The 60,948-nt window shown below is 39.6% G+C and overlaps 3 protein-coding genes across 3 annotated transcripts; all 3 read right to left on the bottom strand.

The window, feature by feature from the left end:
* Nucleotides 1-607: 607 nt before the first annotated feature.
* CLT2 (CRT (chloroquine-resistance transporter)-like transporter 2) lies at nt 608-4,354 on the bottom strand. The gene is made up of 10 exons (XM_078581167.1): nt 3,924-4,354; nt 3,307-3,452; nt 2,544-2,581; nt 2,288-2,403; nt 1,968-2,067; nt 1,855-1,890; nt 1,718-1,768; nt 1,498-1,618; nt 984-1,109; nt 608-894 (listed from the first exon to the last, which is right to left on the bottom strand). The coding sequence occupies exons 1-10, from the start codon at nt 4,328-4,330 to the stop codon at nt 737-739; spliced, it is 1,299 nt and encodes a 432-aa protein (XP_078437293.1). The 5' UTR covers nt 4,331-4,354; the 3' UTR covers nt 608-736.
* Nucleotides 4,355-32,429: 28,075 nt separating this feature from the next.
* On the bottom strand, nt 32,430-32,950 carry LOC144707374 (uncharacterized). The gene is made up of 2 exons (XM_078580478.1): nt 32,803-32,950; nt 32,430-32,692 (listed from the first exon to the last, which is right to left on the bottom strand). The coding sequence occupies exons 1-2, from the start codon at nt 32,948-32,950 to the stop codon at nt 32,430-32,432; spliced, it is 411 nt and encodes a 136-aa protein (XP_078436604.1).
* Nucleotides 32,951-33,466: 516 nt separating this feature from the next.
* LOC144707373 (putative mitochondrial protein AtMg00860) lies at nt 33,467-33,991 on the bottom strand. The gene is made up of 2 exons (XM_078580476.1): nt 33,728-33,991; nt 33,467-33,679 (listed from the first exon to the last, which is right to left on the bottom strand). Exons 1-2 carry the CDS (start codon nt 33,989-33,991, stop codon nt 33,467-33,469), a joined length of 477 nt encoding a protein of 158 aa, XP_078436602.1.
* Nucleotides 33,992-60,948: the final 26,957 nt, after the last annotated feature.

Genomic DNA, 60,948 nt, shown 5'->3' with positions numbered 1-60,948 from the left:
CAAAACATAAAAATCGTTGAGCAGTGCTACAGCTATTTCTGTGGTATGGTACCACTAAATGTAGACTGTCGTACTGCCAGGAATAATTCTGAGCATGTATCCATTGAAAACGATCATCCCTTAACAATCCAATTTCATGAGAACATTAACAGAATTTTGAAAATATCAAATTAATTTTGTTGTATAAAAAAATTAAATGCCATGTACAGAGAATAAAAACCAATCTGAGATGTTCGAAATGAATCCTTTGTGCAAATGAGATCGCCAAATTTGCTCGAGGGCCATGTTGGAATGCAACAGTCTTAGCTTCACCGTATTTAATGAGAGAAGGACAATCATAAATGAAAATATCATTCTCTTTGAGGGACGGTTCGTTCTATCTGATCCAATGTTAATGATTATCCTAACAAATCGGAGAAGGATGGACCTGACCCATTTCACAGACTGCGCAGCTCATGAGAACTCTTAATAATTATAAAACATTAGTTTTCGAACATTAAAAGGAATACAAATAAATGACTACCTTGAGATAAGACACATTTTCATATATATTACTCCGCAGAATTTATCCTGGAGAGGTTTTCCCTTCACCTCAATGAATAGATAATGACACGAAAAACAATGCTTTCATTGTTTTATAATAAAGAATTTTCTCTTCGATGCAGTATACATCATGAGGATACCTCGGATTTTGTTAGTGCTTTCTCCATACATGTTTCTTATCTGACCGAGACGGTCAATTGGCCTTGGAAGGAGTTTTTGTTGAACGAGGGAGGTTGTAAATCATCAGACCCAGCACAAGAACTCCTGTTCCAATGAGAAAGAACGCATCCAAGCTCGATCCTCGGGGAATCAATGGCAGCGGCAGGGTGAAAATATAGATGGCAATAGGAACTGAAATTATCGGATGAGATGAACAGAACTTTAAAATCACAAATTGAGAAATATTGATTGGAGAGAGAGAGAGAGAAAGAGAGAGAAACCTGATAGGGTGACTGACAATGAGGACACTACTGCTGAGGAGATCTTCACCAGGCTGAGCAAAGATATATTAAATGACATGTTCACGAGCATATAAACAAGAGGCAACAGAGGCGCTCCTTCACAGCCTGTAAATTACACGAGAAAAAAAGATAAATTATGCCGCCATCATAAAATAAACAAATCAAGGAATAAAATGTAACTATGTCCCATTAGGTGAACTCCAAAGTTAGAAAAAAATTTGGGTCCTTTGATTTTAAAGACGTTCAAATTAAACTATGGACTAAGATGAACGCTGAGCACCAAAAATAGATTAAAGACAACAAAATACATGAACTTCGTTTGTCCATGTATTCCAGAGGCATCACTCCGACCACAAATATATTTTTTAAAAGGGCTCCACACAGAAAATACAAATAATTAAATACAAAGCCGATAATAAATAACTGCAATTTGAGTAGCTTCATAAAATTCATTCAAAATGATACAGCTTCTGGGCTGTAATTGAAAACTTACCAATTTCACTGCCACTGTTGAGAAAGCACCCAGCTCCACGGCTCATGTAGCCTGGGAGCTCAGCAAAGGGAATTCCCTTTAGATTTGAGAGAAAGGGAAGAAGCAAGAAGACGAACAGAGCCTGTGTATGAAAAATAGGGATTAACATATTTTTTGGAACATAAAATTATCAAACTTTTCCATTGAATTTTCAGTAAAGTAGTAAAGGTGATGTGGTCACCTGAAATGCCGATCCGAAAGAGTTGACAACAAATATGTCAAGTGGCTTCCCCTGATGATAATGAAGATCTAAATGCATCATTATCATTGTAGCAAAAGAAGAATTTACAAAAAATTATAATTCAAATGAATTCTAACCTGAAGACGCTTTGCAGCATCAAGGAATATAAACTCCTGTCAATAAAAGTAAGACAAACCGCTGAAACCGTAAGCTTATCTCATTCTTCATCTTAGACAAGAATAAAATATACCTTGATAATTGAAGCAGCAGCTTGAAATGCAGTTGAAGCTATCATTAATAATGGCCAAAATAACCCTTCTTTGGACAGGAGTTGACCACCAGACAATCCACTGGATTTAAGCATATAATGGAACCAGAAAGAAAGTTAATGCTGGGAAAAAGGACACTCAGTGACTGATAAAAAATTCTGTGCATAGGGTAGAATAATCAGTTTTGCACATCCGTTCTCCAGATTACATCAAAAGGTGACAACCCTTGAAAACCTAAATTCCCTTAACCATAGGTTTGTGAAATCTTTTTTTTTTGAAGAAATAGGTTTGTAAAATATACCTGGACAAGGCTATGATCACACCCCCGGCTACCAACAAGCACCCAAGAATTTGATTAAATGAATAGTTTCTTCTCAAGATAATAGAAGAAAAGACAAGCTGCCACACCAAAAATGCCTGCAAAAAAACTGCATTATTAGCCTGTAAGCTACTCGAGCTAAACACAATGAGTTGAACAATGCTTTTTAAAGAATTGTTCGAGAGAAACCAACTTTCTATAGCATGTCTTTTTATTGGACTCAATAAAATAAACTTACCTGGGTTAGAATGGGAATGACAGGTCCGGGAAGCATCGCTGAAGAAAGTTACGATCAGTTCACCAAAAATGACGAGGAAATAGTAAACCTAGTAAAATACCAACTATAAGTTATAGTAAGTTTTCTCTGGTAGGTAGCTGAATGACTTAAAAGAAGAAATAATTGCCTAAACAAAAGAATATTCGAAGTTTTCACATTTGTAAGAAGATTATTAAGGTTACTTTCATGCTGGAAACAAGCAATAAATCATTTCCTTTGGTTGTCACAGAATTAAGATAGTTATTTCTGTTCTTAATCAGGTGTTGACGAACAGTTTCCAATTAAAAGCAGGCGCTGGTAAATAAAAAATTGACACATTTAGCCCCCACGTAGTCCACAGTGAATTCTGCAAGGATCCTAAACCCCTGCCACGGATGTTGTAGTAATTTCATTTTCATATTAATACCCATTATAAAATCTGAAGCGTTCATCTAAGAAAATCAGTCAAGAATTTTTTAAACTAGGAAGACGATTCTTTCGAAGGGCTACAAGCACCATTCCAAGACCATTTCCCCCTGGATACCCGCTCACGGTCTCTATCCGGTTGCTCCGCCACCCTCTGCACCTAACCTTCATCTCCCTTCTCCTTTGAATTACCATAGATTATTTCAGAATCTGACTCCCATTTTCCATTCTCCGAAATGAGAAAAATATCCAAATCGTACAAGAATTGTAACATTAAGAGTTTAATGCCCATCAAAATGATGAAAACCAAGAAAAATACCTCCTGCAGACATCCCTACTGCGACTCCAATGGCTTCTAATGCTCCAACAGCCAAGAAAGGAGATTTCGGCAGTGAAAGCATTTCTTTGGTTACAATACCAAGCCGACAACGGAAGTAAAGAATCGACATATATACAGCCACATATCTGAAGAAGAAACAGGTCACACAGAGGCTTGAATAAACATGTGGAGAAAGAACACGATTTCTTCAGACAAATCTGCGAAATTTCCTTAGAAAACCATTACATTCGAAAATAGATTCTTCTGAAGGCACACTATGATAGTCAATTGAGCCCAATAACCTGTGAAGGAGATTAATGCAGAAAAGGAGAAATCGAGGAGTCCAATTTCTCAATCAGAATTTTAGTTTTGCCATGAATTTTTGCCGCACGAATCAAGAGAAGCTATCAGTTACCGTGCGGTTTACAATTCCTCATCTTATCAAAGCAGAGATGCTACTGTTTCCTATCACTTTCATATGAAGAAAATCCAAGAATTTTACTTTGACAGCAAAGTCACAATTTCGCGAAGAAAAATGTAGGCACATAGAAATCTGATCTTCACGAAAAAACCACAAAGCCCTGACATTATCAAGTAAAAGGTGCGCAAAAACATACCCGAATGTGGTCAACTGAGCCAAGAAAAAGGGGAATTCCTTCATAGGAATCAACGCAAGCTTGTATAGCACACGGTTCGCCACCGCTAAAACAACAGCAATCGCAGCCCCAGAAAGGATTCTCATATCCGGATCGCCATAACTGGAGGTGCCAGGATTTTCCATGGCAGAGGCTCGGGGAACGAAAAACGGATTTTTTTTCAATTTTCTCTGCCTAACACTTCCAATTCCCAACGGAATATCGTTTCCTCGATTGAATCTGCCAACATGGGGAGGAATCGTAGAGAAACGCGCTGAATTCGCAAGCACGACCGGAGGCGCGAAGATCGTTGACAGTAATTTGACTCTCGAGCGGGAAGAAGATCGAAGACCAGAGTAGAGAGGCGAAAAAGAGGTTGAAAGTTCCATGAGGACGGAACGTCTCAAAGTCTTTCTGGGTCGGATTGCTTTTTAAAGGTCGTTGAACTGCTCCAAAAATCTTTGAAAGTTCACAGGAAATTCATGATATTCAAACCAGCCTTTGGCAAATGTATATTTCTAAACATAACCCTTTAGCTATGTTATGTTGTGTTATGTTGTGTTGTGTTATGTTATGTTATGTTATGTTATGTTATGTTATGTTATGTTATGTTATGTTATGTTATGTTATGTTATGTTATGTTATGTTATGTTATGTTATGTTATGTTATGTTATGTTATGTTATGTTATGTTATGCTATGCTATGTTAGGTTAGGTTTTCGTATGTTGAGTTGTGTTATGCTATGTTAGGTTATGGTATGTTATGTTATGTTTGTGTTGTGTTATGTTAGGTTGTGTTGTGTTATGTAATGTTATGTTATGTTATGGTGTGGTATGTTATGTTTGTGTAGTGTTATGTTAGGTTGTGTTGTGTTATGTAATGTTAAGTTATGTTGTATTATGTTGTGTTATGTTATGTATTATTATGTTATTTTCAGAAGGATATAAGTGATTAGGCTTGGAGTTTGATGTACATATCCTTGCTCCACTTAAAATTTTATTTCATGAAGAAGCCAGAGATAATAGCAGGGTATTCTACGCATCATGTGAGGTGGAAATGTTTATCCGTTAACTCCCTCAATTAATTAACTTCCTATTCAAAGTATCTTAACCATTTGAATTTTAAACCTCTGACTCATTCTAGTAGATATCCCAGCCAGTTGGAAAATCACATTCATATCTAAAACAATAATTGGTATTTGTTTAAGCAGTTCTTAATCTATTCAAATTAACTTTCAAAAGTTGTGATTGTTGGTTCAAGGATATGATGGACTGTTTCTGGTGAACTTATTTAGTCATGCCAAATTTTCCAAAAATTGAATGCATACGTTCTCTTTGAGAGATAGGGCTTAATAAAAAAATACTTTTACCCATTTGTGTATAGGCCTCGGTGAAACATAAGTAAACATTGCAAAATTTGAGAATTGGAAACAAAGGGGGTTATCTTTGTTTCGTTTTCCGTTTGTATTTGTTTTTTTACTATTGCACTGATTTCCCAGTAATCAGCTTAAGTTTGAAAATTAAATTTCTGTGAGCAGAAAAACCAATAACCAAGGAAATAAAAGAAAAATAAACATAGACAATAGAATTATGAAATATTTTTTAGACATGAAAAAATACAAAAAGGAAAAGTTCAAATTATTCCTGAAACATTGGGTTCATAGGTTTCAAAATTTATGCATGAGATGGTTAATGTGAAGAAACTTATATTTGAAAGCTGGTTCGGGTTGATCCAATATTTTGATAGAAAAAAGTAAGCAACATGGATGAAGTTTAAAAATATATCTAAAGTATATTTTGCGAACTCCTTCCGAAAGTATTTGACACCGGATAGAGACTTCCACACTATTTGATCAACATATTAATAGAAAACTTCATTACATCAATTACCAACTGTAAACATATTTGTTCGTTCCATAAAATCAAGCCAAGGAATTATAAGGAAAATTTTCCCATCAAGATGAAGCAACGGATATTAATAAGCTCCACCATTTGAATTCAGAGTCTTATGAATTTGTTTTTGAAATAAAATTTAATCCCTAATGTATTAAAAATATACTTTCATTAAAATTAATTTTAAAAGTTCCTTAATTTTTTGGTCTTTATCAATAACATAACAAATTTTTTTCATTCAAATATGAAACACTAGAGATTAATAAGATCTATCATTAGAGTCCAGGATCTTATTCAGTTGTCTATCAAATACACATTCATAACCAATTATTTCAAAATAAACTTATTTCACTTATGTTAAAATTTTCCTTAGTTTTTGCAAATAGACATTGATTTAAGGCCTTTATCAATAACTTGAATAACGTTTTCTCCTCAAGATGTAATGATGGAGATTTATAAAATTTACCATTTAAGTTCGGAATCTTATGCATTTGTTTAATAAATAAAGATTCATACCTAATCTATTCAAAATAACCTTTCACTAAAGTTAAGTAAAAAAATCTTTAGTTTTTTTTCAAATTAACATTAATTCATGGCCTTTATAGATAATAAATCATTCACAAGAAATTTTTTGCTCTTGTCACTATTGACAAAACTTATTCTTTATATACAATTCAAAGATACATTACTTACCATAGAGATACATTCTTCAATTGGTTCTAATACAAGAGTTTCATCTTCCTCATTGTCATCTACTTCAACATCATTCTCAGAACGTTTGAAGATATTACTTTAGGCACAATGTGACGGAATTCCTCAATTTTATCATCATATGATGACATGATAGATGATCTATCTATCTTGACATCAGATTTGTCATTAGAACAGCCAAAAAGTTGGAGTGTGGTGGGTGACCTTGATTATATCCCATCTTATTTGAACTGCAAATATTGTTATTAAAGGGGGAATTAAGCAGCTCCATTTTCCCTTCTTTAATTTTCTCCACACCTTTTGCTACTCTCTGAAACTCTTAGTTTAGACATTTATGATTTATAACAGTATGTTCTGGTTTTATTATCAATAGGTGAAATATGTTCTTATCAAATAATACTAATATTAATTTTCTATAATTTTATAGTTGTTTATGTAGTGAGTAAATTTGTATCATCACGGAGTTGTTTTTATAGGGATTACTCTCCATTTTTTAATTCAAAGAAAAAATAGTAATCAATAGAAATCAAGGGCGGTAAGGAAAATGAATATATTGAAATTTCCGCTGCCATGAAAAGAGGAAGAATCTGCCAAATGCAGAAAAGAGAGAAGACAGGATAATAGACAAAAGATAATAGAAGACAGAAAATAGAAGAATATATAAAAAGTTAGAACAATAAAATAAAGATAAGAGAATAATTGAATAAAATAAAATATGAAAAGTGAAGATAAGAGAGATAGGAGAATAGAACAGGAGGATAAAAAACAGAGACACAATGAAGATAATGAAGAAATAAGAAATATTTAATAAATTGATATTAGACTACAGAAGCAGAACATAGAAAATAAGGGGAAGAATAGGACTATCTCTAGAATAACCTCTTATTTCTGCTACGATTGAAAAACTACAGTTTGCAATAGGGAGGGATAGGATAAAAGTTTGATGGATAATTCTTTGGAAAAATCACATACAATAGTTAGGGATGACATATAAAAGAAAAGAGAATAAAAAATTGGGATTTTGGTGAACAAGGCATTGCTGATTCTGAAAATGAACTGTAGAGACAACAAATGACCTCTGCATAATCTGTTAGTATATATGTATAATCCTTCATCTACTCAAGAACCTATAATGACTTAGGGTATGGTTAGTCATAAATCATTAATCTGTCATCCACTTAGTACTTATGTATGACAGGGATCATTAAACAACAAGTTCTTCGATTTCCCTACTATGCTGTCAATGAGCTTGATACATCTTTGTCCTTATGTCATCCTCTCATACTGAGGGGGACAATCTCATTGTGACAACTCAATTACCTCTACGTATCTGTTGCTATGTCCGAGGTAAAACACGTTTAGAGTCTGTGGCACGGGACTCATCCATCTAACCAAAAACATGGTCATCTATGCATAAGAGCTCCTTGGTGTGCCAGGTCAATTGAGTATTTATAAGATCATAACATGGATAAACTAAATTGATGTTTAGATGTAATAGAATTCAAAGATTCCTACAGATCCATTAAATGAAATCTTTCTCTAAAGACCATCCAGAATGTGCCCATAGTGTCTCTATACTAATGTTGATAGGTGATAAACGAGAATTTTGGATAAATAAGTTGTTTAAGGCTCTGATTTATACAACAATGTTTATAAAACTTTATTTTCTTAGAATAGGGCAAGTTAAGGGTTGAATCCTCAAGGAGCAGGTAATGAGAGAGTAAATTGTAATTCAAATATATTTTGAAATAACTTTCTTTGGTGATTTTATATATTTTTGGATTTTTAACTATTTTGTAAAGAGAAGATCAACTAAATGATAGAAAACTAGTCAAAACTATTTAAAAAAAATAAAATAAGTATTTATGTTGTTTATTATAACCTCTAATCATTTATCATGATTTTTATGAATTTTTCTAGGGTAAGAAAAGCTTTATCATAGTGGAAGCAGTCCCAGCCCATCAGAAATGTTGTCGAAGCCTACACCAATGTCATCGACAGTCGCTAGTTGGAGCCCAGGCCATACCCACTCGCACGACCCCTATTTTTTGAACCTTTGTTTTATTTTTGTTTACTTTGTTTGTTTTAAAGGGGGCCCTGTGCTTATTCCCCCCCCTTTGGACCTCTTCTAAGGGGCCCATCACCATACCTATATAAGGCATGGAATGGGTGCTCTAGAAACTTAGTCGGACTTTATTTTTGGAAAGAAAAACTCCACGATCGTGTGAAAAAAGAAGGTAAGAGAGCGCCATTGCCCCCGCCGCCAGATCGTTGCCACCACTACTGGTTGCACCGCGCCCTCGCGACCCCCTCATACAGCCGCTAGCTGGCGGATCGCCAACGTCTGTCCCTGGTCACGCCGGGCCCTCACGACTGGCTCGCATTGCCGCTGGCCGTGAGTCGCCACCACCCGCATCCAGTCACACCGTTCGCGCCCACCTGCAACCCCCCGTCGAGCCACCGAGCCGCCACCCCACCCGTGCCACAACCGGCGCACTACCCGCTTGAACCCCGCGCCACTTCTCGCATTGCTCGTGCCGTGTGCTACCGAGTCGTTGAGCTACGGGAATCCGCCGCCGCGCCCACCCTAGCCTCACGACACCGATTCGCTCAGCCACTGCCATCCGCCACTACACTTGCCCGCGCGGGATGGCCGTGTTGTGCCATGCCCGTGCCACGCCTGTGCCGCGCTCGTGCCGCCTATGACCACCAAACAAAACCGCGCCCGTGTTGCGCCCGCGCCGCCTGTGACCGCAGTACAAAGCCGCGCCTACGTTACGTTCATGCCGCCCACAATCGCTTTGTCGTCGCGGCTCCCACGCCCGCACTACGCTTGCACCACTTGCGAGTGCTGTACCGCGCTGTGCACGCCTCTCGAGACCGCCATGCTGGTGACACACTTGCGCCGTGCCCGCCTTGCTGCTACTGCCGTGCTGCTGCACATGCCCTCGCTCGCGATGTGCCCCGTGCTGTCGCCCGCGCTGCTCGTGCTTGCGCCTATGCCCATGCTGCTCCTCTGCCCATGCCTGTGCCCATGCCTATGCCCGCGCCCGAACCCCGTCTGCATCTCCCGCGCCCCTGCCGCTCCCACGTTGCCTGTCGCTCCCGCTGCCGTCGAACGTGCCTATGCCCACGCCGCCACGTGTGGTTTGCTGCGCTATCACCACCTTGCTGCATTGTTGATGCCTCATTGCACACCGCCGTGCCTCGCGCTGTTACTGCCACGCCCCGTGCTCCTGCCTCACCTTCTCTACTCCAGCGTCTCATCTCTTGACTTGTGACACCATCACCAGTTGAGCGACGCAATGTTCGTGTCCGACACAGCTCCATCGAATCCGCCTGCCTGGCTCCTGTAGTGACGAGTATTTCAACATTGGAACAACACCGCCAAAGAGGTACCTCGCTCCCCTAGCTCGCCAAGTTCATTTATCTTCTGTTGTATACTTTTCTGCTGTACTCCATCACGCTCGGTTTTAGAACAGGTGTGAGGATAAACCACCACGAGAGATTTTACTCGAGTGAGTTCTTAGGCAAGGGCCTAGCCCATCCATTACGTGTGAGCGCCAACGGACTTCGTCCGCTCGATGCCGTAGTCGCCATCGTCACTCTGATGAGGGTCAGGAGGTCATCGACATGGTCACCGGTTTGTCACCTGGAGCTTGGGGCTCGGTGAAACCCCATGAGTCGGGACTGTACTTACTCGCACCGAGAACATCGCATCACGTAGTTACATCTTCGTAGGTTATTACCCGTTGGACGACGTCACTGATTACGTCTCACATCACTATAAAGATAAATATAACAATAGGCTGCATTTCCCGTTGTGAAATTGTGGCAGAAATGAGTAGTCGACAAAAATCACTATAACTTTTGCTATTGGAGGAATTTTGAGCACCCTTTGATGCGTTGGAAAGCTTGAAGTCTAATAAAATCAAACCTTCAGGAGATCACACATACCTTGTTGTCACGTCCCCCAAGGGCTAAGTGGTGTTCCTTCATCAGGAATCTTGATCTCCCTTGAACTCTGTCTCCCACACACTTGTAGAACAATAATGGATCAAAGAAATCTGATACAGTAGGCCTCGAGCAACAAGTTGGGAACTGAAATCTAAGATAAGATAAAAAGAGAGGGGAGAAGAGAATAAATAGAAGTGGCCTAACTCTTCTGGCCATTGGATCTAATTCCAAGGGATTGGAAGGCTAGGATTTCTTGATTTCCAGCTTGGACCCACGCGCCCTCAGATTTGAAAACAGACCATTCAAATTCAAATTGTGGGTTAGTTCCACAATTCTTGCCGTTAGTGGACCCAATCTTTAAGGAGGTTTGAATGGACTTCAAGAATGGGCTTCTTGTGTATTGGGCCTCCTCTCATTATCCATTTGATTTCTAATTTCCTCCAATTTGTGTATCAAATTTACTATAATATTTACTTACGTTCAGTTTATCAAAACTCCAAGAAGATGTGAGAAATCTACTTGACTTTAAAGACACAAGTGGGGTTAGTCTAAAAAATTAATCAAATATGTAAAAAATAGAAATTAGGAAAATAAATCATAAATCTATCACTTTATCCTTAAATGGTGAACAATGCTAGTGAAAATCTAAAAATATTTGGTAAAAATTAAGTATAAAAGCATAACTTTACTGACCTAATTTGATGTTATTAATAGGCATGACCTTTCTCACTCTTTCAAATGTATGGACATGGTACACATTTCAAAGAATAATCATGGGAATATTTAAACCATGAAGCTTAAGAAACTAGATTTCTAGAACCTTATAAAAAATTACCATAGGGAAGAAGTGGCTTCTACCTGGACGCGAGTCACAGAAGTTAACTACATTCAATTTGTTCTTCTAAAACCCGTCCTTGAGAATCTGATAAACTCATAAATAAAAAAGTTGTGGCTACTCTTAACAATAAAGTCTGATGTCTAAGAGGATTTTTTTTTTCAGATTAAACATCCATTCCTTAAGCATTTTTCCGTGACAGGAAAGTTGAAAGATCGAGTAAATGAATGTAGTTCTGTGATTGAAAAGTTATGTAATGATCTGTAGGAAATACAATAATGAGTGTTTTTCTTATGAAAATAAAGTTGACAAGTTGTGAAGACCAAGGATGTTCCGTGCTTGAAAAGTTAGTAGATGATCCTCAGGAAATTCTTCTTTGATAAGAATATAAGACATAGTGTTTAGTTTGGATTGAAGATCAGCTACAACAATTTTATATCCTTTTTATCTCTAGTTAATATGTCAATTTTTTTATCAATAATATCCACCTCATTAATCTTTTTTTAGCCTCTTTCAATTTAAGCCAAAACATTAATCTTGATGGTCAGAAAAGTAACTATGTTAGTACCAAGCAAACGAGGCCTACCACTTTCTAAAGCAACATCATTAGCAAATAGTTGAATGATTCTTGTGCGCATCAACTAAGGTCTTACTAGCACAATAAATTGTCATGGGCTTATTATTTGTTTTTACCCAAGATTCGTCCTATAGAAAAATTAGATGCATCATACATCAATTAAAATGTATGCTTCACTCTAGAGCTTATAGAATTGGCGCCTGAATTCGTGGGTCTTTGATTTCCTGAAAAAAAATATTGGGTAATTGGTTAATGATGAATTAAGTATTATTGAATTGAAATTGGTAAGGGTATATAAAATTTGGAAAATCCTTAATAAAACTCTTGTAGAAGGATTTGTGGCCAAGAAATAGTCTAAGTTATTTTAAAATGGTGGAGACAAATAGGTTCTTGGCACTTCAATATTTGGCTTGTCCATCTTCAGACGATGCCATTTCCTTCATGCACAATCAAATGATATTTTTTGCACTTTAGTATTGAATTAAAATAAATATGAAGATCAAGCACTAGAAAGGTTAGATAGACATGTCTCAACGGAATCTCCAAATCTGAAAAACTGAAAGATATTAAAATATTCTGAGAACATATGAAATCATATAATTTCGCATTCATACAAACTTTAAAGGCCCTTGAGCAGTGGATAAACCAAAATACATGTTAAAAAACAAAATTTCAGAAAGCCCAAATAAAGTTAGTTTTTTATTTGTCATTAGGATTACTATTAAACTAAGTGGAAATTTTTTCGGAATGTTTTAATAAAAATTGATAAATGAAAAAAAGAGGATAATGATCTTTCCTGCTTGATAGGTTAAATTTCCTTTCATCAATGTGAACCCTAGAATGAGGGACCAATCCATTTTGGAATTACTCTATCTATTTATTATGCTCTACGGTTGCTCCTATTTTCTTAGATACTATCTGTAAGAGACTAACTCATGAGCTATTCAAAATGGTATAAATAATATCAGCATTTAAGCATTCAGTATATAATTTTTAAAATTTGTAACATACCAGGAAGGTCTCCAATGACTTTGTCAAGGTAGCTTAATCCCTTTGGAAAATATCATGTTTCATAATATATGATGTCAAAGTCCTCTAATATCATAAATTATATTTCTTTTGACAAGTCAATGATAGCTTTATAAAATTAAGGGATCATGCTTTTCTCGAGCGCTAGGTACAAGGAAATCATAAAAACTGAATAATGATTAGAATACAAACATGCATATTTTAAACAAGAGGGTAAATGTTTCAAGCTGTTGTAAGTTTAGAGGTTTGAGTAACGGATTCTAAATAATTAAGAGGTTCTGATTGATGGTGTAATTCTTGAATATCAAGAAGATATTGCCTTGGTATTCATCATTATCCTAACCTACATTACATGGACAAAGCTATTCATGAGCTTACCAATGCTTGCACTTGTCCTTATTCCCACCTCGAGATCAACAGTTGCTTTCTCTTAATATGTCATAGTATTTTATGTAAACAAGAAATGAGTGAACCAAATCTATATTTTAATAGCTAAGATTACTGGTTAAATTCATTTATCCCATAATAAAATCAACAATAGATGTAGACTTCCAAATTCTTACTAGTAAATTTTCTATTTTTCTATCCGGTTGTCTAACGGATCCATCACCTAACATATAGAAGGATATCCAATGACTACTTCATGAGCAAAGGGGAAAACCTGCAACCAATTGTGCAATATCAATGGAAAATTAAAGCAATACGTAAGTCACCAGAGGTTATCACTATTGTAGATCTATTGTAGCAGATGATCCAAGAAAAAATGAGTTTCAGGTAAATATATATTATCTACTTTATGAGTTAATGCTAATTTGTGGTATTTGGAATGATTCTTCCCTAATGTTACCTTGCTTTTCTGTCTGTCTTACAAGATTCAATACAAGCAAGAGTGGTATTCATCACTAGGGAAGTATGGGACAAGTATGTTAATCAATACTCAAATAGGATGAATTTATGGACCTTGATTCACTAGGAAGCACGCATTGTGGGAGAGCCTGTTCTTAGAAATGGTTAACGCGCAGCCCCACATCGATGGAAACACCAAACTCTGTGAAAATGACTTAATCTAAGAGATGAGACATTTATTAGACGATGATATTAACCAACAGTGATGCCATCTCTCTCATAATCAACCTCGAGTTTCATCGTACAGTGATTGTTACAAAGATCTCACAATGACTAGCCTCATTGAATGGATGTTAATATGTGTAGGGGGACTTTTGTCATCAATCATCATCATGCCTAACCACAAATCTTATTTCACATCATTAAACGCCATAGGAAGATGTGAACAAAGGTGTTCAATGGAATGAGATAAATTATACGTTGTGATACTAAAGTTCACAAAAACTATTTTAGAGGCAACTAATCTTCGTTTTATATAAGGTTTATTGAGTCAGTCATGTCGGATAGTTGAAGCATGTACATCATTTGTCAACAAAGTATACTTAATTTTAATTCTAATTAGTACCAGGTCATCATTGATAGTTCAATTGGTATCAATGAAATTTCCCAAGAAGCACTGGGCCAAATAAAAAAACTACCAATAGAAGCCCCACTAACATGTTATTAGGTTGAAAAGATTAATTTATGAGTGCATTTTGGTCCTAGAAGGTTCCTACTACAGAAAAAAGTAGAGTGGTGAGTATTATATGATGATCCCCACTTTACCACCTTCTCAAGGAGCTGATCATACTTGGATATATTATTCATACTAAGTAAATTAAATGTTGGTCGAAGGTATCTATTTTTCAAACTCTAAATGTAAATATTTCCTTTGTTTAATCTGGAAGGAAGCCAATTTGTGTGACTTGATGAACTACACAGCAAATCATCTTCAATCTCTCAGCTCTAAGAGCCTTCTCTTACCCACTAGCTTCTTGCTCATAATAGTCATCTCATATGCCAATTGATTTCTGTTTCCCGATTAAATGAATGAAATATCTACATTAAGCAGTTGGAAAATGGGTACACACTTCTTGTCAGCCTCACTATCATTTTTCGCGGTTTATCTTCTTTGTCCAATTCTTTTATTTTTGTAACCTATTCTTCTCCAATTTGGATAATCAATACAGAGGGGAAGTTTCATATTATACTCTATCCCTACATATAGTTTGATTGATTTAGCCAGGTGAGGAAGACGGATACCAATGCTTTAAAAACTCTTTGTTCTATTGAAAGTAAAATAAAAGAATAATATATTTGGGATAATACCAATCATATGAACTCATGGTATTAATAGACATGTGAAGAACCTTGTATTTAATAGTTACTTCATGGATCCACTAGTTGACTTTTTTCATACGATGAAACTCAAGAATAGTAATATATCTGCTTAGACATGAAGTTTTTACAAGTGCATTACGTAAGATTTTGGTGAAATATTCATACTATTTTGTAAATAATGTTTTCTTCGAATGTAAAGATATTGGGGGTTTGAATTTTGTTTTTAATGGATTGAGGTCAGTGGTATGTAGTAATATTGATGAATATGTAATTGATAATGCCAACATGTAAAAAGAACTATCTTTAAAATTGGTTTGTGCCCATTTTCATTTATCTTGTTACAAAATATTGTCACGTCTATCTAATGGTGCATGGAAAAATAATATTTTATGACTTATATCCCTCACTGAGCCACATAATCTGAACAAAAAGGAACACAATCTAGTTTTATTAAATTAGGCTTTTGTGTCTTAGTTGCGCCACGCAAACACAAATTCCTTTTTTTATACTATTAATTTAAATGATGTGCCGTTGCATGCCAGTCTCCTAGAAAATACAATAGTCAACCAATGATTGTGTGACGTGGTGGTTGGTATAATCTCAAATTTGGAATATTAATTTGTGTTTGGTAATTGAGATTATTCAGTAAAAATACATTTTAGCGTACTTAATAATACTTCATTAGTGATGTGAAGCCACATATGTGTTTGTGTAGTAATCAAAGCAAAGGTCAGTAATGATACCCATGAACAGTTATATTGTTGTAAATGAAGGGGTAAATGATTATTATTTATTTGAAACATATAATAATTGAGAAAAATATTATTGTATAATAGTCATGGTTAATTTTAAACTGCTTTTAAAGGCTATATACCATTTTTATGTTACTTCTTTGTGTTAGATTTGGCCATTACATTTTAAAACAAACCAGTTTTGCACAACAAAATAAAACAAATAATAAACCTTTTAAAACATAGACAAAAAATTGGTGATGACATTATGATGGAGAGGATAGAGAGACAAGATAAGAGAGTATAAAGGAGTAAATGTGAGTGAAAATACAATAAAAAGCACTAATTAGGCAAATTATGATGCCTGGAAAGAAACAACGTAAGGCGAAGACGCTTACTTTAGATCGTTACGTTCCGCCAAGATCATGGCGATTTACGAGTTCTAGTAAGCTCCCCCTCTTCTCCAATGCTTCTCCCCACACACCCAGGACACCAAGAATACACTCGATGGATCTCAAAACTCACTATCTTTTAATCAGCCTACACAAGTAGGAAGAAAGTTCAAGATGAATTTCCCAATGATCTAGGCCCCTTTTTATAGATCAAAGGTTATTGATGGAAAAATGAAGGGAACATGAAGTACCGCTAAAAATTTCAGCTCAATCGGAGTTGTAGATCAAACGTTATGGCCGTTTGAAATTTAGCCAATCCTAGCCCTTGAGTTTCTTCTGCGCCATGTGTACCCGAAAGGAAGACAAAAGGCAAAAGAGAGAAAAAATAATAAAACGGATAAGAGAAGATTCACAGCTAACGTGGCGGCACATCAGCGAAGACTTCCTTTTTATTCTTTTTATTGTCTTTTTGTTTTAAATGTGTGGACGTGAGAGTGCCGCGTCACCTTGTGCCAACAGTATAAAAAGCATGTATGTCATTACAACAATCATTGCTTTCCAAATCGTGAAGCAATGATTGCCTAGTTAATGATTGGCTGACGCCAATCATTAACTCAGATAATGATTGGCTTGCACAAATTGTCATAGATTGCTCTGATTCTTTGCCATTCGATGAATTGAATGGCGACGCATTGCGACGTGAAATAAAAAAACTAAAAATGCTTTAAAAATTCATATTAAATAAAATGAAATCCAAAAATACTTATAAATATATATTTTGACATAGAAAAATAATATCTTTCCAAATTTATGTCAACAAATGACAAACAAAATCATATTCTCTCTATAAAATTATATTATTTTAGAATCTATTGTTAGAGAATTCCCAACAAATACAAAAAAACATAGAAAACTCAGAAAGTAACTTTAAAATCATTGTAAGCTTGATAAAATGCAAAGACACATAATTTATTGCTCATATAAACATGTAAATATGATCATATAAGGTACTACAAATGCATGTTATCAGTGGTACATGATGGGGCACGCCAGCTTGCCTCATCGGAGACGTCATTTAAACACCAGTTTGTGTCCAGGCTGACCGGCAGGCCAAGGAATAATTGAAGACACCCAGGCCACATACCCCGGGCTAGAGCACGACCGCACTATCACCCGTTTTGATTTCTAGCTGCTTGTGTTCATCCCATTCGATGTTTTACCACATTGCTATGTTCGTTTTCATGTTTTCGCGTCGTATCCATTTTGTCGTGTGTCGCATCATCATTTCTAATGGAAATATATGTGGCTGGGAAGCCAATCACACATTCCACATCTTGTTCCATGTTCATTAATAGAACATAGTCATTATAGTGCACGCGTGATGCTTATAATGAAGTCCATGAATACATGATCGGACTTAGTGAATTATAATGAGATCATAATACAAGAGATCACTAGTCTTTAAGCATGTGATCTAAACATTCCTATTCAAAGGAAATGCATGAAGGACATCGAAGTATCCAGCTAGAATAGCACTATCTAGCCTCACTCATATGATGAGTATGGCCGGTCCCGTAGCCATTAGTGTGGAGACACTAAGGATAGATAGTGGGTGCTCTTTAGTGGAAAGAGTTCACTGAATTGATCCGTACGAATCCCTGAATAGTATTATGCCAAACTGTCAATCAGGTTGATTCACATCACGATTGTGTAAGTAGTCCTTAGACCTCAGACAACAAAGACGTCTTGTGGACGGACAGTTGTACTTTGACTATGGCCAATGAGTCTCTAATCATGGGATTCTAAATGATCTTAGTTCGGGTACATCAAGAAGTTCATGAAGATGATTGAGTGGTCAACATCGGATCGTCCACACTCGGTGTAAGAGCTGACAGCTCAAGGAAAACGATGCGATGAAGTCCTTAGCCAAGGTAGTGAAATATCAGAGAAGAGTTCTCCAATGATTTTTGAATGCATCAGTACTAACTCGGATGACCGACTAGGGTTTGACAGTTGACCATACCCTAAGTCATCCAAGGAGCATCAAGTGGATGAGGGATTATATATACATGGAAATTTATGATGAACATGTTCCATGAGTGAATCGATACACACTCCTTTATATCTTTTAGGATACGAGGTGTAGCTTGGCACCCCACGTGTCAGAGACTCGACCTATCGATTGGGTTAAATCAATCAGACATTAATTAATCTATATGATGATATAGTTAATTATTTTGGAAGGCCAATAAAGGTAATTGGGCCGCTGGAGTCATTAACTAGACTGACATCTATAGCTTTCAGGTTGGCTGTATTGGTCTGATCGATCCTCGTAGTAAACATCTCGGTGAGGTGCCGGTTGATAGGGTGGCCGCTCCTTTGGGTATCCGTTGGGATGAGGTCGTCTCGGTGGCAACGGGGAGTGTGCTGGATAAGCACGCACCCGGTGAGGGGAATATGCCGTGGGCCTCCTTGGTCGAGACAAATTGTCGGGGGTATAATCCCAACTGGGGGGGCGGTCATAATCCACTGTGTATCTCGGCGCCACTCGAGGTGGTGCCGGGGCCTCCTCGTATGGGTCCTGGGCATGAGTGGGTGCAGCCCGATAGTGTGGCCGGTAAGCGGAACTGTCGCCATAGGTGGCGACGTCCGATCGACGTGCGACAGGTGGTGACCGTGGGCTACCCGGGCGGGAAGAATAGTGCGATGCATCTCGCACCGGTATGCGGTTGGGGTTGAGCACCCCGTCCTCTGGGTAGTCGTGACGCCAAGAACCTCTAGTCTCGGTGGATAGTAGTTCCTATCCGGACAATAGGAACGGCCGCCATAGTAGCGGGTGCTGGCCTATCCTCCCGTGGTGGGGATCTCCGCCTGTCTTTGCGGTCATACTCCCGTGGCGGGATCCTCGCCGGTCGCCGCGTTGATACTCCCGGGAGGATCGCCGCGGTCATCACGGTCATACTCCCATTCGCCAGCTCGTTGGTATCGAGGAGGTGGGACCTCGGGCCTCGAGGTCGGTACTCCGGGCAGAATGCTCCTGCATGGGAGCTTTTCCCGTCGTCGGAAACATCTCGAGCCAAGGGCTCGTCATAGGCCTCGTCACCGGTGCCCTACGAGTAGGGATGGCGGTAGAAGATCTCCGTATTCGGATGCTTGAGGTGATCGTATGAACCATCCTATGGTCAACCATTCATGGCCTAAAAAATGCCTAGGGGTATGCGCGTGATGGATGAAATGTTATGACGTGTGAAATGCCGATGAACCAATAGGATGTGCACAATATGATGTAAATGATTTTCAAAATAATGACGTGCACAATCCAATAAAATTTCTTTAGTGATATGCTACTGACCGTGTTAAGCGAAAGCTAACACAACCTGGCTCTGATACCAATATGATGTGATACGACGACGGCCGGGATCGATCGGCGCATTTCACGTCACAGGGTTATGATGCGAATGTATGGGGTGTAAGCCGAATGATGAGAAAATACGAATGAGCAGATAAGGACTTGACGGATAGCGACGTCGGCCGTACCGATCAATGAGAGACGAGTGAACCTAAGATCAAACTCCCAATGACCCGCTGGACCTACTAGACGTCTACTAAGTGAGGGGCATCTAACAGCCCTGGAGCGTTCGGCGTCCAAGTCGGATGACAGTCCGTCTACCACAAGAATCCCTATGCTCGACAAGGTGGCTAGTCCTATCCGATGATGTTCGAGAATATCACGGTAGCGGACGCGATAGGGGAAGACGAGACTGTCGAAGATAATAATACTGGAGTTTATAGAGGGGAGACGAGACTGACCTTTGTATCGCTTAGTCCAAGGCGTCCAAGTCGTCGAGCGGATGCTTAGTGTCGGGTCGTCGCTGGCGAGGACAAAACCGGGTGCGGACGGTGCGGTCGTAACTACCAGCAGAGAGCTGAGTCCACGGGTGGCGTGCAACAAAAGCCGGAGCAGAGGGTGCACAAGGCGCGCGCTTGGCTGGCGCACGGCGTAGTCGTGTGGGCGGGCAAGACAGCGAACCAAGTATCGTGGGAATAGTCGTGGGGGTGGGGCAGAAAACCAAGTAATCGGTTATGGCGTAGAGGGTGGGAATCAAGAAATCAAGAAAGATGAGGGCGAAGGGGAGAACGAAGGGGAATCAAGGAGATATGGTGAGATCAAGAAATCAAGAAATCATGAAATCAAGAATTCAAGAAATCATGAAATCAAGAATTCAAGAAATCAAGAAATCAGGAAATCAAGGGGAAAGAAAGTGGGCGATCAAGAAAGACAAGAGGATGCGGTTGGGGATCAAGAAACAATGGGGAAAGTAGGGTGGGCGATCAAGAAAGGCAAGACGAGGCGGTTGGGAATTAAGAAACGATGGGAGAAAGGAGGGTAGGCGATCAAGAAAGGCAAGACGAGGCGGTTGGGAATCAAGAAACGATGGGGAAAGGGGGGTGGGTGATCAAGAAAGGCAAGACGAGGCGGTTGGGAATCAAGAAACGATGGGGAAAGGAGGGTGGGCGATCAAGAAAGGCAAGACGAGGCGGTTGGGAATCAAGAAACGATGGGGAAAGGGGGGGGCGAGCAAGAAAGGCAAGACGAGGCGGTTGGGAATCAAGAAACGATGGGGAAAGGAGGGTGGGCGATGAAGAAAGGCAAGACGAGGCGGTTGGGAATCAAGAAACGATGGGGAAAGGGGGGTGGGCGATCAAGAAATGGTGGAAGGGTGGAAAAAGGTACCAAGAAATGGCTTTCTTGAACTGTAACAACCAAGAACCCTCCAAGAAAGAGGAGTTCTTGATGGATCTGGGGTGTGCTCCCTCGGCGGAGCAGATTTCCCAGGTTGATGACGTGTCGGTGACGCTTCTTGAATCTCCCAAGACCCCCGGAGTAATCTCGACGAAGGCCTCTTTCGATTCATGATGGCGGCGACTTCTTGAAACTCTTTCCTCGCACCGGAGTGATCTCGACGGCGCGCTTAACACGCCTCCTCGGAGTGATCTCGACGGAGAGACGTGGGCTCTGCCCACGGAGTGATCTCGACGTGGGGTGGGGCTAGCCAAACCCCCTACACTACTCTCTACGATAGGGGGGGAGACGAATTGTGAATAAACTTTTTAACAATGACTCTAAGGTGTTCCTTGGGCATGCCATCCCCTTATATAGTGAGGATGGGTGCCAAGTGAACGTGGGAGAGGACGAACCGTCGCGAGACGGGGTTCGGCCTCCCTTACAAATTCAAAATACAAACATAAAAAGTAAAACGACGAGGACGGGCCCAACAACATTGGCCTAGTCCACGAATCCAAAAATACAAACACACATGAAAATGAGCATAAGTAAAAAGATAAAAGTTCTTACGCGGTACTTAAACCCCGGTGGCGGCGCCGCGCGAGCTGCTCGGCGTGGCTGACGACATCCCATCGCGTCATCCTCGAGATGGTTCTTCGTCATCGTGGCGTCGTCCTCGAGATGGTCCTCCATCAAGAACCCAACAGTTTCATCATTGTGTCTTTTAGTTTAGTATTTTAGTTTTGTTGTTGTTTTTAAGGGGGTCCTTAGTTATATGGGCACCCCCCCCCCCAATGGATCTCCCTAGGGCGCATCTTGACTTCGCTATAAAAGGGAAGAAGAGACGCCATAGGGAAACCAGACCAGAAAATATCATTTTCGTTAAGGGTGCATTGCCTTGGCCTCACTGAGAGAGAAAGGAAAGAGGAAAGAAGACAAAGGAGGCAGAGGTGGGAGAAGCTGAAGCAGGAAGGGTCGAAGGGTAGAAGAAGGAGGTCAATGCCCATCGCTCGTCGACTACCCCGATCCGTATTTGCATCTGTGTGATTCATATGCCCGAACCCTCGATCTCTTGTACCCTTGACCGTTGACGCCCCCCCACCCTTCCACGAGCGCGCGCGTGTGCCGGTCTCATCGTATGAACGGTGGCGACCTTCCTGCCATTTGGTGAACACGTGACGGTGGGTCCGTGAGTGTCAGGTCCTATGGTTTTAGAGCCATGCATCAGCCCTGGGGTGACTATTCTTTGATGGAAGGTCAACCTGATGAGCCAAGCACCACAACTGATCTCACAGATCATGGGTTGCCAGTTGACCAAGAGTGCCACGTGGTCTGTTCCTCACTCACCGATTGATCACACTCTGAACGGGTGGACTCTCTTTAGTGTTTCCCACGCTGCAAGGTCTGTCGTGCGCATTCTCTTTAGTGTGGATGTTGTCGCCACTGTTCCCGGTCTTGCTGGGCTTGTTTCTGCTTTATTGTTGTCGCGTGACCGCCCAGCTGTTGCCAGTAATGACCCGTCGTCGCGCTCATCCTTGATTTGGTGCACGCTCGTCATCTGCTCGGGCGAACTCCACCGTAGGCCAGCCAAATTTGTTGTTCTGCTGAACATGCAAAACGCGGCCAGCACCACGGCTGTCCTCAGACAGGGCCCAATTCACCAAATTGCCCGCACCCATTGAGTTGATGTTTTGATTGCACCATCATGCCGACGCGTTCCTTTTGCTCATCCTTGCTTTGCCTTCAGACTCTGTCACCGCTCCCGCGCCCATCGCCAATCGAGCTACGCCGGGTCCCTCTCTGGCTCGTCCCTGCCCGTAACATGCACCGGCTGCTGCATCAACAAAGATCTTGACGACAAGCAGCTCACTGACAAGGTACGTCGTCCTCTCGCTCGCTTGTTACATTATCTTCTGCAGTATAAAATTGATTGCACTCCATCGTGCTCGGGCTAGAGATAGGTGAGCGAGCCTTGAGAAAACTATAAAATTGAGTATCTTACCAGTACGGGACGAGCCCGTTCGTTCCGTGCGAGCCCCTATGGAATTCTTCCATTTGGCGCCATAGCCATCGTCATCACTCCGATGAGGGCCAAGAGGCTAATGTCACTGTCACCCCACATCCCCTTCGGAGCTCGGAGGCTGGCGTACCTCATCAAGTCAGGCCCTGCAAGTACTATCACGTAGGACATATCACTTCTTAGTTACATTCCCCTAGGGGTTTATCCATAGGACGACGTCTTTGACGACGTTCGATAACACTACGTAGGTATTCGAGTACGGTCTCGGTACAGACAGGACAACATCCTTGATGACGTCCAACATCAGTACGTTTCCACAAGCTACTTCATCACTATTCTACCTTTTAATCACTTGGAGCAACACACGTGCACACTACATATACTTCATAAACTTTGACTTTTTTCGTATGTAAAATGTTAGATTTTTTATTATCGGTTCTCTTGATAGTTTCATTACATTTATAGTGGTTATAATCCAACCTATTTTTTATATTAAAAAGGGATCAATATATGATTAACCCGAATACTACCTTGATTGGCTACCATTTAGTGCAATGGAGTGCACAAAGGTAGCAGGAAGGATTTGAAGACCACAAATATATTAACCAATCTTGAAAAGCTGAATCTCAGTTCCTAAAAATAAAGTAAATATACATGCTGACGGAGGATATAAGCATTTGCATGAATAAAAAGTAAACAAAGGAATAAAAATATATTACAAAATCAAAAAATAACTTTATTTCAGACTGCGAGGTGAAAAAAAAACTAAACAATATCATTAGATACACAAGAAATCTCAATTTCTCTCTCAAATTGATTAAATAATTATTTTTCTTCTGAAAAGACTTTGATTAAATAATTTTATGATTGATAAAAAGTATGTTATTATTTTATCGAATAAAGATTTGTTAATTAAGTAGAAAGACCCCAATAATCTGAGTGTTATTAAAAATCGAAGAGAGGTGTTATGTTGGTAGGACATAGAGTTGTGATCTCCAAGGAAGGTTAACTGAATTTTACAAAAGAGAGAGCAAAGATCAAAACAGTCCCATATGTCTCAGGTATCGGATTCTTCATGTACCCAGCATTATTTACAAGGTCTGATGTGGGCAATTGCTCTTATTTTTACGAGCAGATCTGAGGTTGACTTTGTACAGGAGCATGAGATAGTCATGAAAGAAACGTAGAAGTACATGTAAAGGATTGAAACTTTAATATATGGGGAAAATCATTCATGATACGATGATGACGTCTTTAAACATGTGTTTATTAACATTCCTTGTTGAAGGATGCTCAAGAGGAGATAAAAATATCGAGACATATAGCTCTATGATTTGTATGGCTGATGACTTCAATTATGTCATAAAATAATTAGGGATTTGCCAGTAATCAGAGCATCATTTGCATACATTAATGCCATATTTACCATTATTTGCATGTATTATTTCCACATTTACTAACCCCACTTGGTTCATAGAATCAAGTGGATTAGATCTTGCTTTTCATCTCAACGAGTACAGATGTGGATAAAATACAATGAAGAAGGCACCTGATTGAGCAAGACTTGTAAAGTTAACAAGAACAAGTTCTAAAAAGCCCAAGAAGCATAAAAGACTCAAGAAACCCAAAGGAGGAACCTATAAACAGTCCTTCAAAGGGTCATTTGAGGGTTGTCTAGAATTTCTGTCTAAAAAGGTTAGGGCTTGGAAGAGAAGAGTTCTGCAGACCCTCCAAGAGCTGATGAGCATTGGAGTTGGGGAGAAGAAGCAAGCTGAGTAGCTTGGGCAAGACGACCTCCACCTCGCTGCAAGGATCGTGACACAAGGTTGGAGTGATTGCTTAAGTTCCAGTGATTGTGTAATTCTCCCTCTCAGACAATCTAGGTTGGGTTGGAAAGCACAAATCAGTGTCTTTCCAACATTTCCAACTGAAGTTGTTCTTCGTTCTAGGTTAATTTCAAGCGTATTTGTTCAAAACTGTTTTCGCTCCCTCAAGTTCTCAATCCAGTTCACCGTCACCAAGAAGTTTCAGCTCAACTGCAGCTCCAATGCAGGCACAGCCAAGGTTGGGTTCAGCTAGGGCCGAGCACAGCCAAAGCTGCACATAGAGTGTGCTGGGCGCAGCCTTGGATGGCAGCTAAGGCCGCGCGCGACCAGCACAAAGAGTGTGCTGCGCGCAGCCAAGAGCGCACCCAGCTAAGGCTGAGCGCAGCCAAGAGGCTGCGCACAACACTCGCTCGCACAGGGTCACGTGCAGCCAAGAGCTGCATGTGCGTTCTGCCCCTACTCAAGATTACAGGTGAGAGCCTGTAATCGATCAGTCACAGGCGAGAGCCTGCAACTGAGAAGGGGTTTGTTTTATTAAACGGTTTCTCTGAAGACTAGAGTTTCTAAATCTAATCATCTGAAGAAATACCTTGATAAAATTAGTTAAGATTTGTCTAAACCGAACCATTCTACTGAAGATTATCTTAATCATCTCCTCTAGATCATTCTTTGAAAAACTACTTATTGAATTAATTGGAAAATCTACAGGGAATTTGCTGTAGAGTTATTTTTCCCTGAAGATCTTTGAACCGATTTTTAGAGTATCTTATAGGAATTGGATAACATAAATTAAATTGAAAGAGGAATACTGCTGGATTACCTGCTCCCTGTGGTTCAACACCTTACTCGCCCTTTAGCTGTGAGGTTAATTCTTATTGTTGATTAGCTCAAATACTCACACGACTAAATAGTAAAAAAAACCAGTAAAAAACAGCACAATTTGAGCTTATCAATGGCCAATCATGTAGCCATTTTTATCATGCCAATCATGTAGCCATTTTTTTGATGCCATCAAAGACATATAGCTGGCGCTTTTTGGAGCAAGAGTTCACAGACTTGCGAGATGGACAATTTTTTGTTGACCATGACTTACGAGTTTATAATCAAGGGATTCCCAACTGTCCGAACACGGCTGCACCAAAAAAACCACAAGGGTGATTGTGTAGTCACCTACATGGTAATCAATGTTGGTAAAGGTTCTATGAGATAGTTGAAACACTCTTTTGTATCTTTTAGGGCTCAAGATATAGCTTGTCACCCTATAGGCCTAAAACCTAACCAATCAGCTGGGTTAATTAGTTCATGATTAAATAACTTAAATTACATATAGTTAATAATGAGGTCAGTGATAGAATGCATTATTATTACGTTAAAATGATGAACTATATGTATATGCACATTAGTTTAATTAAAAAGTCTACATAGTAAACTAATAAGTTTTTAAATAAATATTTGGGCCATTAAATTTATAAAAGTGCTTAATACATAGGTCTCGAGGGTCACACACACAATCTCTATGGATGTCGATGGATATACTTGAATGCACATATTAAGTACCTAATGATTTTTTTGTGAAACAAATACATATTAAGTATAGAAATGAAGGGGCACAAAATTTTGGGGACGACCCAAGCCAGATGTGAGTGCCCCCTTTTTTTATGCCTTTCGCAAAACATTCATTTCACTGGTGAGACCTGGTGCTGAGAAGATCAACATGATTTAGAAAAGATATGATGGTGGGTCTCATGAACTCAAACTGAAAGTGTTAATTTATTTGTTGAGTTTTTAGTATAATAAATAAAATGTAAACAACAAATATTTAAGTTTATTTAGCAAGAGATAACTACCGATTGCCTCCTTCATGAATGGTGAGTAAAGTTGTTAATTTTTTTGATTAGCGACCTGATGAGACATGATACATATAAAGCATAGGATTTAGAGAAGAGAAAATGCAAGTTATGACTAGAGTAGTTTTGTGAAAAAATAAAATTAATATTCTACAGTCTAGAAAATGATCATGAAGATATTTCAAGAATGATTTAGATAATGATGATAAATATATTTGGAAAATGAGTGACAATATTCAGATAAAAAAGTAAAAAGATGGGCAGGACGTGTTGAAAGAATAACTGAAATAAGGGGCATGAGGGGTGAGTTGAGAATGGTATGAAAATATGAAAGGGGTAAGCCACAAAAAATGATATAAAGTGGTGATGTGATGGTAGTTCAGGATGGTGAAATGGTTGCAAATCGAACATTGATGCCTAGAAAGAAGAATCTAGGCGATGATGCTTACTACATATCCTTAGGTTCTGCAAAATTAAGTTTGACCCTGTGAGCACCCCAGTCTTTTGTCGCCTATTCTCAAAAACCATCACGGCAAGAGGAAGCTTGATCGATCTATGAAATAATCCAGCTTTCAATCAGCTAAGAAATGTAGGAAGCACATTTAAGGACGAGTTTTACAAACTTCTTTGCCTCTGTTTATGCATTAGACTGCATTGAATGAAAGACGGGTTAAAGACAGAGCAACCTAAAACTACAGTTCAATTAGCCTATTAGATCATTAGATATTTAGCTATGAAGTTGGAGAAACGGTGGTATTCCACTTATATTTTCATCCTGCTCAATAGTTCTGTCACTTTCATGTTTTTTATTATGGATTAGAACATTTTGATGGAGGATCATCCAGTTGATCGAGCCCCGACCCGTCACCAGCCACCTCGCGGAGTCCGAACCGACGTAAAGAACCCACACTTCCACTTTCACGTTTGAGATGCGGCATCGTCACCTTGCATCGTGTTGTGTGTCATTATGTAATTTTATTTTTCACCATCTTTGGATTGTCAGGAGGCCCCTCCTGCATGAGTACCAGCCGCCTGCATGTGTTTTATTATAATTATGATTAGTTGCCATCTTTAGGGGGAGGAAATCCGTATTGGCCTTCTTCCCCCAATAAAGATCTATTTTTAAGGGGAAGCTCAATTGACTTCCCCTTTAAAGGGGACCCAGGTGGGCCTCCCACAACTGCCACTCCTTCTCTAAAAAGAAGGGGGAAGGGTGGAGGTGGGAGAGGATGCCTGTTGATTTGAAGGAACCAGATTAAGAATCGTAGAAGCAGTTATTGTACTTTATAGAGAGAGTCTTCTGTTGTTTGAAGAAAAAAAAAAGAGAGCAGATTGTCTGTTGCCCTTGGAATTCTGGTAACCTCATCCAATTTTCCGTTCATTCTTTTGAACGACCATACCATCTTCGATTTCCTTGTTCAAGCACCGAGGTCAATCCCTTCACCGTGCATCTTCGAAAACTGAAGCCTGTTTGGAATCATTGCCATTGCCGACGCGCATCGCCAAATTCATAAGGCCCTTACAGTACAATTGGTCGAAATTGCTCTAGTATTTTTGAAAACCCTACCGAATCTTCCTGCCGACCCGCCTCGAATAGTTGCCGTCTACCCTCGAACGACGACCTTGATCGGCTAGCAGAACCTTGTCCTGACGCCTCGAATAGTTCCTGACGTCGAGAATCCCTTGTCCTAAATGTGCTAGGCTTCTGTTGATACATTTGTTGGCTTGCTGAAGAAATCACTTACCCGTTTCTGCCATCAGAATCACATAACGACGTATTCTTCCTCGAACATGAACCTCAATGGTCGATCGCGGTTCCAGTTGATTGCATTCCGTTGATGTGAAAATACCGCTCTACATCATTACAGTCATGATGAACGAATTTGGAAAACCCGATTCCGCTCGGCTGGTTGGATTATCATTGTGAACGCCTACGGTGACCGGACTGGCAATGTCGTCGTTCATGTGAGCATCTTCGGATGTTCCCTATCGATGATCGACGGTCACTTTCCGACCCAAATTTCTTCGATTGGCCTATTCCGTTCACTCTTATGCGCTCGTGATGATTCCCATCTAAAACACTCGTGTCTGGTTAGTTTTGACTCGTCCTTCGAGCTTCGGTGCCTGGGTGCTTGCACACGAACTCTTTGAGCCTTTTGTAGTCCACTCTCGTCATCGACGTCCATACGGCACCAAAGGATCTCAGCAGAACGTGATCCTCATCAACCTTCGACAACTGGTATTCTTCCGATCTTCAAGTGACAGTCTAAGCCTCATCCGCTTAACATTGACGAACATCCATTCCGGACAACAAGCTGGGTTGTGTTTCAACTTCCCACGGTTAAACATACCATTAATTTAGTGAAACGATAAGGCACATACCGCCTTGGGAGAATCTATTATGAGTTATTGACTTGGACCTGCGTGGATGGACTAGTATCGGACGTCTGGACTGCTCAAATTCCTTCACTCTAGGCAAGTCGAGAATTGATCAGGAATACACTCTCTCTCCTCCGACGACCGTGACGGATGCCTATCAGGAGCTAAATCTACAGGTCACCACTTCCTTCTCTGCTTAATTTACATTATTAATTAAGTCTTTCAGTGCCATCCTCGCTTACTCATCTTGATGTAACACAATGAACGCTGGGATCGTTGGGCTCGTGTTACAACACAGGACAGGTGGTAGAGGGATGAAATGAACTGTGGATGCAATGTATCGAGAAAGTCAAATGAGCAAAGTAGTGGCAATTTCTGACTAGGAACTACGGTTGACTAAAGATTTAAGAGGGGAACGTCACACAAAGACTCTAATGACCCGACTGGATCAACTAGACGTCAACGAGGTGGGGGACACGTCGTGTCCAAAGGCGTCCACGTCCTCTTTTGCCAGGGACCTTAGTCGTTATCACAAGAAATCCCTACCTCTCGACAAGAAGGTGGCTAATCCTATTAATCATTGATAAAACCGGCAGCAGAGCAAGCAACGAAAGACAACACTGCAGTAAGTAATTCACGCTGCAGGGGAGCGGTTGGACCGTACATTTTTAGTCCATTAGCAGGGTTACCTGTCACCTGAAGATGCTTGGATTATTGAAGCAGAACTACTACAACTTCAACCGGAGCTCGTGTAGCCACTTGAGGACGTCATCGGCACAAAATTGTTAGAGTTGAGTTCTTCCCACCCAAGGAGAATGATGGGGGACCATCGCACAAACTAGGACTCGGAACACCAACAACCACACCACGCAGCTCAAGTCGACGTCGCACCCCGGCTTCATCTACTCGGCATAGTCAATGACAGTGAGCTATGTATTTATTTTCTTGTGTTTTTATTTTTTCTAAACGATTCAGATTGGAACACCATGTTTGGGCTCATCCATTGTTTTTTTGTTTTATTTGTTTTGATGCATGTTTAAGGGGAAATCCCTCATCACGAGATGGTTTCCCCTTGTCCGGCCCAATTGGGCATCCTCCCTCCTCTAACATAAAGAGATGGCATCGCCACGCAAGCCTTGGAGTTTAATTGAAAAAGTGAAAGTTCATCTTCAATTGGGCTCCCACCTCCTCCCATTTGGGCGTTATCTTTTATCATTTTCTAGCCTAGCATAGATCGTGGGAATTGCCTGCCACGACATCATGACCACGTCAAGAATCCCGTAGAGGAGTTGTCACCGCCTGTGCACCCATGCACACCCACGTCGGTGCGCCCGATTGGTTGCCACCCCCTCACAAGCCGTGCACCAGCAGGCGTCCTCCGCCCTCGCGGCCCCATGCGTGCCTTGCGCACCCCCGCGCTCTGTGCGCTTCAGGTGTCTGCCCGCACACAGTGCCGCCAGAGCCTTGCGTCAACTGTGACCGTTGCTGTCAGTGTCCAAGCGTCAACATGTGCATACTCCATGCACACCACGCCCTCCGTACACTCCATGCGGGATGGCGCCCACGCCTAATCCTCCGCCAACGATATCGAATATCACATGTGAGACGACTCCTTGCCACAGACTTCTGGGTCTCGACCAATCATGTAACGTCGTTCCCCTTTTTTTAAAATTATAGTATTATTACTTATTTTAGTGTCGTCATCCGCTACGTGCTCCTCTGCCTAGTTGTCACACGGTCAAATCTCGAGCTAGGTCCCTTGCTCGAATCTGGCCTATGCCGGCCTCACTGCTCGGAGCAGAAAACTGAGCAGCCTTGATCTCTTGCAGCAGAAGCCTTTATAATTGCTTAAGATCGCATAGAAGGGGTTATAGGAGATGATGGGGACGCAGCTCCGTCAAGGAATAGGGTCATTGCATTAATATCATAAAAGAGTACATCATCGTGGGGACCATTACATGGGGGAATATGAGGGGTGATACAAGGAACGAGACAAGGCGCCTTGCGCCAGGTTAGTGCCAGTGGCGTGTGTGATCGCCATGCCTCGAGGCCGCCACTCCGCGTGCGCACGCCTGCTCTGCCGCTACACAAGTGCGGCGGGCCGGGCGCGGTGCGCCCACAGGCATGGCGATCACACACGCCACTAGCACCCATGTCAACACCTTCCCACGTAGTCTACGCGATGCTACAACATTTCACAGCCTGAGCTGGGCGCTATGCGCCCAGCACTACCTGCGCGAGTGCTTCGCGCCCTACATGCTATCTTGGCGCTCTCACCGTGCCACATGCCTTAGACTCCTATCGGGATGTCTCCCAGCCCCACACCCTACACATGCAATGCGCGCTGCTTGTGCGACCACTACGCGGCACCCTGCACAAATCCGCGTTGTACCTGCTACACATCGCCCGGCTTATGCGTCCCATGCTCGTACGCAGCAGTTCCCGCTCTCGCACGGCGCTTGGCGCCTACGCGTAGCGTCGACGCCCACGCATGATGCTTGGCACTAGTGCGTGGCGCTTGGTGCACACGCGCACACGCTTGTCAGCCTGCGCACCCAGCACGCGCGGACTGCACCTGATTCGTCCCATCTGCAGTATATCACCACATATAGGGGCAATGGCCTCAAAAATCAGGCGTTTGGGCATTGCAACCCATAATGACTCAGTCCTTTAATGTCGTGAGCCTAAAATGCGGACACGCCCTCCCAATAAGCATGCAGGCCTCTAGGCAGGGAATGCTGCCTAGTGAGGGGCCTAACACGCCCCCACCGCCTAAACTTGTCGATGCCCACTGCTTCGCTTCATATGCTCACAGTAGGTCCTCGAATTGCGATAAGTCCAAGTTGCACTCCTAAGTGGCTGATTCCGCTAGTCTGTTCTTCTACTTGATTAGGCACTCAATCTTGTGGTAGCAACCATGACGTCCTCCCCAGTCAATTTCTCGCTTCGCTAAGACTCCTGATCGAAATGCGCCCACACATTTGGCGGCGGACACTGGGGCTTGTTTGTTGGCGAGTCTTTGGGATTTGGTATATATTTCTTCAATACCGACACATGGAAGACCGGATGGACCGCCAGCCGATGAGGAATGTTGATCTGGTAGGCAACCTGTCCGATCTTCGCTAGCACTTCAAAAGGTTCATCATAGTGGGGTACCAGACCCTTGTGACGCTGCCTTGCTTGCTTCGTCTTCAACATCTGTGCGTTGGTCTTCAACTAAACCAGGTCGCCGACTTGGAACTCTACATCCCTTCTGTGTTGACTGGCGTACTTCTTCATTCACTGAGCAGCACATTCTAGTGCCTCGTGGGCTTCCTCAATGCGAGCATGATACTCGTGCATAACGCAAAAGGCCGTGGGGAAATGTTCGTTCCCCTTTCTCTTCACCACTTCCAGAGGAGTTAGTGGCTGTCTTCCTGTTGCAATCTCAAATGGCGAGTGACCTGTAGCCGAGCTCTGGTTGATGTTGTGTGCGAATTGCGCTACATCCAGCAGCTCCACCCAATTCTCCTGATTGACCGAAACGTAATGCCGTAGATATTCTTCAAGCATGGAGTTAACACGTTATGTCTGACCATCTGTCTAGGGGTGGAAGCTCGTAGAAAATTTGAGTTGGAGCCCATGTACTTAAATAGTGACTCCTAGAAATGACCCGTGAATCTTGAATCTCGGTCGCTAATGATGTCCACTAGAAGACCCCAATACTTGGCCACATGGGGCATGAACAGACGAGCCATGCCATCTGCGTGCACCTTCGACTTGGTGGGGATGAACGTCACGTATTTTGAGAAATAATCCATGACAACCAAGATGGCATCATGCCCACCCACGCGCGGAAGGCAAGTGATAAAATCCATTGAAATAGACTCCCATGGTCTGCTTGCCCTTGGGAGAGGTACCAACGTTCCAATTGCCTTTGCCTTCTCCGTCTTGTCTTGTTGACACACTAGGCATGAATAAATGTAAGCCTCCATATCTCGTTCCATTCACGGCCAGTGATAGCTATTGGACAAAACTGCAAGCGTCCGGGCCTGCCCTGGGTGTCCGGCATGGGGTGCATCGTGGGCTTCGTAGAGGAGCTTTTGACGCAGCCCACCCGCATGCGGCACATATGGCCTGCTACCAGTTGCATAGATAATGTCATCCTCAGTCTAGAATCTCCTCATCTCGGCCTCAACATTGCGCTTCATCAGGCGAACAACTTCTAGGTCATCTTTCAATGCCAATTTGACTTCATCGAGAATACTTCCTTAGACTGCTGAAAGTGCAGCCACAAACACTTCTGGTTCTTTGATGTCGAACTCCCCCAAGAAGTCCTACCATATTGCTTGCTTCGGGGTCAGCTTCTTTTGGGACTCGAAGCAGCTGGTGGCCACATTGTCGGTGCAGACCACACATTTTCCTCCCAGGAGATAGTTGTGCCAAGCTCTCAGGCAATGTACCACCGCTATCATCTCCTTCTCGTTTACTGAGTGCCTCCTTTCCGCATCATTCAGCTGGCAGCTTTCGTAAGCCACAGGGTGTCCATCCTACATCAAGACACCTCGAAGTACGAAATCAGAAGCATCAGTATGTACCTCATATGGTTTATTGAACTTGGGCAATCTGAGCACCGGCTTACTAGAGACTGCACCCTTTAGCTTGTCAAATGCTCTTTGACACCAGTCTGTCCATTGCCACTTCACATCATTCTTCAACAAATCCATTAGAGGGTCGACTAGTCGGGAGAAGCCTTCGATAAACATTTGGTAGTAACTAGCCAGACAAAGGAAAGATCTCAATTGTGGCACTCTCTTCGGCTCTGTCCAATTCCTGATGGCCTTCACCTTCGAGGGATCCATGCGCACACTTCCCTTCTTGACCAGGTGCCCAAGGAACTCAATCTCCTCCAAGGCAAACTCACACTTTTTTGAGTTGAGGTAGAGCTCGTGCTTGTTCAGCTTGGCCATCACCTTCCTCAGGTGCCTCACATGGTCATCCAAGCTTTCGCTGTATACGAGAATATCATCCAAGTACACAACAGTAAAATCATCGATATAGTCCCAAAAAATAGTGTTCATGAGGCAACAAAAAGTAGCAGGAGCGTTCGTGAACCTGAAAGGCATCACGCAAAATTTGAAAGATCCATAGCGAGTCACGCACACCGCCTTCGGTTCATCCCCCTCCTTGATTAGCTCTTGGTGGTACCTCCTCTTTAAGGCCATCCGTGAGAAGTAGCGAGCTTCGCCGAGCTTGTCAGATAATTCTTCAGCGTTGGGTACAGGATATTTATTTTTCACTATTACCTTGTTCAGCGCTCGATAGTCCACACAAAGTCGGAGCAACCTGTCCTTCTTCTGGAAGAGAAATGGGGCGCCGAAGGGAGCCTTGGATGGTCAAATGAGCTTGTTCTCCAGCAACTCTTGAAGCTATTTCCTCAACTCCTTTAGATAAGCGGCGGGCATTTTGTAGGGTGCCCGCGCTGGGGACATAAACCAAGGAGTAATTCAATCTCGTAGTCCACATCTTGCTTGGGCGGTAGCTTCGGGGAGTTGTGAAGGAATCACCCCAGCAAACTCCCGCAGTATGTCCGCAATTGGCCCCGATAGTCCACCCGCGGCTTCACCGCGGTTGTTGTTGTCGTCGTCACCCCAACTAAGTGCCGCCAAATGGGCTGGTGTGCACCCCTACCTTTCACTCTTTTTCTGGAGTGTCCGCCCTCGTATGGTGATGAGGAAGGTCTCTTCCCCCTTTTGCGATCCGTCCTTGACTTGCATGGCAGACAGGAGAGCGGTGTTCCGTGGCTTGTGGGCCCCTTGATCCCTCTAGGAACGGTACGCCGCGATACTGGGGAAACACAACCCCGCGTGATCCCATTAGGAGGTCGAGACCCACGACAACCGTGAAGTCATCCATGGGGGACACCATGAAGTTGGTATGGCCCTCCCATGTTCCCACCTGTGGCACTAGCCCCTTGGCCATGCCAACGATGTCTCGAGCCTCCGAATTGATGGCCTTGATCTTCCTCGTGCTCGGGGAAAGCTTCAAGCCGTGCTTCTTTGCTTCCCATTCTACGAGGACATTGAGCATCACCCCCGTGTCAACCATGGCCATGGAGGGTTTGCCGTTTATCAATACCGGGATGTGCAAGAGGTTCAGACCCTCATAATGAAGTGGGGCAACCCCTTGTAGTGCCGCCAAGCATTGGAGGGGGTTTAGGGTCACTGTTCTGCTACCCCTTGGAACATTCGGTTGGGCCGACGACACGACCATCACATTGACGTTGGTGGCCACCGCCGTACGTCTCAGGCAATCCTTCATGAAATGGTGGCCTCTGCAAGCGAAACAAGTCAACTTGTTGCCCTCACCATCTGGAGTCTGCTTCCACTATCTCAAGCTCCTGCCCTCGTCTCGGCTCTTAGCGTGGCTTGACTTCAACTTCCTCGTTAGGCCTTGACTGCTTGGGGTTGGTGGTGCCTCACCGCATTCCTAGCATGGCTTGTTCCCCTTCCTGGGTTTCTCTTCTGCTTTGGTGAGTCTAGTGGGGCAAAGCTCTGTTCCTTCCACAACTTTGTAGGCCAAATTTAGGTCTCTACAATGTCTCCTCTCAAGGTCTGTCTGGAGCCAATGGGGAAGGCCCTTAGCGAAGCGGTAGAGTTTGTCCGCCTCAGGCATGTCGCTGATCCTCCTGATTATGGACACAAACTCCCCATATATTCTCTTGGTTTACCCATCATCCTGAGGTTTTCAAGGTCTCCCCTTGCAATCCACCTCATGTTGTGCGACATGAAGCTTTCCTTTATTTCTCGCACAAAGTCTTCGTATGTGGGAGGTGGTTAATTTCCATACTTCCCTCGTTGACGCCACCATAACTTCGCCTCATTTGTGAGGATGTAGCTAGCACACAGCACCTTCTTTTCAACTGAAAGTTCTCTGTCACCAAAATACCGATCGCAGTCGTATAGGAAATCCGCCACTACGTCTTCCTTGTGGGACCCATCGAACTGTGGTGGAGGGAGCATGTGCTTTTCTCTGTCGTCATTGCTGGGATGGCTGTTAGGGCCTTCTTCCAGATTCTTCTAGCCTCTAGCGGGTCTCCACCCGCAATTCTCTTACGTTTGACTTTCCTTCGTCGTATTTTCTAACCACTTGGGTCTTCAAACCCAACATGTTCTTGTGCAGCAGGCAGTAATTCGGCCTCTGTTCTCGTTCCTTTTACTGTCGCTCTTCACGTAATTCTACACGAAAGGACTCCATCTCCTCAACCAGGGTTAGGAACACAGGGGAAGGTGATCCGACCTGGCTCTAATACCAATTGTCACATGGTCAAATCTTGAGCTCGAATCTGGCATCTGATGGCCTTAGTGATCGGAGTAAAATACTGAGCAGCCTTGATCTCTTGCAGTGGAAGTCTTTAAAATTGCTTAAGATTGAATAGAAGGGGTTAGAGGAGATCGGGGGGATGCAGCTCCGTTAGAGAATAGGGTCCTACCTTGCCCGCCCAGCATGCGCGGACTGCACCTGATTCGTCCTACCTTGGGTGTGGACAGGCACGTGCACCATCTGTAGTATATCACCACATACAGGGGTAATGGCCTGCAAGATCAGGTGTTTGGGCATCTACCCATTATGACTCAATCCTTTCATGTCGTGAGCCTTAAACGTGGACACGATCTCCTAGTAAGCACGTAGGCCACTAGGTAGGGAATGCCGCCCAGTTAGGGGCCTAACACTAGTATTAACATTGAGAATATAGGACTAGCCACCTACTTATTCAAGGGTAGGAATTTTCTTGTGATAACTGTTGGGTTACCTATCAAAAGAGGTCGTGGATGCCTCTGGACACCTCGTGCCTCTCACTATGTAGACGTCTAGTTGATCATATCGGGTCATTAGGTGATTGACAAACTAATCAGGAGATTGTAACAATAGTTCTCATTGATTTTATTCAAAAGGCTGCATACTTTGTAATTCATTTAATTGATTGATCGTTAATCTATGTTGTAGCACGAGCCCTCCGATCCCGGCGCTCTCTATGTTACATCATATTGGTATCAGAGCGGTTGTGGCGATGACGGTTCCTTCCACGTAAGACTTTCGACACGGCATGGCGATGTGGCAAACAATCCCACGATCTATTCCTAGTCTAGAGAATGATAAATCCCCAAGGGGAGGCGGCGCGAGTTGTTTTGAAAAGTTTATTTTCCCAATTGGCTACCGCCGCCTCCCATTTTGGAATTTTCATTTTCTAGACTAAGAATAGATCGTGGGATCATTCTCAACGTTGCCTTACCACGTCAAAAGACTTTTGTGGAAGGAACAGCCGTCGCCGCACTTGGTCTCCTGACGTCTATGGAAGTCTACATCAAGAATTAGCTTTCTTGATCTGGTTGTTGTGCAAGAATCACCAAGAAGCCCCTTCTTGGTACTGTTCTTGGACCCATTGCCTCACCACTGCTGCTCACTATCTCTGTTCTGACACCGCTACCGCCGTCGTCGACATCAGCATCATGCCCCCACCCCCCTCGACCTGCTCCTGGCACTCCGCACTTGCGCGGCGAGCCCACCCGCGCATGCTGCAACCAGTGCGCCCTGCGGCCCGCGCTCACTGCACTCTGCCATAACCCGTGTGCCCTCCTCCTTAAACTCTGCGCGCATGGGCGCCATGCCCTGCTCACTACACGCACCATGCTCTGCGCTGCGCTCTGCGCATCCGTGACCCGCGCTCTGCATGCCTTCCCCCCACCCACCTCCTTGCCCGTGCATTCGCATGCCTATGTGCTGACGTACGCAGCCACCCACACCACTTGTCACGCATCAGTACCTGCCACTATTCATTACTCGTCTCATTGCTTACGCGCGGCTGCCTGCTGTCTTCGTGCTGGACACTGTTCTCCTTGGCTCGCCTGTTGTTGCGGACTATGTCATCAAGGATGTCAAGCTTAGCCCATCAAGTTCAAATGGTCTTCCCCTACGTTCTTAGTTGCGATTACATCTTTCGGTATTATTGATTTTGTGTTCCTATCGCCTCTGATAAATTAAATATAACGTGTTAGGACTGAGCCACTACTTATTGTGAGCGATAGGCAATTTCTTTGTGGTATGACTAGTCCTTGCTAAGGAGGATTGGATGCCTTCGGGTAATAGTATTACCCCTCATCGGTAGACATCTAATTGATCTAAAGGGATGTCGAGAAGTCTGATTGTGACCAATCAATCTCTGTCAACCTAATTGACCGTCTGATTTAATCTGTACTTCTGCGAACTTGTTCATTGAATTTACACCTGCATCTCATTGGTATCACATATCGTTGCACAAATCGTTTGTTGTGTTGTGACACATGCCATTCAATCCCGGCCGTTTACGTGTTACATCACATCTGCTACAAAAGATTTTGTTGCTTGTTCAAGGATTTGATCGTCACAATCATGTCAGGAATTTGTCTTTGTCGATAGCGGATCTGTTTGCTCACGTCACGTCGTCAGGTGGGCATTCTTGGACGATGATCGTGCTCCACTGTGTCATCCCTTCAAGTCAAACACCTGGGTCATTGGGAGCTTGTCCGTGTAATAACCCGTCTGGTCTTGTCTAATTGATTACGTCTTTAATCATCCAACGACCGACTTACTTCTTGTTAATTTCCAAAAATATACACAACATTTCTTATCCTCATATCGTGTTTTGTGTTCGACCTTCTATGGTGTAACACGAGCCGAACGATCTGGGCTTTCGTGTTACATGACATTTAATAATTTTTTAAATATAGCATAAATCCCTCATCTTTCCCAGACATGAACTCATGGGCATACTGTGTGTTCCTTCGTAGACGACGAACATGAAAAGCATGCTTGGTTAATAATTACTTAATCTCTGCATTGACACATCTTATTTCTTTTATACAAAGATACTACCTAATGATGGTATGATGTAATTATTTGCTTATAGGTATAGTCTCTTGTAACAGTGCTACTGTTTACTTTTTGACTAAAAAGGATTTGAATTTTATTTTTCACACTATCGAACTTCAAACCCCACTTAAATTTATTTATTTTTCAAAAAGTCCACATGACCCTTAATTATTTTGAAAAAGTACAATGCATCAACATCATATTTGGCAGTATGACATTGTGAATTGGAAAGCCATAATGTCAGTTTTTGCAATCAAAGTATGAACTAGTTATTGCTGATAATTGTGTTTGGTTGCTATATCAATTAATCACCAAATAATACATCCTAAGGCATAAAAGGTATAATAGATATATACACTCAATTAGAAAACTCGTATCTTCATAAATAGAATGCCAAAACATTAACTTCTAATAAATGATGCATTACTCTGTAATAATATGATGTTAGTAAATTGAAAAAAATATAAGTCCATAGAGAGCATAATTAAGTATTTTTGTTTTTGGTAATTTGAAGCTGAAGAACACACATATATCACAATTTTAAATCATTCAATTCGGAAATTGCATTGAATTAACCAATGTATAGGTATGTTATTAAAACCCCAACCTTATTGATTTGTAGCCCTGTAGCAATGCCTTTCAACTTTTCCTTGACTGTTCACTCATGTGGTGAGATACGAAAATTTGGTATGAAGTATAAAAGATATCAACTTGGACAGTGAAGTTTCTATCTATGGCTGAAAATGAAGATAATGGTGAGCAAGGGTTGGTAAGCAAGGGTTGGTAAGCAATACAGATGGATGGCTCAAAAAAATGGGCAAGGGTTGGTAAGCAATACAGATGGATATGTAATCCTCAGAAAACTTACTCCAAGTAATACATGAATTATTACAATACACCTTAAAAATGTAGAAAATTTGAGGATAAAAAGGTGTGTCTTCTCGTAGGCATGGGATGAAAGGGCAATGATCAACAAGTCGTCATAACAATGCACCTCATAAAAGCATAAATCCCATAAAAATGTTTTCTTTCTCTTATTTTTTTAAAGAACGAGTGAAGCAGGAAATATTTATTAACAGAGCGCATTTTGGGTGAAAAAAGTGTTTTCATAGACAATTGTGAAGACCGAACAATAAGGGGCGAAGCATTACTTTCCTTTTGAGTCAACTATTGTCATAAATGTGCTCACACATTTCCCTCTAGCTATAATTGCGCTAGTGGACCCGTCAATAATCAATTGTTTGAGCCTTTCTAGATTCCTGGATTTTCTCAAGCAATCCAAGATCATGGGCACGCATAATTTATAATTAATATTATGTAATACAATAATATGAAGAAAAATATTATTTACAGGCATTCCGGATAAGTTAAATCCTATAAGATGGGACTTGTATTTGAAGCTATGCACATAGCAATGGGTAGAAAATATTTAATGGAAGTACATGGTGTATAAATATGCAATCAAGATCTAGAACATAACAAACCATGAGATCACACAACCAGTAGGACAAAAAAAACTGTTATTATTAAATATTACGATAACGAAGGATATGGTGGCAAAAGGTACCTTGGGAAGGAAGCCAATCACATGGTTCCTATAATATTGAATAGCTTTGATTGATGATGACATGCAGCTCCACTAAAGAGCATGAAAGGAAAAGGGAAATTAATATCAAGTGATATAGAAAGAACAGCGATGGAGAAATTCACTAGAGTGTGAACAGAAGGAGACGGAAAAGGACAAGGATTGGGAGATTCAGTTAAAATGACAAAGATCGTGAAAGAAAATGGTTACCTAGAGAGGATATTCATAAATGAAAAGGATGGGACAGAAATAATAAAGACGAACTGTCCATATAGGATAAGGGAAGAAAAGGTATGAAGCTTTAGAAATGTGAGTGAAATGAGGGGTAGGCAGGACAGTGACAGAAAAGATATGGATGCAATATGACTAATGCTAAGGATAAAAATTGAGGCGGATATGAAAGGAGACTAGTGATAACACCCTAAATTTGGTATTTGATACAAGTAATTATACCAATTTATGCATTTAAAGAGTTTTAAAAAAAGGAGTTATCATATACTTACATGTAATTAAGATTTCCAAGTAATTTCTGATTTACCCCTAATCTTATACTAATTTTATGAGTTTTATGGAATTTATTTAATATTGGAATAATTCTGTTTCCATGGAAATGGCAGGTTTAAAATTTAATTTTGATACTAATTAATGTGAAGACAAATTATTGAATTTTCTAGAATTTTCTAAAATTTTATTGGGAATTTTGGGGAATCTATTCGAAGAAGAAATGAATTTTTGAGTAGAAAAAGGATATATTTATTAAAAAAATACGAGTTTTAAAGAAATTTCTAAAGTCAGAGGGTTTTTATTAAATTTATGTTCCAATTATGCCTTTAAAACAACTCTCGGTCCTATGTGGGGCATAAAGATACTATTAAAGTAGCTGTAGGGTTTTACTGTAATTAATCAATATTTTTTTAATGTTTTTCACAGAAAAATGTAGGAGCGAGAAAGTTACATTGGCATAAACAGAAATATTTCTTGAGGGCCATCCATTTGCGAGCACCCATTTAGTTAGTAACTTTTATGCAAAACTCCAAGAAATTCTCTCTCTAGGCGGTAAGTTCACCTCCCACGTGATGTGTACACCACGCATGCACGGGGGGTCACATGGCACCCCCTTATTGGCTGACTGAAGTATAAGAGAACCAGTACATGCATAGCGCTGTGTATGACATTTATATTTTTATTTGTTTCCTATTTCCAGCAGGTTTTACAGTCAGTACGAGAATGAACCCGTAATTTTAAGTTCAAATGCATCGGCCAATCAACAAATGACACGACATTGCGTGTAGAAAAAAATATTAAAAAATAAAAATTAATCCAATGACTTAGATTGGTCGATTTTCATTTATTAATCTCTTTTGATGCTGAAGTTTGATTGGGGTATTTTTTTTTGGAATCGCTCGTCTTGACTACCTATTTCTATCTGTATGGTTTGATCGTTCAGATCAAGCCAACGCTGATGGATAAACCTAGTTATTAAGTGGGGGTAAAATGGTAAATTTAACACGTAACCTAAGTAGAAAGCCCAATTGTGAGAGGCGCAGGTCATTGTAGAGGTGTTTCTTTCATAGTTACAAGACAGGAGATTCATTATGGATCAACTCTATTTAGTTTTTTTACTTCATTGTATTTGAATTTTAGTGTAAATTAGATTATGTGTGGGTAATTTTTGTGATTGTTGTGCTTGATCTTGGTCTGCATTGCTAAATCGCTTGGCTTGAGTGGCGTGTACAACCTTGTACTAGGATTGAGAGGGAAGATTATGAAATTGATATTGCTATTTCATGTTCACATTAAAAACAAAAAAATAATTATATAAAAGTTTAGTTTCTAGGAAGATTAGATTGTGTTTATGAAATAGTAGATAGTGAATTTGAATTCCTAATGTCCCAAAAACAACCAAAGTCAAAATTTCTTCAGAGCTCCTTGCTTATTCTATTCTGTTATTCTTATCTCGTCTACCCCCCTTTTCTAAACTCTTCATCTGATTAGAGTGATTAGATCTTCATTGAAGATTAAATCACCTCTAATTAGGGTTAAAATTATTCAAGAGTATCACTAATTGTATTCCTTTATTGCTTCCCATTGGACGATACCCAGACTTATCACTACACGTTATAGGTTAGGACTTTATAACTTTTATTTATAAGCTAAAATTAACAACGACAAAAGATAAATTGTTTTTAAAATTTCACCCCTATTGTTGGCTTATCAGCGGGGGTAGTTGCGAGGGAAGCAGCGCTAAGGAAATCTAATTGGTTTTCATTTCTATCAATTTAGTGCTTTAAAATTGTGTTCAAAATATTTTTGATTTAATATTCTATAAAGTGATGATTATTAATCTAACATATATTCTTGCCCTACATGTTATTGCTTATAATTGACAATATCTTCTAAGTATATGAAGCAACCATGTCTCACCAGTATGGGTAAAGTTCTCATTATCATAAATTGCATCAAAATTATCACCATGATCATTTACTTTATGAACGTTCACAATCTGAATATTTTCTTGACCTTAGAGATTCCTTATATCATGGTGAGAACAACATTGTGACATCAATACTTAGATGTATGATTGTGACCATTCACACGAGGCCTTCCCCAATTATCATACAGATTTGTATAATTTGAAATCCACAAAGGTGACAACCCCTAAAGTCTCCTTCTATAATATCCATTATCCTGGCTTCCACACTCATGTCATGTTCCCTCTCGACCATCCACACTATGAGTGGGGGTAACCAACATCATTAGGACCTTGTTCTACAAGTTCGTTGCAAAATGCTTCATCTTCTTTTTTCAAAGAGCACCATGTGTTTGTTAATGACTTTGAAACGATTCAAAAGAATTTTTTCAGCTTGATGACTCCGAAGAGAGTGACCAGTTTATGATGGATTATTTTCTTGAATATGAGGATTTTTTCAAACATGAATGTCTTTGAAAAATGATTCTACTTCACAATATGATTAGAGGATTTCCTACTAAAACAAAAGCTTTTATCAAAGGGGAGAATACTTATTAAGAATCTTACATTTGTAGAAAGATGTTTCTCAATTTTTGAAGGATTTATTAGCAGAAACTAGTCCCCATGAGGAAGATTATTTTTTCAGAAAAATGAAAATTATTAAGATGAAAATTTTGAAATATTTCATTTACATTTTAGTGGGGAGGAAGTATATGAGAATAGGGAATATCAATCAGAAAGTTTTACTGATTGTACAATTAGAACACCAAACAAACAGACACATATGAGGGGGAGGCCTGTACTCAAGCAGGAGGAGCATCCCTACAATCCAAAGCCGACAAAAAGAAACTAAAACAACCAAAGATCGGCCCGTACATGATGAGTGAGCCGCCATAAAACCACGAAGAGACACGACTCAAAGCAAACTGACGCGCATACATCTTATCAAACCTGGTACAGTAAGTTCAGGTCCGTCACATTAACTAGGGTTCTGAGAAGGGGTCGATGGCGAGTCGGGACGCGCTCGACTGGATGGCCCTCCATAGAAAATGAGAAGGAACAACACTCGTAAATATAGGTATGTGCACATGGGCATTTAGTTTCTTGTACACGATGGTTTGAGTTTAGCTTTATGCTTGATATAATCCTTAGTTTGATTTATTTTCCTTTTCCTAATGGGAACAGGGATACTTTCCAGTTCCGCTTTACCTCTTTTTTTCCTATTTTCTACAGATGTCATACCAATTAGGTGGAGCCCACATGACGGAGATATCGAGGGATGCAACCTTACCATACAGAGGAGCGGATTTGAAGAGCTAGCCACGGCCCGATCTTTTAAGACCCATGTCCTCAACCTGATTGCTCTCTAAAATTTCTCTCTCTTTAAAGACTTGAACTATTTTGTTCATGTGAATCCTCCATTAGTCTAGTTTTTGTGTTTTAATTTTTTGTATGACCAGAATGTTGACCAAGTTGGAGCAATTATGACGCAAGATGCAACCACAACTTATTCGGAATTTGTATATCTATCATCTAGACGGTGAGCCACAACGTCCATCTCCACGGTTTGCCATTCAGTCCTTCAAATTTTGCTTCGGTTATTTGTTCAATTATGCATTGAGGACCATGCATGTTATAGTAGGGGGAGCTAGCTCATCTTATAATGCATTTCATGAACTGAACCTGCTCTTAACCATAATTAACATTCATCAAAATTTTCATATGTTGGTTTGGGATCGTGTAGAGAAGTTAAGCTCCTAAAGCGGATCAAGAGCATGTTTGAGGTGGAACAATGTGTGATTTTGAGGAATGTGGGTTGAATTTCAAATTGGGGAGAGTATCCAGTGTGTGATTAGATGATGGAAAATCAAAGGGTAGAAACTCTATGCTCCTAAAGTAGAGTGATGAGTGAATTGAGGTCCCCCATTCCATCAGCTCAAAGTGACCGATCCAACTTATTTATTTTGGCTCAGAATTATACTCTTCTTTCAAGATAGAAGTGAGTCATTCTCCGAGTCCCATGCACAGACACGTTGTTTCACCTACCTCATTGTTCCACACACTTCGCACTTCACATTCTATACATATCTTCCAAGTACGTCTATATTGCTTTCCACGGTATCACCCCGATATCGCCTCTTCGTCTCTTCTTTTGTCCATGATTCATGCTGCATTATCTCTATTGTACTCTTCTGTCCCTTTTCTCTTGACCAATGGGATTGTTATGTCATTCATGCTAGTTGTGATAAGATGTTTAGAAACCAATCATAGGATGGAAGTTGTTTTATTTTTGTCTTGCCCCTCTTCTATTAAAATATATATATATCTGTATATTTTTAAAAAAAGAAGATAAAAAAGGGTTTTGACGTGCATGAATTTTATATGTTAATATTCCAAACATGGTGATATTAGTCTGCATTTGTGTATCATCATATTGGCCACATCTTTTCTATCTTCCCACTTCATCTAAAATATTGTGAGTAGGTTATCTTAGGTAGCAGCACATCCCTTTAACCATAAATTCATCCCACTGTTAACACCTACCCCATCCCCTTCATGAGACATCCATCTTTCCTATCACTATCCTGAAAACTCTGTCATATATTCTTCTTATTATCTTCCATATCCAGTGCTCAACAAGAGGAAATTGGGTTCTTCTATTATTGGGTAGGAGAAAAGCTAATGGAGAGATAAGTACTTGGTGGCCGCCACCATGGGAGAGAGTGATATTGCGTGTGAGAGATGTGAGGCCTGTATCAAATGAGCGCAGCAAGATCATCTTAGGAGTTTAGCGTCATACATAGTGACAAGTACACTCCCTTTTCATCTACTCAGGCATCCAAGCCAAGGAGAAAGGAATCCCACATTCCTGAAAAGGTCGACCCTCAAATTCTTTCAGTGCTTCCTCTCAGCTTGTGAGTGATATGTATACCACTTCCACACTTGTTTTCCTTTACATACACGATGAAAACTGAGAACTTTGCACACTACTTAGATGTTGCTAAGGGACTAGGAATGTTTAAGCAGGGATTATATGATAACACCCTAAATTCGGTATTTAATTCAAGAAAATTTCCAGATTTTATGCATTTAAAGAGTTTAAAACAGGGTTATTTTCATATATTTACATGTTATTAATGTTTCCAAGTAATTTCTGATTTTCCCCTAATTTTATGAATTTTCTGGAATTTATTTAAGCTTGGAATAATTCTGTTTCCCTGAAAATCGCAGATTTAAAATCTAATTTGGATATTCATTAATTGATGTGGAGACAAAGAAAGGAATTTTAACTAGGCAGTGAAGTCAAGGAGTAAAGAAGACAAGACTAACTGTTCACTGTAGATGATTGATGATGCAATCATTAATTTTAGTGCTTTTATCTTTAGGGCGTCATTACTCTCCAATGAAAAAAATCAAATAAGTATAAAGCAAACTGTACCTTTACTGATTGCAAAGGGAATAAAAACATGCAGTTACACAAAGAAAATGAAGTGTGGATGCTTACGGTAGAGTGACAAAGTAATGTGGGAATCAGGGTACAAATAGAATGGGTCAACCAGATTATGGAAGGATGCAATGGGAACAGAGATTAAACAAAAAAATAAATATGGATGTCACAGTGAAATAAAGGGTGAGAGAAGAGTAGTCAGATGAAACAATTGTACAATACTCACATATTGTGGCCTGTTAGAAGAATCAAATAATATATAGATATAAATGATGATAAATTTAAACAGAAAAAGTCAAAGAAACTGTATGTGTTAGGAGGTATAAAAGTACTAGGGAAGAAGGAGCTAGAATTAAGAAAAAATTCAGCACAATGACATTGAAAGGGAATAAAAAAGGTGGAGTGGGATATGGGAAATGGTGAACAGATTTCCCATCATTATCGCTGTATTCAATAAATTTGTGACACGACTTTTCAACCATCATCATTGAATTCTTCTTGCCTTTATTTTGTTCTTAATCAACTTGTTTTCGCATTAAAGCATTAGTGTCATCCAAGTCTTTCTCTTCTTCTTCCTTTGGTGTGAAAGCATTTCCCTATTTCTCTGGTTGTAATAATATATCCTTATATCCAACTTTGTCCTTGTTTTCATACGCAAGATTACTAATGGCATCTTGATTGCTTTCATCCTCAAGTTCTTCTAGCTTATCCGCCTCTTTGCCATAATCATCATGTCTCATATCTTAACTGTCTTAAAGGTTATATTATTATTCTTGATATTAAAGTTTAGTTCTTACTCCATCATCCACATCATCAGAGTTTCCCTTTCCAAATGCGGACAAGACACAAGGGAGTAGAAACTCTGTCACTGAGTAAATCTCACTCATCCTAGGTTGTTGGTGGATTTAGTCATATTACATAAAATTTTAGGTCATAGTATGGTGTGCTCGCATGCAATAGTTGTTGATCGCCATTAGTCAAAGTTATATCCTAATGCCTATAAATTATTGTTCATCTTGAATAGTTGATTCCATTGAAGGGCTTGTTGGTGCTACAAAATAATGTTCCATCTAGTGGGGTTTCAGATGAAATAACCCAGTTAACTAGATCCAGTAACTATATAAACATTGTCTGGAACTTATGTTACCACTTTCTGGTAGGGTGTGTGGAAGTATATGAAAAGGGGAATGTTAAATCAACTAGAAATATTGTACAATCTTTGATATGCACCTAAACCATGGATATTGAATATAGGACTATCTTTCTTCTCATCAGGCAGGACAATCATATAATTACTAGTCTATAGTTTAGTAAATGAAGAAAAGATTATCCTCAATAATTTTCTTATACTCCCAGCTGATATTTGTTATTTAGTTTTAGTTTTGACATGCAAAGCTTGGATATGCTGGATGAAACATTCAGTAGAAAACTAGGTTTGACCATGTATTTGGCTAGGATGTAAAATCTAGAAGTATTTGAGAGGTGATATTGTTGACAATTTTAAGTGAGTAGACCATTAACAATGTAGTAAAAAATCAATGAAAGGAAGTTGAAAATCCTAAGTACCCTTAGGTGTACGTAGAACTTCTGTTTGACCATTGGATTCAGATATAAAGAAAGTCTCAAATTGGGCCTCCTGATCATGTGACACCATAAAATTTTCCAGTAATAGCTCACGAATTCAAAATCACTACACAAAACAATGGTTTAGGAATTTCATAGACACCGAATTGTTTATGAAATTAAATATGAGCGATGGCAGTTGCATTTGACTTCTTATTACAAATATAGGATAATAGTACATTGAGTTTTAGGGAGTAATAGAGAAAAGTACATGGCTTGTCTTTTGAGGGCTCTGTTTAACAGCTCACTTAGAATATAAATACAGTATTTAATCAGGATATGAAAAACCTGACGCTTAGGGTAGGAAAGTAAAACCTTTATTCCACTTCACTTGTGGTCTTATGTTGACCAAGATGTTGGAAAATGCCTCACTAGTGTATTTCCAAACTTATCAAATACTGCATTGATACCTTTAGGATATTGAAATGGTACCCTTTAAAGAAATAATAATCAAGAAGATAATAATCTGGGTAGGTTGCAGAAGGACTTTCCAAAAGCTCACATATTAGTTGCATGATAATATGTTAACAGAGTGTATAGTTAAATATATTTTATAGGATTATAACCATATATATATGTAATTACTCAGACTATTTACTAGATCATCTGAATAGTTATAATTATTACCATTACTACCACTTTATGCACATTTTGGGTATGTTGTACTAACCTCGATTGACTTTCATGTCAAAGAGATTTTTGTAACTGATGAATATTTTGAAGTTATATGAGTTCAAAACCTTATATAAATGAAGCTGGAGGAGGGTATGTCAGATAGACCACACCATGTGATGTTTAAAGCAATTTAATTGGGCTATTGAGCAAATTTGTAACAACTTCGGTTTTGGGAGTTAAAGGGGCAGTTAGAGAGATGATGGTCACAACCTACATACCTCTAGAATTCTCCATAACTTCCATTTTCATGTGTGTGAGAAATTCAAATTCAGCATATGGGAAAGGAGGAAGAAACAACAATGAGAAAAGTTAGGAAAAAAAGGAGGGCGTTCTAGATCAAGCATATTTTATGGAAATCTTTTTCCTCTGTTTTTCTACCTCTACCTCGACATGGTCTAGTAGTTTTTGGTCATTTGGAGATGTCTCTCCAAGATTCTGGTTATTTAACCTGGTTGAAGGGCTTTTAAGCGTTTTCCCTTTTCTCATCATTTTCCTCCATATAAAAATGCCTCATCTTGGTAAAATATAATGACGCCAATTTACGAGTAGGAAGAGATCATTTCCCCTACCTGATGCTCACGATACAAGCATCAGAACTTTAGGAACCTTGATCTCAAGGTTCATGGGCATATTCAAATTCCTGCATGCCATTTATCACTTTGAAGGTTATATGTTGTCAAGATGATGGAATTAGCATACATATTTCTTGATATGTGATCAATAAATTCTATTTCATGCATCAATTCACATATTATATAAATTTTAAATTTTATATGTAGTTAACATGATTATGACAATGAAAACATCATAAAGATGCTAAGTAAAAAAATAGGGTCTATGGCCCAGGAGTGGCCCGGCAGTACTGTAGGGATAGTCGTGGCCTAAAGCCAAGCTTATAGCCACATAAGAAGAGTGCAGACTGCATCACACTATAAAGGTACACAATATTAGCCCTGTGCGCTCACTCACCGAACTTCCTATCCTTTATTTTATTCGTTGTTTGAAATTCAAATGGTATATGGTTTTCATACTTACATCTCAGTGATGAATTTCAAATCTTTTGATATGGGATTGCAATATCTAGAAGATTCTGAGAAATGCAGGTCAGCCAGGCAAATATAAAAATTAACTTTGCCCATGGGTTGCTCACTAATGACATAATATTTGGGCTTCACACCACCCAGGCCCAAACCCAGGGTATCATGGGCTTTCCTTAAAAAAAATCTTTTAATCCTGACCATTGATCATCTTTAATAAGATCGAACAGTACGATTTCCGAACTTGAAGGCTGATTGGAGAAGAGAGACTTTATTGCCGAACTTGGAGGAGCATGTTGTCAATGTTGGGAGGTCTAAAGCCAACGATGATCATCCCTCATGGCGTTGAGGTCAACAAGCCACGATTTAATACATATAGCTTACAATCACGATATGGAAAACAAGGAAACATGGAACATAGAAACGCAAAGTCATAAAAAATATTTCTGTCTTTCCAGAGTTTATCTGCATTGCTTCTCAAACAAGTTTAATTGATTTTTTTTAGAGTATTTATAATCCAAATAAAATCCTAGAAAATACCAAACTACTCTAAATAGCTACATATCTTATTCTATTTATTTTCTGATTACAAGTACACCAAAAAATCCCAGCCAGTCTACATAAAAATCAATATCTACTCTCCCTTAGTCGAGCACTTCATTTAACATTTTATCCTTGCTGCCTTCTCAAAAGATTATTCAGATTTTTCTACTATAAATCAACGTCTAAAACATAAATAAAAAATACCTAAAATTTATTATCCACATATATTTTCATTATACAAATACCCAAGTTTGAATTAAATTATATGCGTAAATTCTGTTCTAAAAACATATATAAACTCTCAATTTCTACTAGCTTAGATATTTCTAAAAACATGTACTGATGATCTTGATTTTCTTTAATTGCATTTTTTTATTTGTTTCTTGCTCATCTTCATCGCCCAAAATAGGTCTGTTTTCTTCTTAATCATAATCGGAGATCTTATCCACATTTACTTTCTGGAATTAAAATAAAAATAACAAAAATTTTCTTATTAGCATTATTATTCTTGAGTCTCTTATCCTTGCCTCATGACTCCTTAATTTATTCTATCTCTAAGAGCCAATTCGCAAGGAGTTGACCTTGCACTATGTTGCACATCTTGGAGTGAGATTACATTTTCATAAATATTATTTGATTGAAGTGAATTGATAACAACAACTTTACCATACTCATTTTTGCTCTATCATTCACCATCATCACAATCCTCTTACCCTGCTATTTCTTTATTATACCTCGTTTTTGTCTAGATACCCATATTTTGTTGTATTCTCTGTCCACAACCCAAATTATTGTCTGTATAACCCTTATGCACTACCTCTAGTTTCTTCACTCAAAAAGACCCTAGCCAATGTGTCCATTTCCCTTTATGAAATTAACTTTTCTTTCATACACCTTGAAATCCAATTCAAATCCCATTCCATGTTTACTTTGTTTGAAGGGGCTGATACCCTGTTACCCTATCGAACCTAGCAACATTTTGTCTATGTTGGGGTCTCTTTGAGGATTTGAATATTTTAACTTTTATAATTTATGAAAACTTATACCTCTATTTTGTAAAACTGTTGAAAAATCAGTGGTAAACTATATTTAGCATTATAAATATTATTTTCAAACTCTTATCTAGAAGGACAATAGAAAACCCTATATTTGTAATTATCAACTTGCAACAACACTATTGAGAGGCAAGGTATAATCTGATCATCAATTTTTTTGATTCCGGAATTCCTTCTTACCATGGTTTAAGTTTTTATAAACTAAGTAAATAAAGTGCGAAATTGAGAGAAAAAGGTTAACCTTTTTCTTTCATAAGCAAAAACTTCTTATTTTGTGGATTAACTAAGAAAAAAAAAAAGAACAGCCAGACATGTATACTTCAAAGAAATTTTTCCAAGAGGGTGATGGCAAAGTTTTCGGATGTATTTAATTGCAGTTCCGCATAAGATAATTAAGGTTTCATTTTCAAACATAAACTGGCCGTAGTAACGTCCTCAAATGGTTGCATATCAGACATCAGCCAATTAATAGGCGCGACCATAGATCGTAATAAAGTAGTTAAAGTTTACCTTACTTTACTATATCAGAAAAAACAGGTACTTTCAAAAAAACTGGAGATACAAGTGCTCGAGTTTTTAATTTAAATAATGGATGGTTATTACGATGCTTCATGTCCAGTCCCAAAAATAATGGACAAAGACAATCAAACACGTGCAAGTGAGTTGTATTGAAACTGATGTACTAATCTCTACCTTAATGCTCTTATTTAGCCTACAATCATATTCTGAGCAGGTGTGCAATGTGAAATAGAGCCCCCCTAAAATGTTAACTTGAACTTTGGAAAGGGTATTTCGTTCAAAAATGTCATTGTCTGTAACTTGTCTCCTACATATCAAATAGATCGGTCCTGGTTCGTAGGCTGTGAAGGAATAGCGATCTGCCTAAGGATAGTTTTTACTAAATACCAAATAACATACGAGGCGCATCGTGTTTAAGTTTCATCAATCCTAAACTGGTATTCTGACCCACCAAAAGCAGACCTTCGTTTTCTAGTAAGTTCAAGTAGCAGTCACCTTGAGATATTTGTAATTTATAAAGCTGCCAGATAACATATTGCCATGAGTCAACTGAAGTCCAAAGTTTTCCACTGTTCTGAAAACTTTTAATCTCACCCTCCATGGAAACTGCATTAGAGACAACGAAAAAATTCAAAAATATTTTGTTTATGCGTAAACTCAAGGGAAGTTTTTACTTGCCTGTATTTATAGAAGGCATAAATATTTTGATATAGAAAGGATAGCACAGCCGACGTCAAAAAGTGAAATACGGCCGTCGATTATTTAAAAGTACGAGACACTGAGATCTCATAACCGTTGAGTTTAGGCGACTGTAGCAAGGTTCATATGCACAGTACCACCACAACTATACATCTTAGGGCCGAAAAACACCTATAAATGTAGTCGTTTTCTGCTGAGAGGCTTAGAAGCCGAGGTTCTAAAGTAAGAATAGAAAGGGAGAAAATGGCGTAGCGTCCACTCGTCTTTCTGTCAGTTATCCTCCTGACTACGCTTACGCTGCTGCCGACCCCCATTATTGCGCTGAATGACCAGAAGACTATCAGTGGTTTGTGCGACCAACGAGTCTTTATTGTCTTTCTGGAGTTAACATACTATTGAAACCCTGAGATTTTTCTCTTTTGGTGCTATGTTATTCCTAAAGGATAGTGTCTTTACAAGCCAATCTCCACTACTATCTGTTAGCCTGTGTGGACTTTGCTATTATGGTTACTCACATGGAATAGGGGTAAATCACAAGAATAGCTAGCCATCTCTGGTAATGCATATGTCATAAATTGCGATGTATTGGTAAGTTTAGACATATCTTTATTCATTTCAACACTCGTAAGAATTCTGATTCTGGAATCATGCGCCAACCCAGTGAATCCGGAAACCTTGCACTCAGATATTAGATTTATTATGGTGGAACCTCCGTTCATTTATAAATAGGTCTTACTCTCGCTTATTAGGTCTCGATACTTACCTGTTACATTTTTTTATGTTCCGCCATATTTTCCATTTTTACATTTGCCTTAAAATTAGTATCAATTCTACCGCTTTGTTCGATTTCTATACCACAATAAACACATTTATCCCTGTTTCTAGTGCTGTAAACTACGTTGCTTGCTGGGCTTACCTATTTTTGTTTTGTCTAAGCGCGCAGTTTCGCATCTGCTAGAATTTAGACGGGGCAATAGCACCGGAATATGCTAGAAAAGGTGTTGCGTCTTAAGCATTGTCGTACTTGCAATGGCTTCTGCTTCATTATCACAATAACTTTCAATACCACTGCTGCTTCATGACGCTTTATTGAGGAGTTTTACTCGCCAGTCAAGCCACATCAGCGAAGCACCAGCCAATAGGGACATTAATAAGAGTAGTCTACTAATAAACGAACACGTACCCTATACTCCTTAGGAGACTTAGAAAATAGGATTAAATAGAGAAAAAGATAGGATTCAATATGGATAGGACAAACAGATTGACGGTTAGGATTCAATGTAAATAGGAAAACTGACAGACAGTTAGGATTTAAGTCGATCTAGGCATTATAGCCTGTTATAACGGCTAGGATCATTCGATTAGTTTATAACGTACATATAGTTATATCATTAAGCTACTATAAATAAGAACCAACATGTACGATTTATTTTGCAGAATATAAAGATCTTAACGGCCTCGTCTTGCTTCTTCTTGCAATCTTTCCTTCTCTTCTTCCTCCATTTTTTTCTTTCTTCCTTCTTCGCACACGAGGCACAAGCAATCTCAACATGGTATCAGAGCCACCGATTGCCGAAGCTGGAGAAGGTCGTATGGGAGTAATCGCTGCACCCTCATCCTCCGCTGCAACCGCTGGACAAGTCCTGGTGAACACTCCGCCAGGAGCCTTGGTTCTAGTGAGGCTCAACGACGACAACTATCAAGTCTGGAAAAGTTCAATCCTTCCAATTTTAAGTGGGTATGAGCTATTTACATTTATTCAAGACAATCTGTCTTTTTCTCCGCTGATTTCGGATCGAAGAATTTTGGAATTTCCCCACTACAAACTATGGTGGAGAAATTATGAAAACATTCTAGGATTTCTTCACTCCACCTTATCAGTATCTGTCATTCCTTGCATTAGCAAAGCTAGATCCACCAAGGAAGCTTGGAATCTACTTGAGAACACATTCTCCCGTAGAATCAAAGCTCAAATCATGGATTTGCAACGACAACTTCATACGATAGCTAAATGTACCATGACTATAGATGAGTATGTCAAGCATTTTCGATTTATAGTGGAGTCTTTGGATTCAGCTGGAGCTAAAATAGATGATGATATGAAGATTTACACGTTGTTAAGAGGACTGGGGACCGAATACAGTCAGTTAGTTTTATGTTTTAATGCTAATCTTGATCACCTGAAATTTGAAGATATCTTGACTAACCTCTAAGGGCATGAAGTATACTTGGCATATCAAGAAAAGGCAAAAACAACTATCTTTCCTCCTATGGCAAGTACAAGTCAGATTCAGGCAAGTTCCTCATCGAATAAAGCTCAACAAAAAGATAATCCTTATATAAAAAGGATGTAATCAGAACCGAGGAAGGAGAAGAGGCAGATATAATCATTTTCAACCAAGGTGTCAAATCTGTACTCAATTTGGTCATAGAGCTCTTGAGTACCAAGAATTTCCAAGAATACAAAATTCAAGACAAGGTCATTAAAATTTTCCTCATGCCTACACCGTAAATAGCTTGTAGAATGTCATTTGGTTTCCAGACAATGGAGCAACTCATCATGTGACTGCAGATTCAAACCTGACTCCAAATGCGACCACCTATCAAGGAAATGAGCAAACCCAAATAGATCAAGGAAATGAAAATTCTATCAATAGGATCTTCTAGAATCTCAACTTCTGATAAAAATATTTTTCTTAAAGACGTCTTGCATGTTCCTGAAATTAAGAAAAACTTATTATCTGTTCATAAACTAACATGAGATAATGATGTTTTGTGGAGTTTCATCCTTCTTATTGTATTGTGAAGAGAAGAAAACAGGCAGCATCATACTCAAGGGAACAATTAGAGATGGGCTATGTTTTTGAATCTAGAGATACACCAACCAGAAGCTCTGGTTGGAGAAAGGACGACTTCAAAAGTGTGGCACTCTCAACTAAGCCATCCACAATTCAAAATTTTACAAACTGTCATTAAAACCTTTGGTCTTCCGTTTCCTCAATCGTCAAAACAATATGTTTGTGATTCTTGTAGAATCTCTAAATCTCATGAACTTACGTTCAACATCACTAACAACAAATCCAAACAACCACTTGATATTGTTCATTCCGATTTGTGGGGACCGGCACCCATAGTATCAAATTTTGGTTTTTCATATTATGTTGTATTCATTGATGGTCATAGCAAATACACCTGGTTATATCCTCTGAAAAATAAAAATGAAGTACTGGAAAAGTTAATTGAGTTTAAAGTGAGAGTAGAAAATCAATTCTCTACTATAGTAGTTTTTTTCAATCAGATTGGGGAGGAGAATTTCACTCTATTCATTCATATCTGAAAACACAAGGAATTGTTCATAGAGTATCATGTCCGCATACTCCTGAACAAAATGGTACAACAGAAAGAAAACATGGGCATGGGGTAGAAACAGCTCTTGCTATGCTCCATCATGCATCTATGCCAAAAGAATTCTGGGATGAAGCCGTAGCCACGGCTACATATCTCATCAACAGACTTCCAACACCAGTTTTGGACCACAATTCTCCTTTCGAAATACTATTTAAAAATGTACCTGATTACACTTTTTTTGAGAACCTTTGGATGTCAATTCCTCCCTCACTTGAGACCATATGCATGCAATAAGCTAGATGCTCACTCAAAAAAAATATGTTCTATTAGGATATAGCTCTTTACATCTTGTATACAGATATCTCTGGCTTCAGGCACGTAAAATTTACATTTCCAGGTATGTTATTTTTGACGAACATATTTTCCCTTAGGCTGACAATCTGTTACCAAGGGAATGCTCAGGCTTACTTGGAAAATTTCCCATGGTTAACATTCCAAGCATTGACCGAATCCAAAAAACATCGTTGATACCAGATTGATTATGGAACATGATAATAACACTCAGTTATTATCTGAATCGATAACAGATCTGAACAATGATGTTCCCAAGGAAGGAAATTGTCCAGATCTATCCGAGACTTTGCATAAAACTAATACTAAACTTTCTGAAATATTGATTACTCTTCACCATACACCTGAACCAGGAGTCTAAATGAAAATAAGAAAACTAAGTGATGTACATCTACAAAACGATGCACATCAAGAGAGGAATCATTTAACTTTTACAGTTATTAGATATCCAATACCTACATGTTTAACTGCATGTCTGAATAGTATAGAACCAACTTCTTACACTGCTGCATCTAAAGATAAAAAATGGATGCAAATAATGAAATAAGAATATGATGCTCTTATTCAAAATAATACTTGGAAATTAGTTCCAAGAAATCAAAAGCTACGCATAATAGGTTGTAAATGGGTTTACAAATTGAAATGTAAATCAAGTGGAGCTATTGATAGGTACAAAACTCATCTAGTGGTGAAGGGATTTAACCAACAATAATGGTTTGATTTCATAGAGACATTTAGTCCTGTAATCAATACGATTGTTGTTGTCCTTAGCTATTGGCAAAAATTGGAAGATAAATCAAGTTGATGCATCTAATGCATTCCTTCGTGGATATTTAAATGAAACACTGTACATGGAACAACCGCCAGGATTTAAAAATTCATGTTATCCTGATTTCATCTGTATGCTTAAAAAATCAATATGGGGTCTGAAATAGTCTCCTTGAGCACAGTTCCATAAATTGTCTTCTTCAATACTCTCTCTCAGATTCTTAGTATCAAAAACTGAAACTTCTTTGTTTTTTAAACCAGATGGACTTCCTGTTTTTATTTTAATATATGTTGATGATCTATTAATAATGTCTCCTTAAAGAACAATTTGCAATTCGAGATCTTGGTCCTGCTAAATTTTTTCTTGGCATAGAATTAGTTCCTCATCGCGAAGGATTTATTCTTTCACAATCACAATATCTAGTATCTATTCTTAGAAGGTCACAAATGGAAAATTCTAAACCTGTATCAACCCCTATTGTTTTGTGTACAACGGGCAAACTTGAAGACAAAACAACATACCATGTACGTGACACTACATATATACAAAGTGTTGAGCTCTACAATATCTGACATTGACGAGACCTGCTCTAGACTTCGTTGTCAATAAAGCATGCCATAAAAGGCACTCACCAAGCTCAAATGATTGGAATGCGCTCAAACACTTACCCCGTTATCTAAAGGGCAGTATTCTTCATGGTTTGCTTATTTACAAAAATTTTGACTCGAGTATTATTGTTTTACTGATTCTGATTGGGCAGGTCACCAAGAGGACGGAAGATCAACAGGAGCCTATTTGATCTATGTTGGTAAAAACATTCTTGCATGGAGTTCAAAGAAACAGCCAATAGTGGCTAGATCAAGCATGGAAGCTGATACAAAGTGATAGCCAATGCAACTGCAGAAGTGCTATGGATTCAGTCACTACTAAAAGAACTTCGAATTCCTACTCAATTGGTACCAATATTATGGTGTGATAATATGAAAGCTACATATCTGGCAGCAAATCCCGTGTTTCATACACGCATGAAACAGAAAGAGATTGACTATCACTTCATATAAGAACAAGTTGCAGCCAAGGCTCTTCGGATCCAGTTCATCAGCAGTGATCATCAAGTAGCAGATTCTCTAACCAAACCTATTTCGAAGAATCATTTTTTGTTTTCTCAGGAACAAGCTCAACGTCATCTACGATGCCGATGAACTTGTGGGGAGGGGGGGCGGTATTGAGGAGTTTTACTCGCCAGTCAAGCCACATCAACAAACTACCAGCCAATAGGGACTTTGATAAGAGTAGTCTAGTAATAAACGAACAACTACCCTATACTCCTTAAGAGACTTAGAAAATAGGATTAAATATACAAAACGATAAACAGATAGGATTCAATATAGATAGGACAAACAGATAGACGGCTAGGATTCAATATAGATTGGAAAACAGATAGACGGTTGGGATTTCAGTTGATATAGCCGTTATAGCCTGTTATAACGGGTAGGATCGTTCGATTAGTTTATAACATACATATAGTTATAACATTAAGCTACTATAAATATGAACCAGCATGTACCATTTATTTTGTGGAATATACAATCTTAATGGCCTCGTCTTGCTTCTTCTCGCAATCTTTCCTTCTATTCTTCCTCTATTAGTTTATTTATTCTTTCTTCGCACACGAGGCACATGCAATCTCGATACTCTACTGCTTTCGTTTCTTCGGCTACTGCATTCGCTGCTACGCTTATGCTGACCCTAACGGGAGCAACATACACACTTGCTCTAAGCCTGGGACAACAATGAGCTAAGAAACTTTGCCTTTCTGAGTAAAATAATAATAAAACAAACTGAAAAACCTCCTCGGGTTTTCAGCTGTTGCCAGCGACCATATCTTGTTGCAATTATTATGGATATGTATAAGTGTGAACCTGTTTACCCGGGTCTCTATTGGTTTCAAAGACTAGGTTAACAAACGATGAGTCATCACAACTACAGGTAGACAGAGGAAATAAGGTACTCCTTGGTGACACACGATATAAGAAAGCAATTTAATAACAAATATTAAGACGAAGCATATCAACTCCTGAGTTACGTGCTATGAGCTCAAAATATTCTAACTTAGGGACTCGTGGGCGTTTGTTACAAGAAGAAGCATTCCCTTGTATACTGCTGTATAAGCTGAGCAATGTTTTCTCTATCATTAAATCCGGGATCTTGTTAAGATCATGGAACCATGAAAAGTAACAAATGTAAATCTATAACATAAAGTGGTGGCTTTATCATGAATAGGGTTATTAAGCAGTCAAACAACTCGTCATCTGAGTCAGATAACTCGCTGAGCTGCCAACGCACTCAGCAGCCAGATTGATAGGGATTAATAAGATTAGCTAGCAATATTCTAGTACATATTTTATAAACATTATGATATATAGTTAAGAACAACGCTAGAGGCCTATGATTAAACCATACACAGGAAACATAACCGTCAAATCCAATGGTCAGGATTGGTTGATATATAGCCGTTCTAATCAGTTATGGCGTCTACGATTCCAAGTACAACATTACCGTTATTAGTATACTACTGGATATTATTAATACTATTACTGTTAAAAGTTTTAGTTTGTGGATTAACCCGTAGATCTTCTAACTACCCTCATGGTGTTCCCTTCCTTCTCCTCCTTTCCTCGTTTTCTCTGTGGTATCTCCTTTTCCTCTATCAAATCCTTGTTCTCAAGATTTGCAAAGCTTTTCATAGTGCACATCTTTATATACCTTTATTTATCTCCACATACCGTGTACTCATTAGTTTACTAAGCTGAAATATCTACCTAGTAGATAAAATAAGAGAATATTTTTGTTAGATGTTAAAAAAGAGATAGATAAGAGACTTATAGTTTTACAAAGAATAAATTCTATTTTAAACCCCTTAACATAACAGCATGCATTAAGGTCTCAAAGAATAGCTTCAGATTCGATAAATATTTTCTGAAGTTATATCGACTGTTTTGAGTATGTTCTAACAATTAGAGTGAACTAATGTTGCGCTCTATTTGTCTAAAAGTTCTTTCTTGATTTGTGTTGTGAGTTATAATATTGATATTGACAAACACCATTCTCGATCATCATTTTCTGACACAAATATTAACATATTCCACAACTATTTTCAAATAGTTATCTGAATTTGAATGCATTTGTTTTGTTCAATACCTTATTTAGATTCCTACTCACGACCTCTAGTATTTAAGGCTCAATTGACTATTGATTTAATGAAAATTTATTACACGCAGGTAATACTACCAAATGTTGATATCTTGATTAAAATGATTTTTTATACATTACTAAGTGTTTAAGATTATTTTAAAGCTGAAGTTCTTGGAAAAAATGACTAGTTTTTGCCCTTAACTCTTGAAAGGTATCTCGAACAACTGGCAAAATCATAAATATAAAGATTTACGTAATGACAATTGTTCTATATTGCATAGTTTTAATCAATAGATAGGACTGTTGGAATTATGAGTAATTTTTATCATGCGCTTTGGGATTTTGAACTTCATAAATACAGTTTTAAGCCCTGAATTTGAACTATCTTCGACTTGTCATTCGATAATCTCAGTTCAAAACCTAGATAGATCTCTCACTTCCTGGAGCAGTTTTCAAGCTGCTTCAGATCATTCTTTGAACAGTCCTTTCTTGGTACTATGAATCCATGTCCATAGAATTTGGAATCAATTTTTTTGGTGCGCAGTGTTTCAAGATTGAAAGAAAGAAGGCCGGCCTCCAAACTTCACACATCT

Source organism: Wolffia australiana, chromosome 9 (assembly GCF_029677425.1).
Source record: "Wolffia australiana isolate 7733 chromosome 9, ASM2967742v1".
NCBI classification, from domain to species: Eukaryota; Viridiplantae; Streptophyta; class Magnoliopsida; order Alismatales; family Araceae; genus Wolffia; species Wolffia australiana.
The sequence above is the reverse complement of the archived record's forward strand: the minus strand, read 5'-3'. Positions and strand labels throughout refer to the sequence as shown.

Excerpts from the sequence above, each read along its gene's own strand:
- CLT2 (XM_078581167.1), bottom strand. The coding sequence starts at position 4,330 with ATGGAACTTTCAACCTCTTTTTCGCCTCTCTACTCTGGTCTTCGATCT. Across the intron at positions 1,769-1,854 it reads ATGCTGCAAAGCGTCTTCAG|GGGAAGCCACTTGACATATT; the intron begins GTTAGAATTCAT and ends CATTATCATCAG. Across the intron at positions 1,619-1,717 it reads CTTTCGGATCGGCATTTCAG|GCTCTGTTCGTCTTCTTGCT; the intron begins GTGACCACATCA and ends TTTCATACACAG.
- LOC144707374 (XM_078580478.1), bottom strand. The coding sequence starts at position 32,950 with ATGGATTATTTCTCAAAATACGTGACGTTCATCCCCACCAAGTCGAAG. Across the intron at positions 32,693-32,802 it reads CCGAGATTCAAGATTCACGG|AATATCTACGGCATTACGTT; the intron begins GTCATTTCTAGG and ends CCATGCTTGAAG.
- LOC144707373 (XM_078580476.1), bottom strand. The coding sequence starts at position 33,991 with ATGGATCCCTCGAAGGTGAAGGCCATCAGGAATTGGACAGAGCCGAAG. Across the intron at positions 33,680-33,727 it reads AGTTCAATAAACCATATGAG|GATGGACACCCTGTGGCTTA; the intron begins GTACATACTGAT and ends GTCTTGATGTAG.